This window comes from Bufo gargarizans, chromosome 2 (assembly GCF_014858855.1).
Source record: "Bufo gargarizans isolate SCDJY-AF-19 chromosome 2, ASM1485885v1, whole genome shotgun sequence".
Classification (NCBI taxonomy): domain Eukaryota; kingdom Metazoa; phylum Chordata; class Amphibia; order Anura; family Bufonidae; genus Bufo; species Bufo gargarizans.
In genome coordinates, this window is record NC_058081.1 from 2,601,744 (window position 1) to 2,673,832 (window position 72,089).

General features: G+C 47.9%; 1 protein-coding gene across 1 annotated transcript; it reads left to right on the forward strand.

Annotated features, from left to right (window-relative positions):
- The first annotated feature begins 38,627 nt into the window (after window positions 1-38,627).
- On the forward strand, window positions 38,628-49,650 carry LOC122929178 (alpha-2,8-sialyltransferase 8F-like). Its single transcript, XM_044282686.1, has 6 exons — window positions 38,628-38,645; window positions 42,492-42,592; window positions 43,901-44,042; window positions 45,214-45,326; window positions 46,163-46,249; window positions 49,176-49,650. Exons 1-6 carry the CDS (start codon window positions 38,628-38,630, stop codon window positions 49,648-49,650), a joined length of 936 nt encoding a protein of 311 aa, XP_044138621.1.
- The last annotated feature ends 22,439 nt before the right edge of the window (window positions 49,651-72,089 follow it).

Here is a 72,089-nt window from a genome sequence, read left to right on the forward strand (position 1 = left end):
GAAGACATTGTAGAGTACCGAATGAGAGTGCACATCTTCGGAAACAGTCCTTCCCCTGCAGTCGCTATCTACGGTCTGAGACATTCAGCCCAAGAGGGTGAAGCAAAGTATGGGTCAGATGTCAGATCCTTTGTGGAAAAAGATTTCTATGTGGACGACTGATTCAAATCCACACCCACAAACGAGACCGCAATTAATCTCTTGAAAAGGGCCCAATAAATGCTCGCTCTATCTAATTTGAGGTTGCACAAAATCTCCTCCAACAGCCATGAGTTAATGGAGGCCTTCTCACCCCAAGATCATTCAAGTGATCTAAAGGATTTGGATCTTAGTACCGACTCCCTTCCCATGGAACGGAGCCTCGATTTGCCCTGGGATATAAAGGCAGACACATTCACCTTCCAAATCAGCAAGGAGGAAAAGCCCTTCACACATAGAGGTGTTCTGTCCACCATAAGCTGCTTATATGATCCTCTGGTATTCGTAGCTCCTGTTACTATTCAAGGCAAAATGATGTTAAGAGACTTCACCACAGAGACGTCTGATTGGCATGATCCACTTCCTGCAGAGAAAATGGACCTGTATACAGGTTGGAAGAAGTCTCTCGAAGCTTTCACCAGCCTTCATGTGGCACGACCAGCTTAGCGGACGCAGTATAGAGGCAATCACAAAGTCTTTAACTTAAATAGTTCAGTGTTTGTTCACACAAAATGCACAAAACAAAATAACAGTTCACAGTTAGGGATGAGCGAACTCGAACTGTATAGTTCGGGTTCGTACCGAATTTTGGGGTGTCCGTGACACGGACCCGAACCCGGACATTTTCGTAAAAGTCCGGGTTCGGGTTCGGTGTTCGTCGTTTTCTTGGCACTTTTGTGACGCTTTCTTGGCGCTTTTTGAAAGGCTGCAAAGCAGCCAATCAACAAGCGTCATACTACTTGCCCCAAGAGGCCGTCACAGCCATGCCTACTATTGGCATGGCTGTGATTGGCCAGAGCACCATGTGACCCAGCCTCTATTTAAGCTGGAGTCACATAGCGCCGCCCGTCACTCTGCTCTGATCAGTGTAGGGAGAGGTTGCGGCTGCGACAGTAGGGCAAGATTAGGCAGATTAACTCCTCCAAAGGACTTGATTATTGATCGATCTGCAGCTGTGGATCATTGAGCTGCTGATACTCAATTGCTCACTGTTTTTAGGCTGCCCAGACCGTTTGTCAGTCACTTTTTTCTGGGGTGATCGGCGGCCACTTTGTGTCTTGTGGTGCGCCAGCACAAGCTGCGACCAAGTGCATTTAACCCTCAATGGTGTGGTTGTTTTTTGGCTAAAGCCTACATCAGGGTGAAGCTGTCACACCAAGCGCATTTAACCAGCAATAGTCTGTTTATTTTTTGGCCATATACTACATCAGGGGCAAGCTGCGCCCGTCACCAAGTGCATTTAACCCTCAGTAGTGTGGTTGGTCAAGCTGTCACACCAAGTGCATTTAACCAGCAATAGTCTGTTCATTTTTTGGCCATATCCCAGTCTAATTCTGTCAGTAAATCCATACCGGTCACCCAGCGCCTAAATACTAGGCCTCAAATTTATATCCCGCTAAATCTGTCGTTACCGCTGTCCTGTTGTGGCTGGGCAAGTTATTTAGTGTTCGTCAAAGCACATTTTTTGTTCTGGGTTGAAATACAATTCACAATTTCGCAATTTCATAATTTGGTGGTTTCTGCTATATCAGAGCTATTTGAAATCTATCCCTAAAAGGGTATATAATATTCAAGGTGCACATAGGGTCATTCAGAATAACTTCACACACACCCGCTACTGTGCATTTCCAAGTCTAATTCTGTCAGTAAATCTATACCGGTCACCCAGCGCCTAAATACTAGGCCTCAAATTTATATTCAGCTGAATTTGAATACAATACATTGGGCCAAATAATATTTTTGTTGTTGTGGTGAACGATAACAATGAGGAAAACATCTAGTTAGGGACGCGGACGTAGACATGGTCGTGGTGGTGTTAGTGGACCCTCTGGTGCTGGGAGAGGACGTGGCCGTTCTGCCACATCCACACGTCCTAGTGTACCAACTACCTCAGGTCCCAGTAGCCGCCAGTATTTACAGCGATATATGGTGGGGCCCAATGCCGTTCTAAGGATGGTAAGGCCTGAGCAGGTACAGGCATTAGTCAATTGGGTGGCCGACAGTGGATCCAGCACGTTCACATTATCTCCCACCCAGTCTTCTGCAGAAAGCGCACACATGGCGCCTGAAAACCAACCCCATCAGTCTGTCACATCACCCCCATGCATACCAGGGAAACTGTCTCAGCCTCAAGTTATGCAGCAGTCTCTTATGCTGTTTGAAGACTCCGCTGGCAGGGTTTCCCAAGGGCATCCACCTAGCCCTTCCCCAGCGGTGAAAGACATAGAATGCACTGACGCACAACCACTTATGTTTCCTGATGATGAGGACATGGGAATACCACCTCAGCATGTCTCTGATGATGACGAAACACAGGTGCCAACTGCTGCGTCTTTCTGCAGTGTGCAGACTGAACAGGAGGTCAGGGATCAAGACTGGGTGGAAGACGATGCAGGGGACGATGAGGTCCTAGACCCCACATGGAATGAAGGTCGTGCCACTGACTTTCACAGTTCGGAGGAAGAGGCAGTGGTGAGACCGAGCCAACAGCGTAGCAAAAGAGGGAGCAGTGGGCAAAAGCAGAACACCCGCCGCCAAGAGACTCCGCCTGCTACTGACCGCCGCCATCTGGGACCGAGCACCCCAAAGGCAGCTTCAAGGAGTTCCCTGGCATGGCACTTCTTCAAACAATGTGCTGACGACAAGACCCAAGTGGTTTGCACGCTGTGCCATCAGAGCCTGAAGCGAGACATTAACGTTCTGAACCTTAGCACAACCTGCATGACCAGGCACCTGCATGCAAAGCATGAACTGCAGTGGAGTAAACACCTTAAAACCAAGGAAGTCACTCAGGCTCCCCCTGCTACCTCTTCTGCTGCTGCCGCCTCGGCCTCTTCTGCTGCTGCCGCCTCGGCCTCTTCTGCTGCTGCCGCCTCGGCCTCTTCCTCCGCCTCTGGAGGAACGTTGGCACCTGCCGCCCAGCAAACAGGGGATGTACCACCAACACCACCACCACCTCCATCACCAAGCATCTCAACCATGTCACATGGCAGCGTTCAGCTCTCCATCTCACAAACATTTGAGAGAAAGCGTAAATTCCCACCTAGCCACCCTCGATCCCTGGCCCTGAATGCCAGCATTTCTAAACTACTGGCCTATGAAATGCTGTCATTTAGGCTGGTGGACACAGACAGCTTCAAAGCTCATGTCGCTTGCTGTCCCACAGTATGTTGTTCCCAGCCGGCACTACTTCTCCAAGAGAGCCGTGCCTTCCCTGCACAACCAAGTATCCGATAAAATCAAGTGTGCACTGCGCAACGCCATCTGTGGCAAGGTCCACCTAACCACAGATACGTGGACCAGTAAGCACGGCCAGGGACGCTATATCTCCCTAACTGCACACTGGGTAAATGTAGTGCCAGCTGGGCCCCAGGCGGAGAGCTGTTTGGAGCACGTCCTTCCGCTGCCAAGGATCACAGGGCAACATTCTTTGCCTCCTGTTGCTACCTCCGCCTACTCGACTTCCTCCTCCTCTTCTTCCACCTGCTCATCTAGTCAGCCACACACCTTCACCACCAACTTCAGCACAGCCCGGGGTAAACGTCAGCAGGCCATTCTGAAACTCATATGTTTGGTGGTCAGGCCCCACACCGCACAGGAGTTGTGGTGGGGTATAGAACAACAGACCGACGAGTGGTTGCTGCCGGTGAGCCTCAAGCCCGGCCTGGTGGTGTGTGATAATGGGCGAAATCTCGTTGCAGCTCTGGGACTAGCCAGTTTGACGCACATCCCTTGCTTGGCGCATGTGCTGAATTTGGTGGTGCAGAAGTTCATTCACAACTACCCGACATGTCATAGCTGCTGCATAAAGTGCGGGCCGTCTGTTCGCGCTTTCGGCGTTCACATCCTGCTGCTGCTCGCCTGTCTGCGCTACAGCGTAACTTCGGCCTTCCCGCTCACCGCCTCATATGCGACGTGCCCACCAGGTGGAACTCCACCTTGCACATGCTGGACAGACTGTGCGAGCAGCAGCAGGCCATAGTGGAGTTTCAGCTGCAGCACGCACGGATCAGTCGCACTACAGAACAGCACCACTTCGCCACCAATGACTGGGCCTCCATGCGAGACCTGTGTGCCCTATTGCGCTGTTTCGAGTACTCCACCAACATGGCCAGTGGCGATGACACCGTTATCAGCGTTACAATACCACTTCTATGTCTCCTTGAGAAAACACTTAGGGCGATGATGGAAGAGGAGGTGGCCCAGGAGGAGGAGGAGGAGGAGGAGGAAGAGGGGTCATTTTTAGCACTTTCAGGCCAGTCTCTTCGAAGTGACTCAGAGGGAGGTTTTTGGCAACAGCAGAGGCCAGGTACAAATGTGGCCAGCCAGGGCCCACTACTGGAGGACGAGGAGGACGAGGATGAGGAGGAGGTGGAGGAGGATGAGGATGAAGCATGGTCACAGCGGGGTGGCACCCAACGCAGCTCGGGTCCATCACTGGTGCGTGGCTGGGGGGAAAGGCAGGACGATGACGATACGCCTCCCACAGAGGACAGCTTGTCCTTACCCCTGGGCAGCCTGGCACACATGAGCGACTACATGCTGCAGTGCCTGCGCAACGACAGCAGAGTTGCCCACATTTTAACGTGTGCGGACTACTGGGTTGCCACCCTGCTGGATCCACGCTACAAAGACAATGTGCCCACCTTACTTCCTGCACTGGAGCGTGATAGGAAGATGCGCGAGTACAAGCGCACGTTGGTAGACGCGCTACTGAGAGAATTCCCAAATGTCACAGGGGAACAAGTGGAAGCCCAAGGCCAAGGCAGAGGAGGAGCAAGAGCTCGCCAAGGCAGCTGTGTCACGGCCAGCTCCTCTGAGGGCAGGGTTAGCATGGCAGAGATGTGGAAAAGTTTTGTCAACACGCCACAGCTAACTGCACCACCACCTGATACGCAACGTGTTAGCAGGAGGCAACATTTCACTAACATGGTGGAACAGTACGTGTGCACACCCCTCCACGTACTGACTGATGGTTCGGCCCCATTCAACTTCTGGGTCTCTAAATTGTCAACGTGGCCAGAGCTAGCCTTTTATGCCTTGGAGGTGCTGGCCTGCCCGGCGGCCAGCGTTTTGTCTGAACGTGTATTCAGCACGGCAGGGGGTGTCATTACAGACAAACGCAGCCGCCTGTCTACAGCCAATGTGGACAAGCTGACGTTCATAAAAATGAACCAGGCATGGATCCCACAGGACCTGTCCGTCCCTTGTCCAGATTAGACATTAACTACCTCCCCTTAACCATATATTATTGTACTCCAGGGCACTTCCTCATTTAATCCTATTTTTATTTTCATTTTACCATTATATTGCGAGGCTACCCAAATTTGAATGAACCTCTCCTCTGTCTGGGTGCCGGGGCCTAAATATATGCCAATGGACTGTTCCAATGTTGGGTGACGTGAAGCCTGATTCTCTGCTGACATGAAGCCAGATCCTCTGTTACGGGACCTCTCTCCTCTGCCTGGGTGCTGGGCCTAAATATCTGACAATGGACTGTTGCATTGGTGGCTGACGTGAAGCCTGATTCTCTGCTATGATATGAAGACTGATTCTCTGCTGACATGAAGCCAGATTGTCTGTTACGGGAACTCTCTCCTCTGCCTGGGTGCTGGGCCTAAATTTATGACAATGGACTGTTGCAGTGGTGGCTGACGTGAAGCCTGATTCTCTGCTATGACATGCAGACTGATTCTCTGCTGACATGAAGCCAGATTCTCTGTTACGGGACCTCTCTCCTCTGCCTGGGTGCTGGGCCTAAATTTATGAAAATGGACTCTTACAGTGGTGGTTGACGTGAAGCCTGATTCTCTGCTATGATATGAAGACTGATTCTTTGCTGACATGAAGCCAGATTGTCTGTTACGGGACCTCTCTCCTCTGCCTGGGTGCTGGGCCTAAATTTATGACAATGGACTGTTGCAGTGGTGGCTGACGTGAAGCCTGATTCTCTGCTATGACATGAAGACTGATTCTCTGCTGACATGAAGCCAGATTGTCTGTTACGGGACCTCTCTCCTCTGCCTGGGTGCTGGGCCTAAATTTATGAAAATGGACTCTTACAGTGGTGGGTGACGTGAAGCCTGATTCTCTGCTATGATATGAAGACTGATTCTCTGCTGACATGAAGCCAGATTGTCTGTTACGGGACCTCTCTCCTCTGCCTGGGTGCTGGGCCTAAATATCTGACAATGGACTGTTGCATTGGTGGCTGACGTGAAGCTTGATTCTCTGCTATGACATGCAGACTGATTCTCTGCTGACATGAAGCCAGATTGTCTGTTACGGGACCTCTCTCCTCTGCCTGGGTGCTGGGCCTAAATTTATCAAAATGGACTCTTACAGTGGTGGGTGACGTGAAGCCTGATTCTCTGCTATGATATGAAGACTGATTCTCTGCTGACATGAAGCCAGATTGTCTGTTACGGGACCTCTCTCCTCTGCCTGGGTGCTGGGCCTAAATTTATGAAAATGGACTCTTACAGTGGTGGGTGAAGTGAAGCCTGATTCTCTGCTATGACATGCAGACTGATTCTCTGCTGACATGAAGACAGATTCTCTGTTACGGGGCCTCTCTCCTCTGCCTGGCTGCCGGGGCCTAAATATCTGAGAATGGACTGTTCCAGTGGTGGGTGACGTGAAGCCAGATTCTCTGCTATGGGACCTCTCTCCAATTGATTTTGGTTAATTTTTATTTATTTAATTTTTATTTTAATTCATTTCCCTATCCACATTTGTTTGCAGGGGATTTACCTACATGTTGCTGCCTTTTGCAGCCCTCTAGCCCTTTCCTGGGCTGTTTTACAGCCTTTTTAGTACCGAAAAGTTTGGGTCCCCATTGACTTCAATGGGGTTCGGGTTCGGGACGAAGTTCGGATCGGGTCCGGATCCCGAACCCGAACATTTCCGGGAAGTTCGGCCGAACTTCTCGAACCCGAATATCCAGGTGTTTGCTCAACTCTATTCACAGTATTGGTGTATGTTCACACCATGGAAAGTCCACAGATCACAAACGTTCACCTGGTTAGCAGTTTTTCATCAGCCATCCACTGCAGGGTTTAGACGGACTGTTTTCCAGCAATGCGGCTCTCAGTCCTTTAGCACGGCACACCTCATACAGATCCCAAAACCACAGCGTCTCCACAGCTTCACTGTGAAGTGGAGGATAATCCACACAGCTGAGACTGCTGGCTGGGTTTTTATATCCCAAACCAAAACCCGGCCTGGAACATGGGGAGCAGCCACCAACCCTGCACTTTGGCTGCTCTCAGTAAGAGCCGACCCGGATCGGCTCTACAGCTATACTAAATAACAAATCGTGTCAGTCAGCACTAACTGCCGCTGACACTTAAAATTACCGGCTCTTACCTCACCGAGGCCAGGAATCTCGGTGACACATACCTGCCATCAACAACGGACCCTTGTGCCTTCCTACACTACTGAAGTCAAGATGCAAAGACTATACATCTTCTGCGATGCTTCAGTCAAAGCAATTGCTGCTGTAGCATACATAAAGACCATTGACGTCAAAGAACAATGCTATATAGGATTTGTCATGAGCCGGACCAAATTGGCGCCACTCCACGAACACACGATTCCCAGATTGGAGCTCTGCGCTGCTGTGCTTGCTGTGGAGTTGGCTAAACTTATAACTTTAGGAATGAACCTGGGAATCGAGGAAGTTGAGTTTTACATGGACAGCAAGGTAGTCCTAGGATATATTTGCAACAAAATCAGACGCTTTTATGTCTAGGACATTACATGGTTTACGGGTCCTGCATTCCTGTACTGTTAGACGTCTTGCAGTATCTGATCCGACACATTTGAATTGGTAGACCCAGATGACGATGAAGAATAGTATCTCTTCTACGTACAGTGACTTCGGACCACCAACTCAAATCTCATCGTTTTGACAGGTTTTACACCTGGATGTCACTCGTTTGTGCTATAGCCTGTCTAGTTCACATAGCTCAGTCTTACAAATCAACATTACCTGTGAGCCAGAAGCCCTGCAAAGGTTGGCATCACTGCAAACACACCTTTATAGCTGCTAATTTATAAAAGGCCATAAACATAATAATTCGCACTATACAATATGAATGTTATGCTAAGGAAATAGACTACCTAAGAAAAGGTCAAACAGTCTCCAAAGATAGCGCTTTGACGAAACTTGATCCCATCATTGACCAAAATGGGTTGATAAGAATAGAAGGCCATCTCCGAGAAGCTAAAGTGGAATTCATAGAGAAACATCTTGTAATAATTCCCGCACATCATCACGTCACAACCCTGCTCATGCCATATCACCACGTTCAAGTGAAACACCAGGGCCGATTGTTTACCGAAGGGAATCTACGAGCTGCCGGACTATGGATAGTTGGAGCAAAGAGGTGTGCGAGCAAGCTTATCTTAAACTGCGTTACCTGTCGCAAACTTCTTGGCATGTTCCAGAACACAAAGATGGCCAGTCTCCCAACTGAGTGACCCAGTATAGATCCTCCTTTCACCAACGTTGAGCTGGATGTATTTGGTTTTTGGTCAGTGGCTACACTGCACACTAGAGGTATTCACGCCAGTGCAAAGCACTGGGCACTCATGTTTGCTTGTTTTTCCAGCAGAGCTGTCCATATAAAAGTAATCAAATCCATGGACACTTCAAGCTTCATAAAGGCACTTTGACGGTTTATTGCTATTAGAGGGCACGTGAAGCATAATCGTTCGGACAGAGGCACGAATTTTGTTGGAGCAGTAAAAGAACTGCACATTGTGTGAATGTGTAAAAAGACAGAGAGGGGGCACAGAGGACTTTATTACTATAGAGGGGGCACAGAGGACTTTATTACTATAGAGGGGGCACAGAGAACTTTATTACCATGGAGGGGGCACAGAGAACTTTATTACTATAGAGGGGGCACAAAGAATTGTATTACCATGGAGGGGGCACAGAGGACTTTATTACTATGAAGGGGCACAGAGAACTTTATTACCATGGAGGGGGCACAGAGGACTTTATTACTATAGAGGGGGCACAGAGGACTTTATTACTATGAAGGGGCACAGAGAACTTTATTACCATGGAGGGGGCACAGAGGACTTTATTACTATAGAGGGGGCACAAAGAATTGTATTACCATGGAGGGGGCACAGAGGACTTTATTACCATGGAGGGGGCACAGAGGACTTTATTACCATGGAGGAGGCACAGAGGACTTTATTACCATGGAGAAGGCACAGAGGTCTTTATTACCATGGAGGGGACACAGAGGACTTTATTACCATGGAGGGGGCACAGCGGACTTTATTACTATGGAAAGGGCACAGAGGACTTTATTACCAGGGAGGGGGCACAGAGGTCTTTATTACTATATAGGGGGCACAGAGGGCTTTATTACTATGGAGGGGCCATAGAGGATTTTATTACTATGGAGGGGGCACAGAGGACTTTGTTACTATGGATGGGGCATAGAGGACTTTATTACTATGGAGGGAGCACAGAGGACTTTAATACTATAGAGGGGGCACTAAGGACTTTATTACTATGGAGGGGGCACAGAGGGCTTTATTACTATGGAGGGGGCACAGAGGACTTTATTACCATGGAGGGGGCACAGAGGACTTTATTACTATAGAGGGGGCACAAAGGGCTTTATTATCATAGAGGGGGCACAGAGGACTTTATTATCATAGAGGGGGCACAGAGGACTTTATTACTATGGAGGGGGCACAGAGGACTTTATTAATATAGCGGGGGCACAGAGGACTTTATTACCATGGAGGGGGCACAGAGGACTTTATTACTATAGAGGGGGCACAGAGGACTTTATTACTATGGAGGGGGCACAAAGGACTTTATTACTATGGAGGGGCACAGAGGGCTTTATTATCATAGAGGGGGCACAGAGGACTTTATTATCATAGAGGGGGCACAGAGGACTTTATTACTATGGAGGGGGCACAGAGGACTTTATTACTATAGAGGGGGCACAGAGGACTTTATTACTATGGAGGGGGCATAGAGGACTTTATTACTATAGAGGGGGCACAGAGGACTTTTGTCACAACCAGACATCTGAGAAGCTCTGACAGACGTCCTTCAGAACCTCCTGCTTGAGGTTCCTTTTGTTTTGCTTTCGTTTTCCCATCTCGTTAGCCTCTCTCAGCTGTCAAATAGTTGCACTGATTGCATCCCTTTAAATCCCTTCCCATACTGCATCACTTTGCGGTTTATACAACTTCCTGGAGTGTGTGCATGCTGGATGCTACTACTGAGTCTTCTACAGATAAGTTTGTTCTTTCATTTGTGTTTTCCTGTTTGCTGGATCCTAGGTGACCCTGACTCCCTCCATATTAAGTGTAGGGAGCCGGTGGTCGTGTCCCCTCACTATTATAGGGTGTTCAGGTGTCATACAGTCGAGGAACGAGGATATGCAATCATCTACCATAGAGATTTTTGCATAGGCTGAGCAGTAAGGGAGAGAGCCAGGTCTGTTACAGGGCTTACCCTCTGGTTCCTTAGTTTTGGATCCAGTCAGTCGGATCTTCATTTTGTGTCTTCTAGTTTTCTGTACACCTTCCGTGACAACTTTATTACTATAGAGGGGGCACAGAGGACTTTATTACTATAGAGGGGGCACAGAGGACTTTATTACTATAGAGGGGGCACAGAGGACTTTATTACTATAGAGGGGGCACAGAGGAATTTATTACTATAGAGGGGGCACAGAGGACTTTATTATCATAGAGGGGGCACAGAGGACTTTATTATCATAGAGGGGGCACAGAGGACTTTATTATTATGGAGGGGGCACAGAGGACTTTATTACCATAGAGGGGGCACAGAGGACTTTATTACTATAGAGGGGGCACAGAGGAATTTATTACTATAGAGGGGGCACAGAGGACTTTATTATCATAGAGGGGGCACAGAGGACTTTATTATCATAGAGGGGGCACAGAGGACTTTATTACCATGGAGGGGGCACAGAGGTCTTTATTAGTATGAAGGGGGCACAGATGATTTTATTACTATGGAGGGGGCACAGAGGACTTTATTCGCATAGAGGGGGCACAGAGGACTTTATTACTATAGAGGGGGCACAGAGGACTTTATTACCATGGAGGGGGCACAGAGGTCTTTATTAGTATGAAGGGGGCACAGATGATTTTATTACTATGGAGGGGGCACAGAGGACTTTATTGCTATGGAGGGGGCACAGAGGACTTTATTACTATGGAGGGGGCACAGAGGACTTTATTCGCATAGAGGGGGCACAGAGGACTTTATTACTATAGAGGGGGCACAGAGGACTTTATTACCATGGAGGGGGCACAGAGGTCTTTATTAGTATGAAGGGGGCACAGATGATTTTATTACTATGGAGGGGGCACAGAGGACTTTATTGCTATGGAGGGGGCACAGAGGACTTTATTACTATGGAGAGGACGCAGAGGACTTTATTACTATGTAGGGGGCACAGAGGGCATTACTAGCACTGTGGTCATTACTAGCACAGTGGGCATTACTACTATTAAGGGGACACAATGGGCATTATTACTGTAAAGAAGAGAAAATAGAGGGCATTACAACTGTGATAAGGGCACAGAGAGGGCATAACTACTGTGAGGGGGTGCAATTTTTTTTAAGTATTGGGGGAGGTGCCAGAGAAAGGACCCGCCCCGGGTGCCAAACACCTTTGGCACGCCACTGCTCACACAATCAAATCTCACTAAAGGTTCTCTCAGAAACAATCCCTGAAAGTTATGAAACCTCCTGTGGAATGGTAAGTGGGTCTTCTCTGCATTGTCATTCTGGCGGCAGTAACAAGAACCAGCCCTATGAAGGTCGCCAAGTTCTACCTCCTGTTCTGGACAAAAGCCACCACCATATAATAATACGCCAGCGAATGCTGATGAGAATAAAAACTCTGGATCTGGAAAGAGGCCATTAAACTATTTGGTCTGTGAAAAAAATAAGTCCATTAGAGTATGTCAAAATTTGACTGTGGGCTCTTCCAGTAGTGATGTGGCCCCTGTACTGGTGTGGCCCTAGTCTAGAGTACTCCAGTACAGGGAGTTCCACAAGTCCTTTCAACCACATCTCATTTACTTTTCTCCACTGACATTTGAATGGAAGGTTTTTTCCTCAGAATTGTCCTGTAGATCTCGCAGAACCTGGAAGCTGCCTGACGATGAAGAGGAGGAGGAAGAAGCCTATAAAGGTGCAGCAAGGAGAGTGTCCGGTGTCAGTCAGGCGAGACCATGAGGCGACGCTGGTGTCTATCTGTCTTCATGCTCATAGGGCTAGTCGTACTGTGCATCAACCTGTACAACAGAACGGAGGTCCGAGAAAGGTAATGTCCGACATGGTCCTAGCATGGTCACATATAGAATTGTCTCTCTCTCTCTCTTTTTCCTAATGATAGGTGACAGTCGTTATTTCTCTTCTCAGGAATGACAGGAATCACGTTCAGGTACAATTTTTGTCACCGGCTAAATGTGCTGCCATCAGAGGAATCATCCTAAATAAGACGCTGAGGAGGTAAGTGTGAACATACAGCGTAACCTCCTGAGAGAGGAAGGATCTCTGCTTGCTTTTCTTGTGGCAGCCTTTGACCACTGATATAAGTCCCTGTAAGGGTCCATTCACACGTCCGTTTTTTCTTTCCTGATCTGTTCCGTTTTTTGCGGAACAGATCAGGACCAGATCTGGACCCATTCATTTTCAATGGGTCCTGGAAAAAATCGGACAGCACAATGTGTGCTGTCCGTTTCCGTTGTTCCGTTCCGCATGTCCGTTTAAATATAAAACATGTCCTATTCTTTTCCGCAAAATTCGGATCCTGGTACAATACAAAGTCAATGGATCCGCAAAAAACGGAAGACATTCGGATGTCATTCCGTATGTCATCCGTTTTATGCGGAATCCGTTCCTGGAAACACATAACAAATGTTTATTTTTTTTATTTTTTATTTATTTTTCAATTTTTTTTCTTTATCATTTCATTGATTATTGAAATTTATACATGTTTCAGTTTTTTGCGGATCCGCAAAAAACGGATGACATACGGAAACATTTTCAGGAACAGCGGATCCGCAAAAAACGGACCAAAAATCGGGATATAGGAAAATACTGACGTGTGAATGTAGCCTTAGGCCTCTTTCACACTACAGTATGTTGCATTCAGTGTTTTGCGTTCCGTTTTTCACGGATCCGTTGTTCCGTTTTTTGTTTCCGTTGTGGTTCCGTTTCCGTTCCGTTGTTCCGTTCCGTTTTTCCGTATGGCAAATACAGTATACAGTAATTTCATATAAAAAATTGGGCTGGGCATAACATTTTCAATTGATGGTTCCGCAAAAAACGGAACGGATACGGAAGACATACGGATGCATTTCCGTATGTGTTCCGTTTTTTTTTGCGGCCCCATTGACTTGAATGGAGCCACGGACTGTGATTCTCGGCCAAATATAGGACATGTTCTATCTTTTCAACGGAACGGAAAAACGGAAATACGGAAACGGAATGCATACGGAACACATTCCGTTTTTTTGCGGAACCATTGAAATGAATGGTTCCGTATACGGACCGTATACGGAACGCAAAAAACGGACCGTATACGGAACGCAAAAAACTGTAGTGTGAAAGAGGCCTAAATGTGCTCTCCCAGCTTTCCCCGCACCCTGAATGGTTTATTAATCTCCATTGATACACATAGATCTATCCCCGTTACTACATCCAACTGTTCTTCCTGTGTGTCAGTCTTTACTGTATTTTGGGCATTTTGCTCCTCGATCAGGCAGATCAGGATGAAGAGAGCTGAGCAATCTGCCCTGATTTTTGACCCCCCCACCCGTGGTTAGATGTCATATACTTTGTATGTAGCATAGGATGGTCAGTGCTGGTTCAGGAGTAACTACAGATGTTACTTTTCACCTCTTTACTGTTTTTGGGCTATTACTTGTATTGTCACTACTATGACAAGCACTTTGCGTATTATGGCACCAGCCTGACAGAGGTATCACCGCTGTCCTCTATTGAGCTGCAGCAGAAACCTGATGTCCTTGACAACTTATTTACAAAGCAGCACTGAGTCTGACAACTGTCAACTGTCAACTGCACTGTTGTCAAGGACAAGATGTCAAGGACAAGGCTTCAGACAATGTTGGATCATGTAACATAGTAACATAGTAACATAGTACATAAGGCCGAAAAAAGCCCTCTGTCCATCCAGTTCGGCCTGTCATCCTGCAGGTTGATCCAGAGGAAGGCAAAAAACCCTGTGAGGTAGAAGCCAATTTTCCTCACTTTAGGGGAATAAAAAATTCCTTCCCGACTCCAATCAGGCATCAGAATAACTCCCTGGATCCCGACCCCTCTCTAGAAGCTATAGCCTGTAATGTACCACTGTGTAGGTGTAGAGGTCCATGTGACTGGAGAAAGGTTGAGTTTTCCATCTTGTGAGACCTAGGAAACCAGTCGTCTGTTCTTCCTTTCCAGCAAATCTGATCCTTAGCTCCAGACGGTCATAGGAAATGAATAGAGTGTCATCTAGGACATTTCTGGAGCTGAGGACCAGAGGTGTTCTCGCTGGGACCAGAACAAGAAGCAAGTGTGAAGACTGAGCCTGGATTTTCAATCACTGTAACAGAGTAATAGAGTTATAATGTATCAGGAGGACGTGTAATAGTGGAGTTATAATTAGAGATGAGTGGAATTCAATCCATATTTCCGGAAAAATTTGATTCGCACGGAATCAAATTTTTTCCTAAAATGGCTGCTGCACGTGTAAGGACATGGAGCAAGGAACTCTGGGAAGGGGGGATCACCCATAATTCCATGCATGCAGCCAATCAGCAGCCAGCCAGCCCTGTGATGTCACAGCCCTATGAATAGCCTCAGCCATCTTGCATTCAGCCATTTTCCAGTGTCCTTAGTGCAGGGAGAGACGTCGGCAGGCGCTAGGGACAGTACTAGGAAAGACTTCATTGTGCTGAATAAACGATTTACAAGTTCAGGGAAAAGATAGGGAGGAATTATTCCACAGTATTAACCCCTTAAGGACCGAGGACGTACCGGTACGCCCTATTTCCCGAGTCCTTAAGGACCGAGGACGTACCGGTACGTCCTGACTTAAAATCTGAATTCCGGCGCCGCGGGGGTTAATCGAAACGGGATTTCGGCTGAAATCATTCAGCCGGCATCCCGTAACAACGCAGGGGGGGGGTCATTGGACCCCCCCGTATCGGCGATCGCAGAAAACCGCAGGTCAATTCAGACCTGCGGTTTTCTGCGTTTCCGGTCCATTCGGGTGTCCTGTGACCCGATGAACCAGAAAAAGACTGCGATCGGTGGCGTAATTTTACACCACCAATCGCAGTCCGAGGATTTGCAGAGGCGGAGCTGGCCCTGGTGCTGAACGCCGCTGTCCAGGGTGCTGATTGGTGCAGGGGAGAGAGGCGCGAGATTCAAACTTCCTGCGCTCCTCTCTCCCCTCCTCTTCCTGTCCAGCACCCTGACCGTGCAGCATCGTCCAGCACCAGCTCCTGTGTCCCCCTAAATCGGCATCCATCACCCTCCTGCACCCATCGCCACCCAGGTAGGTTAGGGTCAGTGAGGGAGAGGCACCTTTAGGCAGGGATAGAAGGGAAAAGTTAGAAAAAAAAAAAAAAAAAAAAGCACATTTATTCCAAACTTTTTTTTTTCAACTTTCAGACCCCAGACCCCCCCTGCCACTTGCCCCCCCCCCGCATCCCCCCCACCACCAGCCCCCCCACCACCACCAGCCCCCCCCCCTACCCACCAACCCCCTCCCCCCACCACCAGACCCTTCCCCCACCACCATTTTTTTTTTTTTTTTCCGCGTGCGCCGACTGGCCGGCACTTCTTAGCGTCCTTCCACTGTTAGCGCATCGCCCGCCCCACCACCCCACCGACCGCTGATCAGCGTTGAACCGCTGATCAGCAAGTTTGAACTTTTTTTTTTTTTTTTTTCCTAATACTTGCACATTTTTTTTGCCTGGACTTTTTAGTACGTGAACACCCGTGCCCCCACACACACGCACATAGAATAAAGGTTTACACGCACGCACATACACACGCACACACACACACCCATGGCCCGCCGGGTGTTCTCGGCCGAGGAGGCATATGCCCAGATTGCCTCCGACTCTGAGAGCCCCAGTGAGGATGAGGATGACCCCACGTTCCTTTTGTCATCCGCATCCTCCTCATCATCATCGGATGACGATGATCCACCAAGGCGGCGGAGACGCCGCCAGGCGGAGCCAGGGGCCACACATGCTAGGGATCCTGTGGCTCACCCTAGTACGAGCCGCCCTGGGGTTCGTACTGGTTTCCCGGCCCACCAAATAAGTTCACCGGAGCCCCCTGCCGATGAACTTAGCTGGTGTCCCCCAGTGGACTTTGAGCCTGAGATTCCGGATTTCGCTGGCAATCCTGGAATCCAGATTCCCACAGTGGGGTTTACTGAAATAGACTTTTTTAGTTTTTTTTTCAGTAACCCACTGGTGAATTTGATGGTGGAGCAGACGAATCTGTACGCCCAACAGTTCGTCGCTCAAAACCCAGGCTCAGTTTTGGCTAGACCCGGTGGCTGGACGCCGGTCAGTGCAGCCGAGATGAGGACATTTTGGGGCCTCGTGCTGCATATGGGTCTAGTCCAAAAACCCAGTGTCAGGCAATACTGGAGTGGGGACGTCCTGTACCAGACCCCACTGTACAGTATGGTCATGACACGTCACCGGTTTGAGGCCATCCGGAAATGTCTGCATTATTCCGATAATGCAGCATGTCCACCCCGAGGTGATCCTGCCTATGACCGGCTGTACAAGATACGGCCGGTCATCGATCACTTTGGGGCCACATTTCAGCAGGCCTACGTACCTGGAAGGGAGGTCGCGGTTGATGAGTCTCTCGTTGCGTTCAAGGGGAGACTCAGTTTCCGCCAATACATTCCCACAAAGCGGGCGAGGTATGGCGTGAAGCTATACAAAATTTGTGAGAGTACCTCAGGGTACACTTACAAATTTCGTGTGTACGAGGGGCGAGATTCCCGGATTCAACCACCAGAATGTCCCCCCACTCTGGGTGTTACCGGGAAACTCGTGTGGGACCTTATGTACCCACTGCTGGATAAGGGTTACCACTTGTACGTGGACAACTTTTATACCAGCATTCCCTTGTTCAGGTCCCTTGCCGCCAGATCCACGTTCGCTTGTGGGACCGTGCGGAAAAATCAGCGCGGCCTCCCTGCCCTACCCCCTCCAGGTACCTATCCCCAGGGGTGAGACCCGTGCACTTACCAGTGGAAACCTGTTGCTGGTCAGGTATAAGGACAAGAGGGATGTCCTTATGCTGTCCACAATCCACGGTAACAGCACCACCCCAGTCCCTGTGCGAGGTACCGCGGCAACGGTCCTCAAGCCCGATTGTATCGTCGACTACAATCGGTATATGGGAGGAGTTGATCTCTCTGATCAAGTCCTCACGCCATATAACGCCATGCGCAAAACCCGGGCATGGTACAAAAAAGTTGCGGTCTACATGGTGCAGGTTGCCATGTACAACTCTTTTGTACTATCCCGAAGCGCTGGCAGCACAGGGACATTCCTCCAATTCTATGAGGCAGTCCTCAAAGACCTGATCTTTTCAGGACCGGGAAAGAGCAGGCCGGAGTACCTCGGGAACTGGAGGCTCCCGGATCGTCCCTGGCCAACACTTTCCAGGTGTGGTCCCCCATACTGGAAAGAAGGGACGAACCCAAAAAAAGTGCAGAGTGTGTCACAAGAGGGGGATACGGAAGGACACCACAACTCAATGTGACACGTGCCCCGATCATCCGGGCCTCTGCATTATCGATTGCTTCAGGGAGTATCACACTTCCATGGAGTACTAAATTTTTATAATCCCCAACAGTCCCCTAGAGAACATAAAACACTATGGCTCTCAGACTTTGGAGACACGAAAACAATTTTTCTTTCCCCAAAAATATTAGTTTTAGTGCAGGCATCCTCAAACTGCGGCCCTCCAGATGTTGTAAAACTATAACTCCCAGCATGCCCAGACAACCTACAGCCATCATCAGGGCATGGTGGGAATTGTAGTTTTACAACATCTGGAGGGCCAGCAGTTTTAGGATGCCTGCTTAGTGTCTCCAAAGTCTGAGAGCCATACATATTGGGCATCGTCGCGTGCGTAAAAGTCGTCGCTATAAAAATAACTTTTTACCAAACGCCTCGGATGAACGGTGTTAAAAATATAAAATAAAAACGGTGCCAAAACACCTATTTTTGGGCAAAATTTTAATTTAAATCCATTTTGCCGGTAATAAAGCAAGGGTTAACAGCCAAACAAAACTAAACATTTATTGCCCCAATTCTGTAGTTTGCAGAAACACCCCATATGTGGTCGTAAATGGCTATATAGCCGCACGGCAGGGCATAGAACGAAGGGAACTCCATACGGTTTCTGGAAGGCAGATTTTGATGGACAGTTTTTTTTTTTTACACCATGTCCCATTAGAAGCCCCCCCTGATGTAGCCTAGACTAGAAACTCCAAAAAAGTGACCCCATCTAAGAAACTACACCCCTCAAGGTATTCAAAAATTACTTTACAAACTATGTTAACCCTTTAGGTGTTCCACAAAACTAAATAGCGAATGTAGAAACAATTTTAGAATTAAATTTTTTTGTTACATTGCCTCAAAAAAGAGTAATATAGAGCAACCAAAAATCTAATTTACCCCAAAAATTGTCCCAAAACAACAACCACCTTAGCCCGTAGTTTCCTAGATGGGGTCACTTTTATGGAGTTTCTACTCTAGGGGTGCATCAGGGGGCTTGAAAGGGTACATGGTGTAAATAAACCAGTCCAGCAAAATCTGCCTTCCAAAAACCATATGGTGTTCCCCTTCTTCTATGTCCTGCCGTTTAGCCAAACAGTAGTTTACAACCACATTTGGGGTGTTTTTGCAAACTACAGAATCAGGGCAACCCATTTTGAGTTTTGTTTGGCAGTTAACCCTTGTTTTACTCCTGGAAAAAACTGATTATATTGGAAAATTTTCAAAAAAATAGAAATTTCTAAATTGTTTCTCCATCTGCCATTAACTCTTGTGGAACAGCTAAAGGGTTAACAAAGTTTGTAAACCCAGTTTTGAATACCTTGAGGGGTGTACTTTCTTAGATGGAGTCACTTTTTTGAAATTTCTATTCTAGGGGTGCAACAGGGGGCTTCAAATGGGACATGGTATAAACAAAACCAGTCCTGCAAAATCTGCCTTCCAAAACTCATATGGTGTTCCCCTCCTTCTATGTGCTACCGTTCGGCCAAACAGTAGTTTACGACCACATATGGGGTGTTTTTGCAAACTACAGAATCAGGGCAACCCATTTTGAGTGTTGTTTGGCAGTTAACCCTTGTTTTACTCCTGGAAAAAATTGATTATATTGGAAAATTTTCCAAAAAATTTAAATTTCTAAATTGTTTCTCCATCTGCCATTAACTCTTGTGGAACACCTAAAGGGTTAACAAAGTTTGTAAACCCAGTTTTGAATACCTTGAGGGGTGTACTTTCTTAGATGGAGTCACTTTTTTGAAATTTCTATTCTAGGGGTGCAACAGGGGGCTTCAAATGGGACATGGTATAAACAAAACCAGTCCTGCAAAATCTGCCTTCCAAAACCCATATGGTGTTCCCCTCCTTCTATGTGCTACCGTTCGGCCAAACAGTAGTTTACGACCACATATGGGGTGTTTTTGCAAACTACAGAATCAGGGCAACCCATTTTGAGTGTTGTTTGGCAGTTAACCCTTGTTTTACTCCTGGAAAAAATTGATTATATTGGAAAATTTTCCAAAAAATAGAAATTTCAAAATTGTTTCTCCATCTGCCATTAACTCTTGTGGAACACCTAAAGGGTTAACAAAGTTTGTAAACCCAGTTTTGAATACCTTGAGGGGTGTACTTTCTTAGATGGAGTCACTTTTTTGAAATTTCTATTCTAGGGGTGCAACAGGGGGCTTCAAATGGGACATGGTATAAACAAAACCAGTCCTGCAAAATCTGCCTTCCAAAACCCATATGGTGTTCCCCTCCTTCTATGTGCTACCGTTCGGCCAAACAGTAGTTTACGACCACATATGGGGTGTTTCTGCAAACTACAGAATCAGGGCAACCCATTTTGAGTGTTGTTTGGCAGTTAACCCTTGTTTTACTCCTGGAAAAAATTGATTATATTGGAAAATTTTCCAAAAAATAGAAATTTCAAAATTGTTTCTCCATCTGCCATCAACTCTTGTGGAAGACCTAAAGGGTTAATAAAGTTTGAAAAAACAGTTTTGAATACCTTGAGGGGTGTAGTTTCTAGAATGGGGTCATTTTTGGGAGGTTTCTATTATCTAAGCCTCACAATATGACTGCAAACCTGAACTGGTCCATAAAAAGTGGGATTTTGAAGATTTCTCAAAAATTTCAAAATTTGCTTCTAAACTTCTAAGCCTTGTAACATCCCCAAAAAATAAAATATCATTCCCAAAATGCTACAAACATGAAGTAGACATATGGGGAATGTAAAGTCATCACAATTTTTGGGGGTATTACTATGTATTACAGAAGTAGAGAAACTGAAACTTTGAAATTTGCAAATTTTTCAAAATTTTTGGTAAAAAATGTATTTTTTTATGCAAAAAAATTAACTTTTTTGACCCAATTTTAGCAGTGTCATGAAGTACAATATGTGACAAAAAAACAATCTCAGAACGGCCTGGGTAAGTCGAAGCGTTTTAAAGTTATGAGCACTTAAAGTGACACTGGTCAGGTTTGCAAAAAATGGCCTGGTCCTGAAGGTGAAAATGAGCCTGGTCCTTAAGGGGTTAAAGCAGAACAGGGTTTAGTATTAGGGTTGAGCGGACCTTTTGATGTTCTTAGGGTTGGCCTGCGGGTCAAAATTTGGGTTTGGGGCCCGAACTTGATCCAAACTTGAACCCGAACCCATTGAAGTCAATGGGGACGTGAACTTTGAGGCACTAAAATGGCTGTAAAATAGTCGTAGTAAGGGCTAGATGGCTGCAAAAGGAAGCAAAATGTGGGTAAGAGCAGGACTGTTGCCCTGCAAACAAATGTGAATAGAGAAATGACTTAAAATAACTTCGAATAGAAAAAAATAATCTTGAACTAGGAGGCGAAGGTCATAGTGGAGTAGCAGGTAGAGGAGGTGGTGGACGTGGTGAAGTAGGTGGAAGCGGTGGAGGAGGAAGAGGAGGGGGTAGCCAACACTGCTTTTGTTGTTTTCTTCTTATTATTTTTCCTTTTATTATTTCCTTTTATTTATTATTTTATTTTTATTTTTTATAAATTTGGAAAGACCCCAAAACATTGGGAAATAGAAAAGAGAATGCAGAGAGAAAGTGTTCTGCAGTATAACAATGGCTGGTTAAGGCCGCTATACATGTCTACTCAGCACAAGGGACGGACAAGTCCTGAGGGATCCATGTCTGGTTCATTAGAAGATAACGTGAGGCAGCTCTCACCTGCAGTAGTAAAATCACCAGAGGTGCACGGATGCCGCTCCTGGGTGCGGTATATACAGTAAGAAAAAGAAGAAAATCCAGCTCTCTCCGGTGAAAAAATGAAAGACTTTAATCCAGCAGGTTTAAAATCCATACAGGTGTACAAATAGCAGTCAACGCGTTTCAGACCTCAGAGAAATATGGGTCCTTCCTCATGACAAACGTGTTTATGAAATGGGAGCTCCCTCTTAAAGGGGTTGTCCAGGTTCAGAGCTGAACCTGGACATCCCTCCATTTTCACCCCGGCAGCCCCCCTGACATGAGCATCGGAGCAGTTCATGCTCCGATGCTCTCCTTTGCCCTGCGCTAAATCGCGCAGGGCAAAGGCATTTTTCTGAGTTCCGGTGACGTACCGGGGCTCTCTATGGGGCTGACAGGAACCCCGGTGACGTCACCGGCACTGATGGGCGGGATTTGGCTCTGCCCTAGCCAGTAAAACGGCTAGGGCAGAGCTAAAGCCCGCCCCTCAGAGCCGGTGACGTCACCGAACACACTGCTGGGCGGAAGTTACCGCCCGGCAGTGTGTTATTGTAAACACAAGAGCCTGTGCCCTGCGCGATCTAGCGCAGGGCACGGGAGCGCATCGGAGCATGAGATGCTCCGATGCCAGGCTCAGGAGGGCTGCCGGGGTGAAAATAAGGGTATGTCCGGGTTCAGCTCTGAACCCGGACAACCCCTTTAAGTAGCACATACTAACCCCAGGCTGATAGGTATCACCTGGGAGGTGGAGACCCAAGGGGGCCTTCCCATGCACATGACACAGAAGAAAACCCTTTTTAATCAAGGGCAAACACCAGCAAAAAGGAAAAAAAAAAAAAGGAAAAGAAGGAAAAGAACCTTACATACAGGTAAATTAAATCACGATGGCTACTTTCACACTTGCGTTCGGAGCGGATCCGTCTGGTATCTGCACAGACGGATCCGCACCTATAATTCAAACGCTTAGATCCGTTCAGAACGGGTCCGCCCGCATCACCATGAACAAAAATAAAAAAATATGTTTTCTCTTTTTTCTCCCTTCTCCCCGGCAACGCAAACGGATCCGTCCCGACCCCACACCGAAAGTCAATGGGGGACGGATCCGTCCGAAAACCAAGCCATATAGTATCAAATTCAAACGGATCCGTCCCCACCGACCTCCACTGCAAGTCCGGACGGATCCGCCTGCCTCCGCACAGCCAGGCGGACACCCGAACGCTGCAAGCAGCGGAGCGGAGGACAGACGGAGCCATAACGATGCACCCCGAGCGGATCCGCATCCACTCAGAATGCATCAGGGCTGGACGGATCCGTTCGGGGCCGCTTGCGAGAGCCTTTAAACGGAACTCACAAGCGGAGCCCCGAACGCCAGTGTGAAAGCAGCCTAAAACAGTGATCATATATAAAAATACAAATACAAAGAGAGCAAAAATACTAATGGCAAAGAATGTGTGTAAGAAAAAAGACGGCACGATCCCACATTAGTACTGTAAAATGAGATCATGGCGTCCATTCAACCCACAGGGCTGGCGAGATTCTAACTGGAAGATCCAGAAGGCCTCCCTGTTAAGGAGTTTCCTCCTGTGATCTCCCCCCCTAGGCGGCAAAAAAACTCTTTCTATGCCCTTAACCTGTAGGTGGGATACATCACCAGCATGTACCACTGCAAAATGCAGGCTGACCGCAGAGACATTTCGGTCCTTATAATGAGGCGCTGCTTGCAGCGTTCGGGTGTCCGCCTGGCTGTGCGGAGGCAAACGGATCCGTCCGGACTTGCAGTGGAGGTCGGTGGGGACGGATCCGTTTGAATTTGATACTATATGGCTCGGTTTTCGGACGGATCCGTCCCCCATTGACTTTCGGTGTGGGATCGGGACGGATCCGTTTGCGTTGCCGGGGAGAAGGGAGAAAAAAGAGAAATTATTTTTTTTTGTTTTTTTTTTTTGTTCATGGTGATGCGGGCGGATCCGTTCTGAACGGATCTAAGCATTTGAATTATAGGTGCGGGTCCGTCTGTGCAGATACCAGACGGATCCGCTCCGAACGCAAGTGTGAAAGTAGCCATCGTGATTTAATTTACCTGTATGTAAGGTTCTTTTCCTTCTTTTCCTTTTTTTTTTTTTTTTTTTCCTTTTTGCTGGTGTTTGCCCTTGATTAAAAAGGGTTTTCTTCTGTGTCATGTGCATGGGAAGGCCCCCTTGGGTCTCCACCTCCCAGGTGATACCTATCAGCCTGGGGTTAGTATGTGCTACTTAAGAGGGAGCTCCCATTTCATAAACACGTTTGTCATGAGGAAGGACCCATATTTCTCTGAGGTCTGAAACGCGTTGACTGCTATTTGTACACCTGTATGGATTTTAAACCTGCTGGATTAAAGTCTTTCATTTTTTCACCGGAGAGAGCTGGATTTTCTTCTTTTTCTTGCTTCATTTTAATGAACGTGAGCTTGTCCACATTGGCTGTAGACAGGCGGCTGCGCTTGTCTGTAATGACGCCCCCTGCCGTGCTGAATACACGTTCAGAGAGTACACTGGCTGCAGGGCAGGCCAGCACCTCCAAGGCGTAAAGGGCAAGCTCATGCCATGTGCCCAATTTGGAGACCCAGAAGTTGAATGGGGCAGACTCATTAGTCAGTACGTTTGTAATGCCCCAGAGGTGCATTACCACTTCTGCACCCCGCCACTATCTCCTATGGTTAACCTAGTGTCATCCTATGTATTAATTTCCAGGTCCTGTACAATGTGCATTCATAATCTTGTTATGTAACTGTTCACGTGTATTATGCCTGGTTCACCAGCAGGTGGCGGCAAACACGGCAGAGCTATCTCACAGAGAATGGAGCTTTTCTTTCCATTGTAACCACCACCTCTGTGGTGTGCTGCCCGTGTCCCGCTTGCTGCAGGGAGAGAGGAGTTTTAGTTTTAGAGTGAGTTCAGTTTACCCCCTGCTAGGGGAAGATAGAATTTTACCCCCTTCCAAGACGTGCCTTTCCCAGGCCAGCTAGAGCACCTTCAGCTCTGCTGGATGTGGAGTGCACAGTTGGAAGCCTCTGAAGCCAGGATAAAGTTTTCCCTGAACAAAGTTAAAGACAGACCAGACTACAAAGTTAAGTACAGCATGAGGAAGGAGCTATTGTCACGGCTGAGGATGGGGAAAACCCTCAGCTGTGCAATGCCAGGTGATGTTGGGCTGATCGGCCAGGAGAACAGGATAGGGAGCAGGTCACCTCCTCAAAGCATCCCTAACCTGACCCTAACTCCTACCTGCATGGGCCGACCTTAAAGGTAGGAGGACCCATGCGCAGGAACCTCGGAGCCCTGTCTTACCCTCCGCAGATCCCTGAGCTAGGAGCTGGGTAGGACGACCTACTCCTCCTAGGCACAGAGGAGCAGGAGTCTCAATGGCCAAGCTGCTGGGACAAGGGGAACACAAACAGCTTTACGGGAATGGCAGGCGAACGAGAAGTTCCACCAACCTGCCACAGCCTTGCTGACTGGATCCCTGAGCAAACAGGAATCCAGAACCGTGAGCTGCACCAAAACACATAGGAAGGTCCCAACAGAACATAACATAGACATCACATACAACATAAAGACATCAACATAAGAACAATATCTTTCTATATCTTTATGACCACAGGGGTGGCTCTCACTGGCAGGTAATATGCACAGGAGGCTGCTCCAGCCAAGCATGACTGAAGCAACCTCCTGAGCCATGCCAAACACCCAGGCTATATAGGCCAAGAAGCCACACCCCACAGTCGGACACACCCAGTGACATCACACACACACTGGGAAGGGAGTTAACCCTTCCAGCACCACAGAAGGTAAACATCACCTTAAAGGGAAAGTGTCCAAACTAATCACACTGTGGCTGTTACCGCAGGCCTCAAGCTGCGGTTGAAACAACTACCCAAACCGCGGGCAACTGTATGCGGCTCCCAAGGAATCACGACTAGGGATGAGCGAACCCGGACTGTATAGTTCGGGTTCGTACCGAATTATGGGGTATCCGTGACACGGACCCGAACCCGGACATTTTCGTAAAAGTCCGGGTTCGGGTTCGGTGTTCGTCGCTTTCTTGGCGCTTTTGTGACGCTTTCTTGTCGCTTTTTGAAAGGCTGCAAAGCAGCCAATCAACAAGCGTCATACTACTTGCCCCAAGAGGCCATCACAGCCATGCCTACTATTGGCATGGCTGTGATTGGCCAGAGCACCATGTGACAGAGCCTCTATTTAAGCTGGAGTCACATAGCGCCGCCCGTCACTCTGCTCTGATTAGCGTAGGGAGAGGTTGCGGCTGCGACAGTAGGGCGAGATTAGGCAGATTAACTCCTCCAAAAGACTTGATTATTGATCGATCTGCAGCTGTGGATCATTGAGCTGCTGATACTCAATTGCTCACTGTTTTTAGGCTGCCCAGACTGTTTGTCAGTCACTTTTTTCTGGGGTGATCGGCGGCCATTTTGTGTCTTGTGGTGCGCCAGCACAAGCTGCGACCAAGTGCATTTAACCCTCAATGGTGTGGTTGTTTTTTGGCTAAAGCCTACATCAGGGTGAAGCTGTCACACCAAGTGCATTTAACCAGCAATAGTCTGTTTATTTTTTGGCCATATACTACATCAGGGGCAAGCTGCGCCCGTCACAAAGTGCATTTAACCCTCAGTAGTGTGGTTGGTCAAGCTGTCACACCAAGTGCATTTAACCAGCAATAGTGTGGTTATTTTTTGGCCATATCCCAGTCTAATTCTGTCAGTAAATCTATACCTGTCACCCAGCGCCTAAATACTAGGCCTCAAATTTATATCCCGCTAAATCTGTCGTTAGTGCTGTAGCTGGGCGAGTTATTTAGTGTCCGTTCAAGCACATTTCTTGTTCTGGGTTGAAATACAATTCCCAATTTAGCAATTTAAAAATTTAGTGGTTTCTGCTGTATCAGAGCTATTTGAAATCTATCCCTAAAAGGGTATATAATATTCAAGGTGCACATAGGGTCATTCAGAATAACTTCACACACACGCTACTGTGTATTTCCAAGTCTAATTCTGTCAGTAAACCTATACCTGTCACCCAGCGCCTAAATACTAGGCCTCAAATTTATATCCCGCTAAATCTGTCGTTACCGCTGTACTGTTGTGGCTGGGCAAGTTATTTAGTGTCCGTCAAAGCACAGTTTTTGTTCTGGGTTGAAATACAATTCCCAATTTAGCAATTTCCTAATTTAGTGGTTTCTGCTGTATCAGGCCTACTTTAAATACATCCCTAAAAGGGTATATCAGATTCAAGGTGCACATAGGGTCATTCTGAATAACTTCACACACACACTACTGTGCATTTCCAAGTCTAATTCTGTCAGTAAACCTATACCTGTCACCCAGCGCCTAAATACTAGGCCTCAAATTCATAGTCAGCTAAATCTGTGGTTACTGCTGTGCCTGTATTAGTGTAATACGGTACCTAAATAGATAGCCAGATAGTGTTAGGTGTATGTAAAAAAAGGCCTGAATTTGAATTCAATACATTGGGCCAAATAATATTTTTGTTATTGTGGTGAACGATAACAATGAGGAAAACATCTAGTAAGGGACGCGGACGTGGACATGGTCGTGGTGGTGTTAGTGGACCCTCTGGTGCTGGGAGAGGACGTGGCCGTTCTGCCACATCCACACGTCCTAGTGTACCAACTACCTCAGGTCCCAGTAGCCGCCAGAATTTACAGCGATATATGGTGGGGCCCAATGCCGTTCTAAGGATGGTAAGGCCTGAGCAGGTACAGGCATTAGTCAATTGGGTGGCCGACAGTGGATCCAGCACGTTCACATTATCTCCCACCCAGTCTTCTGCAGAAAGCGCACAGATGGCGCCTGAAAACAAAGCCCATCAGTCTGTCACATCACCCCCATGCATACCAGGGAAACTGTCTGAGCCTCAAGTTATGCAGCAGTCTCTTATGCTGTTTGAAGACTCTGCTGGCAGGGTTTCCCAAGGGCATCCACCTAGCCCTTCCCCAGCGGTGGACGACATAGAATGCACTGACGCACAACCACTTATGTTTCCTGATGATGAGGACATGGGAATACCACCTCAGCACGTCTCTGATGATGACGAAACACAGGTGCCAACTGCTGCGTCTTTCTGCAGTGTGCAGACTGAACAGGAGGTCAGGGAGGAAGACTGGGTGGAAGACGATGCAGGGGACGATGAGGTCCTAGACCCCACATGGAATGGAGGTCGTGCCACTGACTTTCACAGTTCGGAGGAAGAGGCAGTGGTGAGACCGAGCCAACAGCGTAGCAAAAGAGGGAGCAGTGGGCAAAAGCAGAACACCCGCCGCCAAGAGACTCCGCCTGCTACTGACCGCCGCCATCTGGGACCGAGCACCCCAAAGGCAGCTTCAAGGAGTTCCCTGGCATGGCACTTCTTCAAACAATGTGCTGACGACAAGACCCGAGTGGTTTGCACGCTGTGCCATCAGAGCCTGAAGCGAGGCATTAACGGTCTGTACCTTAGCACAACCTGCATGACCAGGCACCTGCATGCAAAGCATGAACTGCAGTGGAGTAAACACCTTAAAAACAAGGAACTCACTCAGGCTCCCCCTGCTACCTTTTTCTGCTGCTGCTGCCTCGGCCTCTTCTGCTGCTGCCGCCTCGGCCTCTTCTGCTGCTGCCGCCTCGGCCTCTTCCTCCGCCTCTGGAGGAACGTTGGCACCTGCCGCCCAGCAAACAGGGGATGTACCACCAACACCACCACCAACTCCATCTCAACCATGTCACACGGCAGCGTTCAGCTCTCCATCTCACAAACATTTGAGAGAAAGCGTAAATTCCCACCTAGCCACCCTCGATCCCTGGCCCTGAATGCCAGCATTTCTAAACTACTGGCCTATGAAATGCTGTCATTTAGGCTGGTGGACACAGACAGCTTCAAACAACTCATGTCGCTTGCTGTCCCACAGTATGTTGTTCCTAGCCGGCACTACTTCTCCAAGAGAGCCGTGCCTTCCCTGCACAACCAAGTATCCGATAAAATCAAGTGTGCACTGCGCAACGCCATCTGTGGCAAGGTCCACCTAACCACAGATACGTGGACCAGTAAGCACGGCCAGGGACGCTATATCTCCCTAACTGCACACTGGGTAAATGTAGTGGCAGCTGGGCCCCAGGCGGAGAGCTGTTTGGCGCACGTCCTTCCGCCGCCAAGGATCGCAGGGCAACATTCTTTGCCTCCTGTTGCCACCTCCTCCTTCTCGGCTTCCTCCTCCTCTTCTTCCACCTGCTCATCCAGTCAGCCACACACCTTCACCACCAACTTCAGCACAGCCCGGGGTAAACGTCAGCAGGCCATTCTGAAACTCATATGTTTGGGGGACAGGCCCCACACTGCACAGGAGTTGTGGCGGGGTATAGAACAACAGACCGACGAGTGGTTGCTGCCGGTGAGCCTCAAGCCCGGCCTGGTGGTGTGTGATAATGGGCGAAATCTCGTTGCAGCTCTGGGACTAGCCGGTTTGACGCACATCCCTTGCTTGGCGCATGTGCTGAATTTGGTGGTGCAGAAGTTCATTCACAACTACCCGGACATGTCAGAGCTGCTGCATAAAGTGCGGGCCGTCTGTTCGCGCTTCCGGCGTTCACATCCTGCCGCTGATCGCCTGTCTGCGCTACAGCGTAACTTCGGCCTTCCCGCTCACCGCCTCATATGCGACGTGCCCACCAGGTGGAACGCCACCTTGCACATGCTGGACAGACTGTGCGAGCAGCAGCAGGCCATAGTGGAGTTTCAGCTGCAGCACGCACGGGTCAGTCGCACTACGGAACAGCACCACTTCACCACCAATGACTGGGCCTCCATGCGAGACCTGTGTGCCCTGTTGCGCTGTTTCGAGTACTCCACCAACATGGCCAGTGGCGATGACGCCGTTATCAGCGTTACAATACCACTTCTATGTCTCCTTGAGAAAACACTTAGGGCGATGATGGAAGAGGAGGTGGCCCAGGAGGAGGAGGAGGAGGAGGATTATGGGTCATTTTTAGCACTTTCAGGCCAGTCTCTTCGAAGTGACTCAGAGGGAGTTTTTTTGCAACAGCAGAGGCCAGGTACAAATGTGGCCAGCCAGGGCCCACTACTGGAGGACGAGGAGGACGAGGATGAGGAGGAGGTGGAGGAGGATGAGGATGAAGCATGGTCACAGCGGGGTGGCACCCAACGCAGCTCGGGTCCATCACTGGTGCGTGGCTGGGGGGAAAGGCAGGACGATGACTATACGCCTCCCACAGAGGACAGCTTGTCCTTACCCCTGGGCAGCCTGGCACACATGAGCAACTACATGCTGCAGTGCCTGCGCAACAACAGCAGAGTTGCCCACATTTTAACGTGTGCGGACTACTGGGTTGCCACCGTGCTGGATCCACGGTACAAAGACAATGTGCCCACCTTACTTCCTGCACTGGAGCGTGATAGGAAGATGCGCGAGTACAAGCGCACGATGGTAGACGCGCTACTGAGAGAATTCCCAAATGTCACAGGGGAACAAGTGGAAGCCCAAGGCCAAGGCAGAGGAGGAGCAAGAGGTCGCCAAGGCAGCTGTGTCACGGCCAGCTCCTCTGAGGGCAGGGTTAGCATGGCAGAGATGTGGAAAAGTTTTGTCAACACGCCACAGCTAACTGCACCACCACCTGATACGCAACGTGTTAGCAGGAGGCAACATTTCACTAACATGGTGGAACAGTACGTGTGCACACCCCTCCACGTACTGACTGATGGTTCGGCCCCATTCAACTTCTGGGTCTCTAAATTGTCCACGTGGCCAGAGCTAGCCTTTTATGCCTTGGAGGTGCTGGCCTGTCCGGCGGCCAGCGTTTTGTCTGAACGTGTATTCAGCATGGCAGGAGGCGTCATTACAGACAAACGCAGCCGCCTGTCTACAGCCAATGTGGACAAGCTGACGTTCATAAAAATGAACCAGGCATGGATCCCACAGGACCTGTCCATCCCTTGTGCAGATTAGACATTAACTACCTCCCCTTAACCATATATTATTGGACTCCAGGGCACTTCCTCATGCAATCCTATTTTTATTTTCATTTTACCATTATATTGCGAGGCTACCCAAAGTTGAATGAACCTCTCCTCTGTCTGGGTGCCGGGGCCTAAATATATGCCAATGGACTGTTGCAGTGGTGGGTGACGTGAAGCCTGATTCTCTGCTATGACATGCAGACTAATTCTCTGCTGACATGAAGCCAGATTCTCTGTTACGGGACCTCTCTCCTTTGCCTGGGTGCTGGGCCTAAATATCTGACAATGGACTGTTGCAGTGGTGGCTGACGTAAAGCCTCATTCTCTGCTATGACATGCAGACTGATTCTCTGCTGACATGAAGCCAGATTCTCTGTTACAGGACCTCTCTCCTCTGCCTGGGTGCCGGGGCCTGAATATCTGACAATGGACTGTTCCTGTGGTGGGTGACGTGAAGCCAGATTCTCTGCTATGGGACCTCTCTCCAATTGATATTGGTTAATTTTTATTTATTTTATTTTTATTTTTATTCATTTCCCTATCCACATTTGTTTGCAGGGGATTCACCTACATGTTGCTGCCTTTTGCAGCCCTCTAGCCCTTTCCTGGGCTGTTTTACAGCCTTTTTAGTGCCGAAAAGTTTGGGTCTCCTTTGACTTCAATGGGGTTCGGGTTCGGGACGAAGTTCGGATCGGGTTCGGATCCCGAACTCGAACATTTCCGGGAAGTTCGGCCGAACTTCTCGAACCCGAACATCCAGGTGTTCGCTCAACTCTATTAGTTAGCTCATATATATAATACGGATAGTTAGTGGGAGATAGTCAGTGTAGGTTATATCCTGATATAGTGTAGCTGATAGCTTCCAGTGCAAGGTGTTAGGTAGTGTGACAGGAATTACTTTTTCTCTGCTGTCCATACATACAGCTACAGACATAGTGCTGTGATGTCCCAACAATACTTACACCAATCAGTAATATCTACTTAGACCTGATAAAATTGTGCAAAAAATATGCGCATCATTAGTGCCGATTTGCACAATTGGGAAAAATGACTGAAGATCACGAGTTTTAGAATTTACAAACTTTTTGCAAATATTATGAGAAAAAATAAGGAAATATCGCGAAAACGAATATTGCCTATGCCGCTAATAGTAATGCTGAGGACTGCATCATCGGCACTGGCCATGTTAGTGGAGTACTCGAAACGGCACAATCCGGCACACACGTCCCGCATGGAGGCCCACTCGTTGGTGGTGAAGTGGTGCTGTTCTGCAGAGAGATTCAACCGTGCGTGCTGCAGCTGAAACTCCACTATCGCCTGCTGCTGCTCGCACAGTCTGGCCAGCATGTGCAAGGTGGAGTTCCACCATGTGGGCACGTCGCATATGAGGCGGTGAGCGGGAAGGCCGCAGCAGCAGGGTGAGAACGCCGAAAGCGCACAGACGGCCCGCACTTTATGCAGCAGCTCTGATATATCGGGGTAATTTTTAAGGAATCTCTGCTCCACCAAATTCAGCAAATGCGCCAGGCAAGGGATGTGCATCAAATCGGCTAGTCCTAGAGCTGCTACAAGGATGTTGCCCGTTGTCGCACACCACCAGGCCGGGCTTGAAGCTCAGCGGCACCATCAGTCTGTTCTTCCATGCCCGTCCACAGCTCCTGCGCGGTGTGGGGTTTGTCCACCAAACAGATGAGTTTCAAAACTGCCTGCTGTCAATTCCCCCTGGCTGTGCTGAAGTTGGTGGTGAAGGTGTTACGCTGACCGGATGAGGAGGCGGTAGAGGTGAAAGCGGAGGAGGAGGCAACGAGAAACATCCTGCAATCCTCAGTGGTGGTAGGACATGCGCTAAACTGCAATCTGCCTCAGGCCCAGCCGCCACTGCATATAGCCAGTGTGCAGTTAGGGAGATATAGCGTCCCTGGCCGTGCTTACTGGTCCACGTATCGGTGGTTATGTGGACCTTGCCACAGATGGTGTTGCACAGTGCACACCTGATTTTGTCCGCCACTTGGTTGTGCAGGGAAGGGATGGTTCTCCTGGAAAAGTAGTTGTGCAACGAGATGGGCTGAAAGGGAAAACACATGAGGCTCACGATAGGCTGATGGGGGTAGTAGTTGTTTGTTACCACTGGGTCGGCAGTGCAGTGGATGGGAAGACAGCACTAAATCCTCCGGGGCACTCTCTATTGCAGGGAACACCAGCCAGGTGAGGTGTCATTGATGGTATAGGTGTTTAAGGTGCCATGGTGGCTGGGCCCTTGTGTTCGTAATGCCAGCACCGTAAAGTGTAAATGTTGAGTGTAGTAGTAGAAATGATGAGGAGTCGGTTGGAATTAAACAGTTGAAGATTTACTAAATCAATTGTCCTCAGGTAGTCAGTACAGATACAGTTCATTTGTATGGTATGAGTGATGACTCAGAAATAGGTTCAGTAGTAATCCTTTTTATCAGGTTTAGGCAATTGTCAGTTGAGGAGTTCTCTTTAAGGCTGACACTTTACGGGCAAGACTTCTGTAATTATTCTAATTCCAAACTACAGCACTCTGGTACTGAATATGCTGTTCTCCACTTTCTTGAGCTATCCAATAAGGGCGTTCTCCTTCTTGGCAGGATAACTCTCTGCGACATTATTTGCAGGATGCTCTCCTGAAGGATTCAGGTTTTTAGGATTCCACTATATCCCGGAAGACTCCTAGTGAATAAGGACAATTCTGCGCATCAATTATCCATTCGTGTCCTGGCACTCCTAAAGTTGCTCTCAGGCACTTGTGCTTGTGAAGTCCATAGGCTGGGTTCAGCTCTAACCCTCACTAGGCTTGCTTCATATTTAGACATAGACTTACTGTCTTGTGTTTTGCTGCTGTAGATAAATGTTCGCTGTACTCCCTTAGCCTGGCCAGAACCAAGGGGTAGAAATAGCAGACTACATGGTGGACGATGACTATTTCTCTCCTCCATACACTTGCTTTCCTCCTCTCACTAACTACTTCACTTCAACTAACTTTATTAACACACCCCACACTATATATATTATGTAGCGCCAGCACCACCTAGGGGCGATTGAGTGTAATGACATTGCCAGCCTGATAAATAGGAAATACCATACATTGCAAATACATTAGATAAATAGGCAGATGTTTAAAGTGTCCCTTTTACACACATATGTGGGATGCTGCAGTGGCGGCTTGGAACCACGTACTGTGGGACAGCCACCGCTATAAGTTTTTTTTTTAAGTCTCTGTCTCCACCAGACGGAATGACAGCATTTCAAAGGCCAGTAATTTTGAATTGCTGGCATTCAGGGCCAGGAATCGCGGGTGGGTAGGGGGGTACTTCCTCTTCCTCTCCAGTGTTTGGGAGATGGAGAGCTGAACGCTTCCATGGGACAGTGTGGACATGCTGGGTGACGGTGGTGGTGTTGCTGGCAGATCCTCTGTTTGCGGGGTGGTAGGTGGCACTGTCACTCCAGAAGAGGGGGAAGAGGCCGAGATCGCAGCAGAAGAGGGACCCGGAGGAGCCTGAGATCTTTTGTGATTTTTCAGGGTTAGTCTACTCCACTGCAGCTCGTGCTATGCACTTATATGCCTGGTCATGCAGTTTGTGCTCAAGTTGAGAACATTTATGCCTCGTTTCAGGCTCTGCTTGCACAGCGTGCAAACCACTCGTGTCTTGTCGTCAGCACATTGTCTGAAGAACTGCCATGCCAGGGAACTCCTTGGAGCTGGCTTTGGTGTGCTCAGTCCCTGGGTGCAGTGGGCAGTAGCAGGCGTACTGTCTAGAGGACGGCCGGTCTGCTTTTGCACCCTGCTCCCTCTTCTGCTGTGCTGGTGCCTCTGTGTGACCACCGCGTCTTCCTCCGAACTACACAGGTCACTCGCATGACCTTCATTCCATGTAGGCTCTAGTACCTCATCATCATCCACATCATCTTCCACCCACTCTTCACCCCTGCCCTCCTTGCTGGTCTGCACATGGCAGAAAGCCGCAGCAGTTGGCACCTGTGTTTCGTCATCATCATAGACGTGCTGCGGAGGTCCTCCCATGTCCACATCCTGAAAACATAAGTGGTTGGCCAGCAAAGTCATCAAAAAGCACAAGAGACTGCTGCATGACTTGGGGCTCAGACTGCTTGACTGATTTGCAAGGGGGTGAGGTGAAAGACAGGTGTCCATGGGCTGCAGGTGCCAACTCTGCGGTTTCAGTAGGAAAATGTGAAGGAACTGGAGGCGCTGTCAGCCACCCAATCTACTACCACCACTACTTGTTCTGGCCTCACCATTCGTACACTTGTATTCGTGCCTACAAAATGACGCTGAAGGTCCTGTCGCCTACGTGCACCTGAGGAAGGTGTTTCACTTGTGCGTGTAGCTGGCACAAATCGACCACGTTCTCTCCCTGCAACAGGAGCTCCACCAACCCCAGCAGCAACATGACCAGGGCCACGTTCCTTATTTGATGCTCTCCTCATTCTTTCAGGTCACCCACCAAACTAACAGACAGATTAACTGTATTAATGTCACTGTTACGTATTCAATGCAGGTCTACCTCACACCAAAAATGGGAATATTTCACCACTGAACTAACAGACAAATTAACTATTGTATCTTTGAGTAATGGGTACAAAGCTGGTGTATAGCACCCACAAAACAATCATTATAGATCAGCAACAGAACAAATTTCCAGTGTAAGATCCTCACCTGCTTTGCACTCCAGGGGAACCAAGAGGGGTCCTCGTGGAGTTGCGGGACAGGTTATGCGTGTCTCTGTTGCACCAGCGCTGACCCCTTTGCGAGCCAGTGCGGAGATGCGTTCGCGTGGACATCGGAGGGGAGGACCGTCGGAGTCCCGGGGACAGAGTGGCCAGGCGAGTGACAAGACGCCGCGGCCAGGGTTGTCTCCGGTGTCTCCTGCGACTTCTGTTTCCGCATCTGGGTCCACGCGCTCGCATACTCGCGCTGAGTCAATCATGCGTCCGTGCGTACGCACGAGGGCAGGTTCGCAAAGGGATACACGGTCGCGAGTACGCGCTTCTTATGCACTTCGTCGACCAGTGGCGCATATTATACTGACTCACAAGAGCAAAGTGGATTAGGGAGCCAGCCATGGGTTAATCAACTTGTGATTGCCTTAGGCCTTGTACTCAGGTGCAGGGCAATTTGTTCACCTATGGTAGTGGACACTTGGCACCCTGGGATTGGTCAGCAGGCATTTAAAAGGAGGTCTCTCAGGGTGATCAGTGCCCACTGTTATTTTCCCTCAACCAGGTATAGGTCACAACTCCTAGTGACTGAAGACTGCCAGGAACTTTGTCCTTACAGCGGACCCAAGATCTGGAGTGACTCGACTGCCAAGTGCACAGCATCATTCAGCACTAGTTGGGACTATTCCTGGAATCTCCTTGCCTGGTTTTTTGTTACTATTCCTTGTTACCAGCAAGTGTCCTGGACGTTTATGTTTCTGGTGAATAAACACCTTTTTGCTTTCATCACTGGTCTGTTTGTTGGCGCCTTGCATTACATCCAGATTCCTAACACCAGGGCTTTTTTTCTCAGAGAAAAGGTGGTGGAACTCACCCCCCTCCCCTGGCCTTGCCACGCCCCTACCCACCCCTAGGACCGCCCCCTAAAACCGCCCCTTTAGAGAACAGGGATGCAAGTAAAATTTGGGGATGCTATAAAAGTCCAGCCCAGCAAAGAAACCCCCCAGATGGGGGTGGCACTGTTAATGGGGGATCTGGGGATGGCACTATTAATGGGGGATCTGGGGATGGTACTGTTAATGGGGGATCTGGGGATGGCAGTGTTATGGGGTGGAGGATCTGTGGATGGCACTGTTATGGGGATCTGTGGATGGCATCCTATAACAGTGCCATTCACAGACCCCCCATCCTATAACAGTGCCATCCACAGACCCACCCACCCCATAACAGTGCCATCCACAGACCCCCCCACCCCATAACAGTGCCATCCACAGACCCCCCCACCCCATAACAGTGCCATCCACAGACCCCCCACCCCATAACAGTGCCATCCACAGACCCCCCCCACCCCATAACAGTGCCATCCACAGACCCCCCCATAACAGTGCCATCCACAGACCCCCCCCACCCCATAACAGTGTCATCCACAGACCCCCCCACCCCATAACAGTGCCATCCACAGACTCCCCACCACCCCATAACAGTGCCATCCACAGACCCCCCCACCTCATAACAGTGCCATCCACAGACCCCCCCACCCCATAACAGTGCCATCCACAGACCCCCCCCACCCCATAACAGTGCCATCCACAGACCCCCCCCACCCCATAACAGTGTCATCCACAGACCCCCCCATTGCCGCTCCAGTACAGTTATAAAATGTGTAATTCAATTAATAATGATTCATTCTGCCCCCTCTGTAGTATAACATTCAATATATCCTATTAACAGGGCTACTGTTATATCGTAATGCAGGCCGGCCGGGCAGACGAGCGGCAGCGTGACTGACTGACGTCACGTGCCTGCCCGGCCTACTTTATGAATGAAGCAGGCGGCGCAGGCACGTGACGTCAGTTAGTCAAGCTGCCGCTCGTCTGCCCGGCCGGCCTGCATTACTAGGGAGAGCCGAGCATAGGAAGGGACAGAGAGTGTAGGGAGTGTATTTGAATATTTTTTTTTTTACAAAAACATTTCAGAGACCCAAAATTCCTTGTAAGGACTATTGTGTGTGACAGCAGCAATATATGTTTGTAGCGCAACCTGCGCAAAATACCGTGTGATAGGCGGCTGCGGACAGTTAAATTATTTGCGCCACATCTCCTGTGTAAAGTGTGCGCATTCCTAAAATATCAGTGACATCCAGTACACTTTTTCCGTAGACGGTGTCCGCTGCGGACAGTTAGATTATCCGCGCCACATCTACTGTTTAAAGTGTGCGCATCCCTAAAATATCAGTGACATCCAGTGTACCTTTTTCCGTAGACACTGCGAACTGTGACATTACCTGTGGTACCTGTCGTGTATAACGTTTCCTAATCACAAATACCTTTTTTTTTTTTTAATTGAGCATACACTTCCAAATCCTACGCTACTGTACGTGTGTCCCAGTTTGCAGGGCGGCGCAGGACACCACTCTTGAAGTCGGACCAGTGCGACCAGGTGGTCGGTTGGATTGCAGCAGATAATGCTATTCCTGTAGGGCACAATAGGGATACCGCCCGTCCCTAGGGCTAGGTATCCGGACAGTTTCGCCCCTATCGGGGCGAGTGCTCTGTATAGAAAGGCAGGGTCAGACTAGCTACCTCCTCAAAACATCTAGGGTTATTTAGGGATAGCCTTCCCCGTCTCATCTATGCACGAAGTTACTAAACCACACCATCGTGTTATCTGTCAGGCCACTCCGAACTTAGAATTTAGCCTGGTTTGTCGTGCTTGGGGTACGTCTGAACTGGTAAGGACTTTCCGTTTTATTTTGAGCAAATTCCATTCACTGGGGAGTTTGTGTTTGTGAGTACTATCTGTATGTCTCGATGCTCCTATCATATTTTATCAATCAGAATTAAAAGTTACGTATTAGCTCCCTTTTGGGATCTCACATTTACATCCCATGCCTAGCCCACGTGTTCAACCTTGTGGTTCAGAGTTTTCTCAAAACCTACCCCAATTTGCCTAAGCTACTGGTGAAGATGCGCCGCGATGTGTGCACATTTCCACAAGTCATAAGCTTCAGTCGGTCTGTCAACGCTGCAGCAGCGCTTTAACTTGCCAGCTCACCGGCTGTTGTGCGACGTGAGCATGCGCTGTAACTCCACGTTGGCCAGGCTTTATGAGCAGTAAAGGGCATTAGTGGAATACCAGCTGCAACATGGCTGTCGCCTTTCCGGTCAGCTTCCGCTAATCAGAAGCGAGGAGTGGGCATGGATGTCTGACCTCTGTGAGGTTTTAAAAAACTTTGATGAATCCACACATTATCAACGTAACCATCCCACTTCTGTGTCTACTCAAACGCTCGCTGCTCACAATTAGAAACGACGCTCTGAATGTGGCAGACGAGGAAATGGGGAAGAAGACATTACACAGGGTGATAGCCAGACCACCCTCAGTTTGTCTTCTCAGCGCAAATTGGATGATGAAGAGGAGGAGCAGGAGACGGTTGCCTCCGCTACAGAGGGTAGTACCCATGGAAGTTTATTTCCATCTGTTCAGCGTGGATGGGCAGAAGAGGAGGAAGAGAATGAGGAGATTGAGAGTCATCCTCCCGATGACGACAGCGAAGTCTTGTCTGTTGATACTCTGGCACATATGGCTGACTTCATGTTAGGCTGCCTTTCCCACGACCCGCGTGTTATACGCATTTTAGACAACACGGATTACTGGGTGTTCACTCTTCTCGACCCCCGCTACAAAGAGAACTTCTCATCTCTCATTCCTCTGGTGGAGAAGACAAGCAAAATGGTGCAGTACCAGAAGATCCTTGTTAAAAAAATGCTCCAAAAATTTCCATCTAACAACGCTGGCGGCAGAGTACCTAGTTCCTTGGGCAACCGAAGACAAGGGGAACACATAGCAGTTGCAACAGAGGCAGGGCAACATCTCCAAAGCCCGGGACAGTTTCATAACACCCCGCCAGCACACTCACCCTGATGCACGGCCTAGTGTCACAAGGAGGGAAAAGTTTTGGAAGATGGTAATGGAGTACATAGCAGACCGTGTCAGCGTCCTCAGTGATCCCTCAGTGCCTTACAACTACTGGGTGACCAAGCTGGACACGTGGCACAAACTGGCGCTCTACGCCTTGGAGGTGCTGGCCTGCCCTGCCGCCCTTTTTTTTTTTCTGAGCGGGTATTTAGTGCTGCTGGGGCATTATAACAGATAAGCGCATCCACCTGTCAACTGAAAATGCTGACAGGTTGACTCTTATAAAAATAAACAAGGCCTGAATTGACCATGACTTCTTGACTCCACCAGAGGAAAGTGGCTGAACATAAAGGCACTTTACATGTGTTGTTTATAATGTACTGAATACACTGTATTCCCAGGCATCCCTTCCACCACAAAAAATGGGTATATGGTTCAATCTTCATTTTCTCCTCCTCCTCTTTAATCAAATTAACACATGCTTATTTGTCGCATATAATGTTTTACAGGGTCAACTCACCGGCAGGCCCTTACATATAATGTTTTACAGGGTCAGCTCACGAGCAGGTCCTCGCATATAATTTTTTAGAGGATCAACTCACCGGCAGGCCCTTGCATATAAGTTTTTAGAGGGTGGGCTCGCCAGCAGGCCCTCACATATAATGTTATACAGGGTAAGCTCACCAGCAGGTCCTTGCATATAAGTTTTTAGAGGGTCAGGTCACCAGCAGGCCCTCGCATATAATGTTTTACAGGGTAAGCTCACCAGCAGGCCTTGACCTACAATCTTTTACAGGGTCAGCTTACCTGAAGGCCCTCGCATATAATGTTTTAGAGGGTCAGCTCACCTTCAGGCCCTCACCTACAACCTTTTAGAGAGTCAGATCACCAGCAGGCCCGCACCTAAAATCTTTTACAGGGTCAGCTCACCGGCAGGCCCGCACCTAAAATCTTTTACAGGGTCAGTACACCTGCAGGCCCTCACCTAAATATACCTAATAGGTAATTTTTGCGCATGCTGCCTTGCTTGGATGTAGTAGCCGTAGCTGTTTCTCAGGCTCCCTCTCCGGAATCGAACCATGATTCCCCGTTACCCGTAGTCACCATGGTTTGCGCTGACAATAACATCGAAAGTTAATAGGGCAGACATCCGAATGGATCGTCACTGTCACAGCCCCAGGTTATCTATAGTGACCAAAGTGGCAGCAGGCTCTCGCCCATAAGGTTTTAGATAGTCAGATCAGCAGCCGGCCCTTGTTCCAAATGTTTTTGAGGGTCACCAGCAGGCTATCAATCATAATTTTTCAAGGGTTTGTATGATGCCCTCCTTTATGTGTAATTAAGGTTGTATTGGAGTGCCGGTTCCTTGTTATTATTGGCAGCCCTTTCACTTAGTGCATAGGCTTTATGAGTGTAGGAGTCCTACTACCTGAACAATTGTACCACAATGTGAATGATGACCCTCCTTTAAGTGATATACAGGTTGTATCGGAGTGCCTCTTCCTTGTAATTTTTGGCAGCACTTGCACTTTATATACAAGTAAATATACAGAAAGGAATGTTTCCTAACAATATTTAATCTGAAATCGATTTTATCTTCGGTTTTGTGTGTATTATTGTCAGTCTGTAAAAGTAGAGTACTACTCGGACAACATCGTTCCCAGCAGCGACATGGGAGTCCAAGATGCATCCAGACATCCTCCCCATGCTGTTCCCGAACCATTTCGGTGGTGTTTCCATCAATTTCTGAACTTTTCATATGAACCAGGCACCCTCACCTCTTCAGAGCAGGGGGTGTCTGGTTTAATGCTTGGGTTCTCCCATTGACTTCCATTATACTCGGTAGAGCACCCGAGCATCCCGATGTGTTCGGCCAGAGCACCCGAGCACTACGGCGCTAGATCAACACTAATCAGGAGATGGAATAGTGGAGTTATAATGTATCAAGAGGTGTAATATTGGAGTTATAATGTATCATTAGGTGTAATAGTGGAGTTACAATGTATCAGGAGATATAATAATGTAGTTATAATGATTTAGGAGATATAATAGTGTAAATATAATGTATCAGTAAGTGTAATAGTGGAGTTATAATGTATTAGGAATATTTGAGGAGTTACAATTTGTTCAGACTATCTTTTTAGTTTTTTGTTAGTCCAATTTTATAGGAATGATATTAACTAGTGATGAGTCTGGACGGAGAAGAATATAGAGGTTTTATATGTATAACTGCCTTTCTTTATATATATGTTTGCTTATATTCCCATGTATTACGGTCCAAAATATACAGTGGCTTTTGATCCCGCCCCTGCATGATACCCCATGCCGACTCCTGGCCTTCGATGGTCTTGATAATATGCAAGTGGTACTTAACACTTTTGAATGTTTTTGGCAGCACTTGCACTTTATATACAAGTAAATATACAGGAAAGAATGTTTGAACATTATATCCTATGCCCCCTATACCCTACAGGTTATGTCATTTATAGCGACCCTTGGAATCTTCGCTGACCTGTACTACTCTGCATCTTATGCTATCTCCATACCACAGGACTGCGCCAAGTTCTACTGATGTCCTCACTGCTGCCTTTTGGCTAATTTGCTGATTTACATCTGTGCACTCTCACTTCGTGACTCTGCTACAGATGGTGCTGTGTAATATGGGTACTACTCTGCTGTATACTCTCTCTACATCCTCTGTTTTTACATGTTAGATATTAACTCTTAGACATTTTGTCATGCGAATACTACAAACTATCTCTAGGATTATTGAATTGACCATGTACCAAAAATCTTGATGTATTATATTTACTTTACCCCAGGCCGTGAACAAGGTCCCGTGTTAGGACCGAAACGTTGGCCAGTTTGCATTCATTACCCCTGGATGTTGAAAAGAATGTATTGAAAAATGAAATGAAAATATAATATTCAAAATCACAAATACGAGTGTCGTGGTCTACTTCCATTATATTACTTTCACTACCATTGAGCACCGTAGCGAATAACAAAGAGGAGTGCCATCCAACTCAAGTGTTACCTGGATTTGTGACTGCATAGAAATTACCTTTTTATCTTTTTCTTTTTTCTGTAGCATAAAACCAAATACTTTCAGGAAATACATGAACGACCTCCAGAGATGTCCCTGGAAATATGGAAAATCAGAGCACGACCTACTAAAGTAAGCATTGAAAAGTACCAAAAAGTTTTATGAAAAAAACTATGATATAAAATAGACTGTGATTCAGGGCACACACGATTATCTAAAAATGTATTCCTGCCCGTTCCCAAGTACATCTAAATACTCTACTGGTTACCGTTACCTGGGGCACAAGCTCCGTGCACCCCCCTCTGCTAAGCTGATTGCACTGGGCCGGACTCAGTACTGTAATGGGGGGCTATGCTGATGTTAAGTATGAGGCTACCTGACTGCTATGTAGGACACTTCTAAACAGTTATATCCCATCATGCCCCTTCTGAACTATAAGAACAAGGTAAAGCCACTTAATGACTACTTTTCCAGCTGAAAAACATTGACAAGTGATGTGCCACCAGGGGTCGGCATGGAGACATGGGGTCCTTGATCCCGAGATTTGTGAGTCTCTAGATGTAACAGGGTATGACAATAAGAGAAGTGACAGAAAGTTTTACAGAATATCTCTTAGCATATCTTTGTTGGCAAACCAATTCCCCATTCTGTGTCACCACCAGACATCTGAGAAGCTCTGACAGATGCCTTTCAGAACCTCCTCCTTGAGCTTCCTTTCTTTTGCTTTCAGTTCCTCATCTCGTTAGCCTCTCTCAGCTGTCATGTAGTTGGACTGATTGCATCCCTTTAAATTCCTCCCCATAGTGCATTAGTGTGCGGTTTATACAACTTCCTGGAGTGTGTGTGCATGCTGATCCTATTTCCCAGTCTTCTACAAGTTAAGTGTTGTGCATTCATTTGTGATTTTCTGTTTGCTGGATCCCAGGTGACCCTGACTCCCTCCGTGTCTAGTGTAGGGAGCCGGTGGTCGTGTCCCCTCACTATTATAGGGTGTTCAGGTGTTATACAGTACGAGGATATGCAATCATCTACCATTGGGATTTTCGCATAGGCTGAGCAGTCAGGGAGAGTGCCAGGTCTGATGCAGGGGTCTCCCTTTTTGTTCCTTAGTTTTGGATCCAGTGAGTCATATATTCATTTTGTGTTGTCTTGTTTCCTGTACACCTTCCGTGACATTCTGTTGTTATTGAAGGCTGATGGTTTCCTGTGATCAGAACAGCCCAGATTTTCCATCTATTATGCCCAAAATTTCCCGGTGATCAATATATGCAGAAAATGGGATACTGAAAGCCATAAGTGGGTGATTAGATCACCCCATCACTAGATACCCCATCATTGCATAGGACACATTCCTCAACCTGGACCTCCAGCCCCGTTTTATATTCTAGATCTTTCCATCCAGAATGATTTTTTTTTTCTTTTTTAATTCTTGTCCTATTCTGATTCATTTACAGGTTAAAGTTCAGAAGCTGTTGTAATGCATCTCACATGTTAATAGTCAGCCAGCAGAACACTCCTCTTGACCAAAATCTGCAATATGAGACAAGCTCTAAGAATGTAAAGATCAATGAAAACATTTTCCAAATGCTCCCACCGGTAAGTTTCACAGATCAGATGTGTCTCCTGGTCAAGACTCAGCCTTGTTGTGATTCTTATCTGAGAGAAGAGTAGTTGCAGAGTCTAAAGAATGTCCCTGTTATTTACTCTAACTCCCCACCACCAACTGAGGTGTGGACTTTTCCGGTTAGATTACTAGGTCTCGGACCAATGAGTAGTCTCCAACTGGGGGCAGGTGCTCTGATAAGAATAAGATGAAGATTTACCCAGAAGTAAAGTGTAGTGTAAAGTTTGGACTAGATGACTAATACCAGATTACAAATTTGGAGGAGAAAAAGTAGGGCAGAATTAAATGACATGGTTAACGTCAGAGCCAGAGTCAGGGTCAAACACAAGTAACCAAAATAAGAGGAGATGAAGAGAAGATCGAGTTAGTCACATACCTAGGTGAGCCTTGATTAGTATTTTTTATTTTATTTTTTTACCAGCCGACCGAGGTTCACTTATGAACACAATGGAGGAGGGAGTGTCACCCATTGAGGCATGAACATGTTCTCAGTAGGAATTCTCACTTCATTCAAGGTTAAGTCACATAAATTGCTGGTCACTAAATACCAGTGTTGAGCGAACCATCCATTCTAAAGAAATCCAAATTTCCTCAAATGGCGGCTGCAGATGTTAGAAAGTGAAAGTAAGTGTAGACGAGAGAAACCCAGGAACATGAGATCGTCCATAATGTCGTGCAGCCAGCCAATCCTCAGGTAGCCATCCCCCTGTGATGTCACAGCTAGGGAGAGCCCTGTAAAACCCTGATCCCACATGGTTGCCGCCATTCTTCTGTGAGCTGAGCATAGGGAGAGACCACCTGTATGAGCTGAGGAAGGTGGTCAACGATTTCTTAATGCTGCAGACGGACAAATCTACTCCGCGGCGTAACTTCCATCTTAGGCATTTTTCATACTTGCTTTGTGACTTTCTGGTTTTGCGATCCGTTTATGCAGTTAAAAAGTCCAGGGGAAGAAAAGAGAAGGTCAGGGCCATGGTCCATTATAAGTCAGAGAGGAGTGAAAGCTCCAGTGCATCACCATTTAGAGTCTGTATACTCTGTACATAGGTAGAGGTGGACCCCCTGGAATGTCCTTATAATGATGGTTGTATTACATGTTCTATGCTACAACAACACCCCTTATTGTTAACCCTTCTATTACAGACATCTCCATTCACCTCTAAACCCTTCAACACTTGCGCTGTGGTTGGGAATGGAGGAATTTTACAAAACAGTTCTTGTGGGAGAGAAATTGACAAAATGGATTTCGTGTTTAGGTGAGGAACTGGCGCTAGTACAAACTGTATTCTGCTCAGTAGACTGAAGTGTAGTGGCTGCTCCTCTGTCCTACCACAGGGTCTCCAGGGTCTGGATCTGTGAACCTTATGAAGACACCTGGCCAGTATGCAAACTATCCATTCTATCATCTATTCTGAGACTTTTGAAATGAACACCCCCTCTAACAGGTGGTCTGTTAAAACCCTGAGGCCATGGGAACAGGTTGCACCATCCTCAAGAGCAGAGTTTACTCATTGTAGTAGCTCATTGCTTTGCCTATAAAGGGGTGGCCTTAAACAAGGTTACTATTTAGTCATGTCCACATGTCCTACAGAAGGTGACCATGCACAGTATATATTTATATCTCTAATGTTCCCCATTCACATGTCCCTTTGGTTCCCAGCTGCACCATATACATCTGGCAATGGTTTATCTCCCCAAGAGCAAAAGGATTGGGTATTGTAAATCCAACTTCCCCATCCTGATGTCCCTTGGCATCTGTCATTTCTGAAGATCCATATACACATTAAATGGTCACCTGGTCCTACCAAAATTAGTGGGTTTTGGTGACAGTTATCTCATGTGTATTGGAAGCTTAGGACATTTAGAGAGGCTGTCCAGTTAGTACAACTCTTTCAAGACTTAGCTAGTAGTTATTTGTGTTCGGGTCTTCTCAATGTCATGTGAATGACTTTTGTCAAGCGCCTGTCTTCTTTTTCTTTTCATCTCTTCTTCCATTGCTCTCTAAACCTATCTACTTGGTCCTCTCACAAAAGTTTAATTCTCCTTTGAGATCATCTCCTCCTCTTGTTTAAAGTTGTGCCTTCTGTTACAGGTTTAATTTACCACCTATGACCATAGTAGATGATATTGGAACCAAGTCCGATTTTGTGAGTGCAAACCCAAGTATTCTGAATGACAGGTGAGATGGACACTTTTCTGTATATGAAATGAGAAAACAATGGTGTTGGATCATGTGGAGGAGAATGAATGGTTCATATTAATTGGCATGAACACTGACTAAGCAATCTATCATGCCTCTATCATGCCTCTGTGAAAATATTGCACATTGGCAGGGTTAGATCCAGATTCACAAGATGCGCAAATGCTTTAGGCAGGTGTACACAAATGCTGTAAAGTAAGAACGCTTTCATAAATAGAACTGTTAATAGTTTATTTTTATTAATTAACAAAATGCAAAGTAAATGAACAAAAGAAAAATATAAATCCAATCAATATTTGGGGTGACCACCCTTTACCTTTAGCATTGGTTCTTTTAGGTACATTTGCACACAGTTTTTGAAGGAACTCAGCAGGGAGGTTGTTCCAAACATCTTGAAGAAACAACCACCTATCTTCTGTAGATATAGGCTTCCTCCAATCTTTCTTTCTCCTCATGTAATCCCAGGCAGACTAGGTGATGCTCAGATCTGGGCTCTGTGGGGGCCATATCATCACTTTCAGGGCTCCTTGTTCTTCTTCACACTGAAGATTGTTCTTAATGTTACTGGGCTATGCTTGGGGTTGTTGTCGTGCTACAAAATAAATTTGGAGCCGATCAGATGCCTGACTAAAGATATTGCATGATGAAGAAGTATCTGCCTGGATTTCTGAGCATCAAGACAAAATCCTCTACCCCAAACTTACAAGGAATCTCCACCATCTTCACTGTTGCCTACAGACTCTCATTATTGTACTGGCAAACAAACTACTTTGTGTTTATTTACAACCAGATATTTCATATTTTGACTCATCAGTACAGCACCTGCACTCCAATTTCTATGTTTCCATGCATAGTTGAGTAGCTTGGCCTTGTTTCCAGATCTAAGGTACGGCTTTTTGGCTGGAATTCTTCCAAAAACACCACTTTTGATCAGACTTTTACAAACTGTAGATGGATATCACCTAGGTCCAACTGGATTCTGCCTGTTCTGAGCTGATGCCACTGCTGGACCTCTTTCAATGTTAAAGTGAAATGTGTTTCATCTACTGCACTAAGTTTCCTTAGCATCTACGGTCTTCAGTGTTGCCAGTTTCTTTGTGCTTCTTCAAAAGAGCTTGAACAGCAAATCCAGAAACCCCAGTCTGCATTGAAAACGTTGCCGGGTAGAAATTATTATGCAACAGGACAATGAAACCAAACATCCAGCCAATGTCATTAAGAACTATCTTCAGCGGTAAGAAGAACAAATAGTCCTGGATATGATGATACATGTCCCACAGCATCCTGATCTTGACATCATCCAGTCTAGGATTACATGATGATTTGAGCAATCCTACATCCACAGAAGTTTTGTTCTTAGTTCTCCAAGATGTTTGGAACAACCTCCCTGCCGTGTTCATTGAAAAACTGAGCAAGTGTACCTATAAGGATTGATGCTGAAGGCAAAGGGTGGTCACACCAAATATTGATTTGTGTTAGATGTCTCTTATTCATTCATTTTGCATTTGTTCATTGATAAAAAATAAACTATAAACACTATTTTTTAAATCATTCCTAATTTTGAAATTGTAACTTTAGAGCCTGTTTTCCACACCTGCCTAACTGTCTGCACAGTATTATACAGTGCTGCCCATAATTATTCATACCCCTGGCAAATTTTGACTTAAAGTTACTTTTATTCAACCAGCAAGTAATTTTTTGATGGGAAATGACATACTGTAGGTGTCTCCCAAAACATAATAAGACAATGTCCATAAGGCATTATTATGGGGGGAAAAAAAATTCTCAGCTTTTATGTACATTTGAGCAAAAAGTGTCCAGTTGGCGTAAAAAAGGAGAAGCCGTCAACCCAAAGAACACCATCCCCACTGTCAAACATGGTGGTGGGAGCCTAATGCTTTGGGGGTGTTTTTCAGCCAATGGACCAGGGAACCTAATCACAGTAAACGGCACCATAAAAAAAGAGCAATACATGAGGATTCTCAACGACAACATCAGGCAGTCTGCGGAGAAACTTGGCCTTGGGCACCAGTGGACATTTCAGCATGACAATGACCCAAAACACACAGCAAAAGTGGTGAAGAAATGGTTAGCAGACAACAACATTAACGTTTTGGAGTGGCCCAGCCAGAGTCCAGACTTGAATCCAATTGAGAATCTGTGGAGTTAGCTAAAGATCAGGGTGGTGGCAAGAAGACCCTCTAACCTGAAAGATTTGGAGCTCATTGCTAAAGATGAATGGGCAAAAATACCTGTGGAGAAATGCAAAAAGCTGGTCTGCAATTATAGGAAGCGTCTGATCGCTGTAATAGCCAATAAAGGCTTTTCTATTGATTATTGAGAAGGGTATGAATAATTTTGGACTGGACACTTTTTTCTCAAATGTAAATAAAAGCTGAGAAATGTTCTTTTTCCACAATAATGCCTCTTGTACATCGTCTTATTATCTTTTGTGAGACACGTATGTCATTTCCCATCAAAAAAAAAACTTGCTGGTTGAATAAAAGTAACTTTAAGTCAAAATTTGCCAGGGGTAGGAATAATTATGGGCAGCACTGTACATGGGTTCCTGGGTAGCAGAAAGGCTCCTGGCAACCTCATTATAGGCTTGTCAAGTCTAGAGTTACAGTAGCTTGCTCAGAATACCATGGGGCCTCAAGTCTGAGGCACTTTAGCCACAGTTTCCTGGTGCAATTATTGACCAGGTCCATTAGTGGTTTTCTCCAGTTCATTTGTCTTTATTAACCAGTACACTTTTTTTTGCTTAATCCACCAAGAAACATCATAAATGTTAGAATTATATTCTCTATTTGTCGTCAACTTAGTCTATGTATCTATTTTATAGATGGTATTTATTTTTGCCACAGGTCTTGTCTTACAGTATTTCATATGGCTTCACTTATAGGTTTGAAAAGCTCCTTGAGAGAAGAAAACCATTCATTGAGCTCGTGAAGAGCTATGGCTCTGCAATGATCATCTTACCCGCGTTTTCATACATAAGCAACATGCATGTTTCTTTCCGAGCATTACATTCGGTACAAGACTTTAATTTGCCAAACAAAATCCTCTTTTTCCATCCTGAATATCTAAAGAATCTCTCAATCTACTGGAAAGAGGAGGGGCTGAAGGTCAAACGTTTGTCTTCTGGGCTCATGCTGGTCAGTGCTGCTATTGAGCTCTGCGAGAAGGTGACTCTTTATGGATTTTGGCCATTTCCTGAAGATCCAGAAGGACACACGATTTCTCACCACTATTATGATAACAAAATGCCCAAACCCGGTGTCCATTCAATGCCTGAAGAATTTTATTTCTATACACAGATGCATTTGAAGGGAGTGCTACATCTCAAAGTTGGACAGTGTTCTTTGGGTGGGTCATAACTGGAAACTCTTCTAAGCTGAAGATCCAAAAACTTGAATTTGACCTACAGAGGGAGAGTTGATAATTTAGTGTCATCACCATCCACAGTCTACCTCATGTTGTTCATCTCAGCTTTGGTGATAAAGAAGGACGTTGAATAATATAAGAGTATTTTTTATCATTTAAAAACTGATTCTGAAGATTATTACACCAAAGACCTTTATACAGATCTGCAGAACATTGTTTTGAACCCTCAACCTCCTGACAGATACATAGTCAGGGGGGACCCGAACTTTTCGGCACTGAAAAGGCTGTAAAACCGCCCAGGAAAGAGCTAGAGGGCTGCAAAAGGCAGCAACATGTAGGTAAATGCCCTGCAAACAAATGTGGATAGGGAAATGAATAAAAATAAAAATAAAATAAATAAAAATTAACCAATATCAATTGGAGAGAGGTCCCGTAACAGAGAATCTGGCTTTATGTCAGCAGAGAATCAGTCTTCATGTCATAGCAGAGAATCAGGCTTCACATCACCCACCACTGTAACAGTCCATTGTTAGATATTTAGGCCCCGGCACCCAGGCAGAGGAGAGAGGTCCTGTAACAGACAATCTGGCTTCATGTCAGCAGAGAATCAGTCTGCATGTCATAGCAGAGAATCAGGCTTCACGTCACCCACCACTGGAACAGTCCATTGTCAGATATTTAGGCCCAGGCACCCATGCAGAGGAGAGAGGTCCCGTAAAAGAGAATCTGGCTTCATGTCAGCAGAGAATCAGTCTGCATGTCATAGCAGAGAATCAGGCTTCACGTCACCCACCACTGTAACAGTCCATTGTCATATATTTAGGCCCAGGCCACCCAGGCAGAGGAGATGAAGGTACAGTACAGAGGAATTGGCTTCATTGTCAGCAGAGAATCAGTCTGCATGTCATAGCAGAGACATCAGGTTCACGTCACCCCCCACTGTAACAGTCCATTGTCATATATTTAGGCCCAGGCACCCAGGCAGAGGAGAGAGGTCCCATAACAGAGAACTCAGGCTTCATGTCAGCAGAGAATCAGTCTGCATGTCATAGCAGAGAATCAGGTCTTCACGTCAGCCACCACTGGAATCAGTCCATTCGTCAGCTATTTAGGGCCCAGGCACCCAGCCAGAGGAGAGAGGTCCCGTAACAGAGAATCTGGCTTCATGTCAGCAGAGAATCAGTCTGCATGTCATAGCAGAGTATCAGGCTTCACGTCACCCAACATTGGAACAGTCCATTGTCATATATTTATGCCCCGGCACCCAGACAGAGGAGAGGTTCATTCAACTTTGGGTTGCCCCAATGGTAAAATGAAAATAAAAATAGGATTGAATAAGGAAGTGCCCTGGAGTACAATAATATATGGTTAAGGGGAGGTAGTTAATGTCTAATCTGCACAAGGGATGGACAGGTCCTGTGGGGTCCATGCCTGGTTCATTTTTATGAACGTCAGCTTGTCCACATTGGCTGTAGACAGGCGGCTGCATTTGTCTGTAATGACGCCACCTGCCGTGCCGAATACACGTTCAGACAAAACGCTGGCCGTCGGCAGGCCAGCACCTCCAAAGCATAAAAGGCTAGCTCTGGCCACGTGGACAATTTAGAGACCCAGAAGTTGAATGGGGCCGAACCATCAATCAGTACGTGGAGGGGTGTGCACACGTACTTTTCCACCATGTTAGTGAAATGTTGCCTCCTGCTAACACGTTGCGTATCAGGTGGTGGTGCAGTTAGCTGTAGGGTGTTGACAAAACTTTTCCACATCTCTGCCATGCTAACCCTGCCCTCAGAGAAGCTGGCCGTGACACAGCTGCGTTGGCGACCTCTTGCTCCTCCTCTAGCTTGGCCTTGGGCTTCCACTTGTTCCCCTGTGACATTTGGGAATGCTCTCAGTAGCGCGTCTTCCAACGTGCGCTTGTACTCGTGCATCTTCCTATCATGCTCCAGTGCAGGAAGTAAGGTGGGCACATTGTCTTTGTACTGTGGATCCAGCAGGGTGGCAACCCAGTAGTCCGCACAGGTTAAAATGTGGGCAACTCTGCTGTCGTTGCGCAGGCACTGCAGCATGTAGTCGCTCATGTGTGCCAGGCTGCCCAGGGGTAAGGACAAGCTGTCCTCTGTGGGAGGTGTATCGTCATCGTCCTGCGTTTCCCCCCAGCCACGCACCAGTGATGGGCCCGAGCTGCGTTGGGTGCCACCCCGCTGTGACCATGCTTCATCCTCATCCTCCTCCACCTCCTCCTCATCCTCGTCCTCCTCGTCCTCCAGTAGTGGGCCCTGGCTGGCCACATTTGTACCTGGCCTCTGCTGTTGCAAAAAACCTCCCTCTGAGTCACTTCGAAGAGACTGGCCTAAAAGTGCTAAAAATGACCCCTCTTCCTCCTCCTCCTGGGCCACCTCCTCTTCCATCATCGCCCTAAGTGTTTTCTCAAGGAGACATAGAAGTGGTATTGTAATGCTGATAACGGCGTCATCGCCACTGGCCATGTTGGTGGAGTACTCGAAACAGCGCAACAGGGCACACAGGTCTCGCATGGAGGCCCAGTCATTGGTGGTGAAGTGGTGCTGTTCCGCAGTGCGACTGACCCGTGCGTGCTGCAGCTGAAACTCCACTATGCCCTCCTGCTGCTCGCACAGCCTGTCCAGCATGTGCAAGGTGGAGTTCCACCTGGTGGGCACGTCGCATATGAGGCGGTGAGCGGGAAGGCCGAAGTTACGCTGTAGCGCAGACAGGCGAGCAGCGGCAGGATGTGAACGCCGGAAGCGCGAACAGACGGCCCGCTCTTTATGCAGCAGCTCTGACATGTCGGGGTAGTTGTGAATGAACTTCTGCACCATCAAATTCAGCACATGCGCCAGGCAAGGCATGTGCATCAAACCGGCTAGTCCCAGAGCTGCAACGAGATTTCGCCCATTATCACACACCACCAGGCCGGGCTTGAGCCTCACCGGCAGCAACCACTCGTCGGTCTGTTGTTCTATACCCCGCCACAACTCCTGTGCGGTGTGGGGCCTGTCCCCCAAACATATGAGTGTCAGAATGGCCTGCTGACTAGGGATGAGCGAACTCGAACTGTATAGTTCGGGTTCGTACCGAATTTTGGGGTGTCCGTGACACGGACCCGAACCCGGACATTTTCGTAAAAGTCCGGGTTCGGGTTCGGTGTTCGTCGCTTTCTTCGCGCTTTTGTGACGCTTTCTTGGCGCTTTTTGAAAGGCTGCAAAGCAGCCAATCAACAAGCGTCATACTACTTGCCCCAAGAGGCCATCACAGCCATGCCTACTATTGGCATGGCTGTGATTGGCCAGAGCACCATGTGACCCAGCCTCTATTTAAGCTGGAGTCACATAGCGCCGCCCGTCACTCTGCTCTGATTAGCGTAGGGAGAGGTTGCGGCTGCGACAGTAGGGCGAGATTAGGCAGATTAACTCCTCCAAAGGACTTGATTAACTGATCGATCTGCAGCTGTGGATCATTGAGCTGCTGATCCTCAATTGCTCACTGTTTTTAGGCTGCACAGACCGTTTGTCAGTCTCATTTTTCTGGGGTGATCGGCGGCCATTTTGTGTCTTGTGGTGCGCCAGCACAAGCTGCGACCAAGTGCATTTAACCCTCAATGGTGTGGTTGTTTTTTGGCTAAAGCCTACATCAGGGTGAAGCTGTGACACCAAGTGCATTTAACCAGCAATAGTCTGTTCATTTTTTGGCCATATACAAAATCAGGGGCAAGCTGCGCCTGTCACCAAGTGCATTTAACCCTCAATGGTGTGGTTGTTTTTTGGCTAAAGCCTACATCAGGGTGAAGCTGTCACACCAAGTGCATTTAACCAGCAATAGTCTGTTCATTTTTTGGCCATATACAAAATCAGGGGCAAGCTGCGCCTGTCACCAAGTGCATTTAACCCTCAATGGTGTGGTTGTTTTTTGGCTAAAGCCTACATCAGGGTGAAGCTGTCACACCAAGTGCATTTAACCAGCAATAGTCTGTTCATTTTTTGGCCATATACAAAATCAGGGGCAAGCTGCGCCTGTCACCAAGTGCATTTAACCCTCAATGGTGTGGTTGTTTTTTGGCTAAAGCCTACATCAGGGTGAAGCTGTCACACCAAGTGCATTTAACCAGCAATAGTCTGTTCATTTTTTGGCCATATCCCAGTCTAATTCTGTCACTAAATCCATACCGGTCACCCAGCGCCTAAATACTAGGCCTCAAATTTATATCCAGCTAAATCTGTCCCTAGTGCTGTAGCTGGGCGAGTTATTTAGTGTCCGTTCAAGCACATTTCTTGTTCTGGGTTGAAATACAATTCCCAATTTAGCAATTTCATAATTTAGTGGTTCCTGCTATATCAGAGCTCTTTGAAATCTATCCCAAAAAGGGTATATAATATTGAAGGTGCACATAGGGTCATTCAGAGTAACTTCACACACACCCGCTACTGTGTATTTCCAAGTCTAATTCTGTCACTAAATCCATACCGGTGACCCAGCGCCTAAATACTAGGCCTCAAATTTAATTCCCTCTAAATCTCTCGTTACCCACCGCTGTACTGTTGTTGCTGGGCAAGATATTTAGTGTCCGTCAAAGCACATTTTTTGTTCTGGGTTGAAGTACAATTCCCAATTTAGCAATTTCATAATTTAGTGGTTTCTGCTATATCAGAGCTATTTGAAATCTATCCCAAAAAGGGTATATAATATTGAAGGTGCACATAGGGTCATTCAGAATAACTTCACACACACCCGCTACTGTGTATTTCCAAGTCTAATTCTGTCACTAAACCCATACCTGTCACCCAGCGCCTAAATACTAGGCCTCAAATTTAAATCCCTCTAAATCTCTCGTTACCGTTGTCCTGTTGTAGCTGGGAAAGTTATTTAGTGCCCGTCAAAGCACATTTTTTGTTCTGGGTTGAAGTACAATTCCCAATTTAGCAATTTCATAATTTAGTGGTTCCTGCTATATCAGAGCTATTTGAAATCTATCCCAAAAAGGGTATATAATATTGAAGGTGCACATAGGGTCATTCAGAATAACTTCACACACACCCGCTACTGTGTATTTCCAAGTCTAATTCTGTCACTAAATCCATACCGGTGACCCAGCGCCTAAATACTAGGCCTCAAATTTAATTCCCTCTAAATCTCTCGTTACCCACCGCTGTACTGTTGTTGCTGGGCAAGATATTTAGTGTCCGTCAAAGCACATTTTTTGTTCTGGGTTGAAGTACAATTCCCAATTTAGCAATTTCATAATTTAGTGGTTTCTGCTATATCAGAGCTATTTGAAATCTATCCCTAAAAGGGTATATAATATTGAAGGTGCACATAGGGTCATTCAGAATAACTTCACACACACCCGCTACTGTGTATTTCCAAGTCTAATTCTGTCACTAAATCCATACCGGTGACCCAGCGCCTAAATACTAGGCCTCAAATTTAATTCCCTCTAAATCTCTCGTTACCCACCGTTGTACTGTTGTTGCTGGGCAAGATATTTAGTGTCCGTCAAAGCACATTTTTTGTTCTGGGTTGAAGTACAATTCCCAATTTAGCAATTTCATAATTTAGTGGTTTCTGCTATATCAGAGCTATTTGAAATCTATCCCTAAAAGGGTATATAATATTCAAGGTGCACATTGGGTCATTCAGAATAACTTCACACACACACGCTTCTGTGCATTTCCAAGTCTAATTCTGTCACTAAATCCATACCGGTCACCCAGCGCCTAAATACTAGGCCTCAAATTTATATCCCGCTGAATTTGAATACAATACATTGGGCCAAATAATATATTTGTTGTTGTGGTGAACCATAACAATGAGAAAAACATCTAGTAAGGGACGCGGACGTGGACATGGTCGTGGTGGTGTTAGTGGACCCTCTGGTGCTGGGAGAGGACGTGGCCGTTCTGCCACATCCACACGTCCTAGTGTACCAACTACTTCAGGTCCCAGTAGCCGCCAGAATTTACAGCGATATATGGTGGGGCCCAATGCCGTTCTAAGGATGGTAAGGCCTGAGCAGGTACAGGCATTAGTCAATTGGGTGGCCGACAGTGGATCCAGCACGTTCACATTATCTCCCACCCAGTCTTCTGCAGAAAGCGCACAGATGGCGCCTGAAAACCAACCCCATCAGTCTGTCACATCACCCCCATGCATACCAGGGAAACTGTCTCAGCCTCAAGTTATGCAGCAGTCTCTTATGCTGTTTGAAGACTCCGCTGGCAGGGTTTCCCAAGGGCATCCACCTAGCCCTTCCCCAGCGGTGAAAGACATAGAATGCACTGACGCACAACCACTTATGTTTCCTGATGATGAGGACATGGGAATACCACCTCAGCATGTCTCTGATGATGACGAAACACAGGTGCCAACTGCTGCGTCTTTCTGCAGTGTGCAGACTGAACAGGAGGTCAGGGATCAAGACTGGGTGGAAGACGATGCAGGGGACGATGAGGTCCTAGACCCCACATGGAATGAAGGTCGTGCCACTGACTTTCACAGTTCGGAGGAAGAGGCAGTGGTGAGACCGAGCCAACAGCGTAGCAAAAGAGGGAGCAGTGGGCAAAAGCAGAACACCCGCCGCCAAGAGACTCCGCCTGCTACTGACCGCCGCCATCTGGGACCGAGCACCCCAAAGGCAGCTTCAAGGAGTTCCCTGGCATGGCACTTCTTCAAACAATGTGCTGACGACAAGACCCGAGTGGTTTGCACGCTGTGCCATCAGAGCCTGAAGCGAGGCATTAACGTTCTGAACCTGAGCACAACCTGCATGACCAGGCACCTGCATGCAAAGCATGAACTGCAGTGGAGTAAACACCTTAAAACCAAGGAAGTCACTCAGGCTCCCCCTGCTACCTCTTCTGCTGCTGCCGCCTCGGCCTATTCTGCTGCTGCCGCCTCGGCCTCTTCCTCCGCCTCTGGAGGAACGTTGGCACCTGCCGCCCAGCAAACAGGGGATGTACCACCAACACCACCACCACCACCTCCGTCACCAAGCGTCTCAACCATGTCACACGCCAGCGTTCAGCTCTCCATCTCACAAACATTTGATAGAAAGCGTAAATTCCCACCTAGCCACCCTCGATCCCTGGCCCTGAATGCCAGCATTTCTAAACTACTGGCCTATGAAATGCTGTCATTTAGGCTGGTGGACACAGACAGCTTCAAACAGCTCATGTCGCTTGCTGTCCCACAGTATGTTGTTCCCAGCCGGCACTACTTCTCCAAGAGAGCCGTGCCTTCCCTGCACAACCAAGTATCCGATAAAATCAAGTGTGCACTGCGCAACGCCATCTGTAGCAAGGTCCACCTAACCACAGATACGTGGACCAGTAAGCACGGCCAGGGACGCTATATCTCCCTAACTGCACACTGGGTAAATGTAGTGGCAGCTGGGCCCCAGGCGGAGAGCTGTTTGGCGCACGTCCTTCCGCCGCCAAGGATCGCAGGGCAACATTCTTTGCCGCCTGTTGCCACCTCCTCCTTCTCGGCTTCCTCCTCCTCTTCTTCCACCTGCTCATCCAGTCAGCCACACACCTTCACCACCAACTTCAGCACAGCCCGGGGTAAACGTCAGCAGGCCATTCTGAAACTCATATGTTTGGGGGACAGGCCCCACACCGCACAGGAGTTGTGGCGGGGTATAGAACAACAGACCGACGAGTGGTTGCTGCCGGTGAGCCTCAAGCCCGGCCTGGTGGTGTGTGATAATGGGCGAAATCTCGTTGCAGCTCTGGGACTAGCCAATTTGACGCACATCCCTTGCTTGGCGCATGTGCTGAATTTGGTGGTGCAGAAGTTCATTCACAACTACCCCGACATGTCAGAGCTGCTGCATAAAGTGCGGGCCGTCTGTTCGCGCTTCCGGCGTTCACATCCTGCTGCTGCTCGCCTGTCTGCGCTACAGCGTAACTTCGGCCTTCCCGCTCACCGCCTCATATGCGACGTGCCCACCAGGTGGAACTCCACCTTGCACATGCTGGACAGACTGTGCGAGCAGCAGCAGGCCATAGTGGAGTTTCAGCTGCAGCACGCACGGGTCAGTCGCACTACAGAACAGCACCACTTCACCACCAATGACTGGGCCTCCATGCGAGACCTGTGTGCCCTGTTGCGCTGTTTCGAGTACTCCACCAACATGGCCAGTGGCGATGACACCGTTATCAGCGTTACAATACCACTTCTATGTCTCCTTGAGAAAACACTTAGGGCGATGATGGAACAGGAGGTGGCCCAGGAGGAGGAGGAGGAGGATGAGGAAGAGGGGTCATTTTTAGCACTTTCAGGCCAGTCTCTTCGAAGTGACTCAGAGGGAGGTTTTTTGCAACAGCAGAGGCCAGGTACAAATGTGGCCAGCCAGGGCCCACTACTGGAGGACGAGGAGGACGAGGATGAGGAGGAGGTGGAGGAGGATGAGGATGAAGCATGGTCACAGCGGGGTGGCACCCAACGCAGCTCGGGTCCATCACTGGTGCGTGGCTGGGGGGAAAGGCAGGACGATGACGATACGCCTCCCACAGAGGACAGCTTGTCCTTACCCCTGGGCAGCCTGGCACACATGAGCGACTACATGCTGCAGTGCCTGCGCAACGACAGCAGAGTTGCCCACATTTTAACCTGTGCGGACTACTGGGTTGCCACCCTGCTGGATCCACGCTACAAAGACAATGTGCCCACCTTACTTCCTGCACTGGAGCGTGATAGGAAGATGCGCGAGTACAAGCGCACGTTGGTAGACGCGCTACTGAGAGCATTCCCAAATGTCACAGGGGAACAAGTGGAAGCCCAAGGCCAAGGCAGAGGAGGAGCAAGAGGTCGCCAAGGCAGCTGTGTCACGGCCAGCTCCTCTGAGGGCAGGGTTAGCATGGCAGAGATGTGGAAAACTTTTGTCAACACGCCACAGCTAACTGCACCACCACCTGATACGCAACGTGTTAGCAGGAGGCAACATTTTACTAACATGGTGGAACAGTACGTGTGCACACCCCTCCACGTACTGACTGATGGTTCGGCCCCATTCAACTTCTGGGTCTCTAAATTGTCCACGTGGCCAGAGCTAGCCTTTTATGCCTTGGAGGTGCTGGCCTGCCCGGCAGCCAGCGTTTTGTCTGAACGTGTATTCAGCACGGCAGGGGGCGTCATTACAGACAAACGCAGCCGCCTGTCTACAGCCAATGTGGACAAGCTGACGTTCATAAAAATGAACCAGGCATGGATCCCACAGGACCTGTCCGTCCCTTGTCCAGATTAGACATTAACTACCTCCCCATAACCATATATTATTGGACTCCAGGGCACTTCCTCATTCAATCCTATTTTTATTTTCATTTTACCATTATATTGCGATGCTACCCAAAGTTGAATGAACCTCTCCTCTGCCTGTGTGCTAGGCCTAAATATATGCCAATGGACTGTTGCAGTGGTGGCTGACATGAAGCCTGATTCTCTGCTATGACATGCAGACTAATTCTCTGCTGACATGAAGCCAGATTGTCTGTTACGGGACCTCTCTCCTCTGCCTGGGTGCTGGGCCTAAATTTATGACAATGGACTGTTGCAGTGGTGGCTGACGTGAAGCCTGATTCTCTGCTATGACATGCAGACTGATTCTCTGCTGTCATGAAGCCAGATTGTCTGTTACGGGACCTTTCTCCTCTACCTGGGTTCTGGGCCTAAATTTATGAAAATTGACTCTTACAGTGGTGGGTGACGTGAAGCCTGATTCTCTGCTATGATATGAAGACTGATTCTCTGCTGACATGAAGCCAGATTGTCTGTTACGGGACCTTTCTCCTCTGCCTGGGTTCTGGGCCTAAATTTATGAAAATTGACTCTTACAGTGGTGGGTGACGTGAAGCCTGATTCTCTGCTATGATATGAAGACTGATTCTCTGCTGACATGAAGCCAGATTGTCTGTTACGGGACCTTTCTCCTCTGCCTGGGTTCTGGGCCTAAATTTATGAAAATTGACTCTTACAGTGGTGGGTGACGTGAAGCCTGATTCTCTGCTATGATATGAAGACTGATTCTCTGCTGACATGAAGCCAGATTGTCTGTTACGGGACCTTTCTCCTCTGCCTGGGTTCTGGGCCTAAATTTATGAAAATTGACTCTTACAGTGGTGGGTGACGTGAAGCCTGATTCTCTGCTATGATATGAAGACTGATTCTCTGCTGACATGAAGCCAGATTGTCTGTTACGGGACCTTTCTCCTCTGCCTGGGTTCTGGGCCTAAATTTATGAAAATTGACTCTTACAGTGGTGGGTGACGTGAAGCCTGATTCTCTGCTATGATATGAAGACTGATTCTCTGCTGACATGAAGCCAGATTGTCTGTTACGGGACCTTTCTCCTCTGCCTGGGTTCTGGGCCTAAATTTATGAAAATTGACTCTTACAGTGGTGGGTGACGTGAAGCCTGATTCTCTGCTATGATATGAAGACTGATTCTCTGCTGACATGAAGCCAGATTGTCTGTTACGGGACCTCTCTCCTCTGCCTGGGTGCTGGGCCTAAATATATGCCAATGGACTGTTGCAGTGGTGGCTGACGTGAAGCCTCATTCTCTGCTATGACATGCAGACTAATTCTCTGCTGACATGAAGACAGATTCTCTGTTACGGGACCTCCCTCCTCTGCCTGGGTGCTGGGCCTAAATATATGCCAATGGACTGTTGCAGTGGTGGCTGACGTGAAGCCTCATTCTCTGCTATGACATGCAGACTAATTCTCTGCTGACATGAAGACAGATTCTCTGTTACGGGACCTCTCTCCTCTGCCTGGGTGCCGGGGCCTAAATATCTGAGAATGGACTGTTCCAGTGGTGGGTGACGGGAAGCCAGATTCTCTGCTATGGAACCTCTCTCCAATTGATTTTGGTTAATTTTTATTTATTTAATTTTTATTTTAATTCATTTCCCTATCCACATTTGTTTGCAGGGGATTTACCTACATGTTGCTGCCTTTTGCAGCCCTCTAGCTCTTTCCTGGGCTGTTTTACAGCCTTTTTAGTGCCGAAAAGTTCGGGTCCCCATTGACTTCAATGGGGTTCGGGTTCGGGACGAAGTTCGGATCGGGTTCGGATCCCGAACCCGAACATTTCCGGGATGTTCGGCCGAACTTCTCGAACCCGAACATCCAGGTGTTCGCTCAACTCTACTGCTGACGTTTACCCCGGGCTGTGCTGAAGCAGGTGGAAGAAGAGGAGGAGGAAGCCGAGTAGGAGGAGGAGGCAACAGGAGGCAAAGAATGTTGCCCTGCGATCCTTGGCGGCGGAAGGACGTGCGCCAAACAGCTCTCCGCCTGGGGCTCAGCCGCCACTACATTTACCCAGTGTGCAGTTAGGGAGATATAGTGTCCCTGGCCGTGCTTACTGGTCCACGTATCTGTGGTTAGGTGGACCTTGCCACAGATGGCGTTGCGCAGTGCACACTTGATTTTATCGGATACTTGGTTGTGCAGGGAAGGCACGGCTCTCTTGGAGAAGTAGTGCCGGCTGGTAACAACATACTGTGGGACAGCAAGCGACATGAGCTGTTTGAAGCTGTCTGTGTCCACCAGCCTAAATGACAGCATTTCATAGGCCAGTAGTTTAGAAATGCTGGCATTCAGGGCCAGGGATCGAGGGTGGCCAGGTGGGAATTTACGCTTTCTCTCAAATGTTTGTGAGATGGAGAGCTGAACGCTGGCGTGTGACATGGTTGAGATGCTTGGTGACGGAGGTGGTGGTGTTGGTGGTACATCCTCTGTTTGCTGGGCGGCAGGTGCCAACGTTCCTCCAGAGGCGGAGGAAGAGGCCGAGGCGCAGCAGAAGAGGCCGAGGCAGCAGCAGAAGAGGCCGAGGCGGCAGCAGCAGAAGAGGTAGCAGGGGGAGCCTGAGTGACTTCCTTGTTTTTAAGGTGTTTACTCCACTGCAGTTCATGCTTTGCATGCAGGTGCCTGGTCATGCAGGTTGTGCTAAGGTTCAGAACGTTAATGCCTCGCTTCAGGCTCTGATGGCACAGCGTGCAAACCACTCGGGTCTTGTCGTCAGCACATTGTTTGAAGAAGTGCCATGCCAGGGAACTCCTTGAAGCTGCCTTTGGGGTGCTCGGTCCCAGATGGCGGCGGTCAGTAGCAGGCGGAGTCTCTTGGCGGCGGGTGTTCTGCTTTTGCCCACTGCTCCCTCTTTTGCTACGCTGTTGGCTCGGTCTCATCACTGCCTCTTCCTCGGAACTGTGAAAGTCAGTGACACGACCTTCATTCTATGTGGGGTCTAGGACCTCATCGTCCTCTGCATCGTCTTCCACCCAGTCTTGATCCCTGACCTCCTGTTCAGTCTGCACACTGCAGAAAGACGCAGCAGTTGGCACCTGTGTTTCGTCATCATCAGAGACGTGCTGAGGTGGTATTCCCATGTCCTCATCATCAGGAAACATAAGTGGTTGTGCGTCAGTGCATTCTATGTCTTCCACCGCTGGGGAAGGGCTAGGTGGATGCCCTTGGGAAACCCTGCCAGCGGAGTCTTCAAACAGCATAAGAGACTGCTGCATAACTTGAGGCTCAGACAGTTTTCCTGGTATGCATGGGGGTGATGTGACAGACTGATGGGTTTGGTTTTCAGGCGCCATCTGTGCGCTTTCTGCAGAGGACTGGGTGGGAGATAATGTGAACGTGCTGGATCCACTGTCGGCCACCCAATTGACTAATGCCTGTACCTGCTCAGGCCTTACCATCCTTAGAACGGCATTGGGCCCCACCAAATATCGCTGTAAATTATGGCGGCTACTGGGACCTGAGGTAGTTGGTACACTAGGACGTGTGGCTGTGGCAGAACGGCCACGTCCTCTCCCAGCACCAGAGGGTCCACTAACACCACCACGACCATGTCCACGCCCGCGTCCCTTACTAGATGTTTTCCTCATTGTTACCGTTCACCACAATAAGAAAAATATTATTTGGCCCAATGTATTGTATTCAAATTCAGGCCTTTTTTTACAGACACCTAACACTATCTGGCTATCTATTTAGGTACCGTATTACACTAATACAGGCACAGCAGTAACGACAGATTTAGCTGAATATAAATTTGAGGCCTAGTATTTAGGCGCTGGATGACAGGTATACGTTTACAGACAGAATTAGACTTGGAATTGCACAGTAGCGTGTGTGTGAAGTTATTGAGAATGACCCTATCTGCACCTTGAATCTAATATACCCTTTTAGGGATAGATTTAAAGTAGGCCTGATACAGCAGAAACCACTAATTTAGAGAATTGCTAAATTGGGAATTGTATTTCAACCCTGGACAAAAATATATCCTTTGCCAGACAGCAGCCAGTATTACAATTGGCTGGTCACAGCTGAAACACCAGATTTAGGGTACTGCTATTTTGGCAATTGTATTTCACCCCTCAATAAAATAGCAAGCACAGCCAAGCCCCTGATGTAGGATATAGCCAAAAAATAACCACACTATTGATGGTTAAATGCACTTGGTGACAGCTTGACCCTGATGTAGGATATAGCCAAAAAATAACCACACTATTGATGGTTAAATGCACTTGGTGACAGCTTGCCCCATATGTAGGATATAGCCAAAAAATAACCACACTATTGATGGTTAAATGCACTTGGAGACAGCTTGCCCCATATGTAGGATATAGCCAAAAAATAACCACACTATTGATGGTTAAATGCACTTGGTAACAGCTTGCCCCATATGTTGGGTATAGCCAAAAAATAACCACACTATTGATGGTTAAATGCACTTGGTGACAGCTTGACCCTTATGTAGGATATAGCCAAAAAATAACCACACTATTGATGGTTAAATGCACTTGGTGACAGCTTGCCCCATATGTAGGATATAGCCAAAAAATAACCACACTATTGATGGTTAAATGCACTTGGTGACAGCTTGCCCCTGAATGTTGGATATAGCCAAAAAATAACCACACTATTGATGGTTAAATGTACTTGGTGGCAGCTTGTGCTGGCGCACCACAAGACACAAAATGGCCGCCGATCACCCCAGAAAAAAGTAAATGAAAAACGCTCTGGGCAGCCTAAAAACAGTGAGCAATTGAATAGCAGCAGTTCAATCATCCACAGCTGCAGATCGATCTCTGAATGAAGTCTTTTGGAGGAGTTAATCACTGCCTAATCTCGCCCTAACGTCGCAGCTGCAACCTCTCCCTACACTGATCAGAGCAGAGTGACGTGCGACGCTATGTGACTCCAGCTTAAATAGAGGCTGGGTCACATGCTGCACTGGCCAATCACAGCCATGCCAATAGTAGGCATGGCTGTGACGGCCTCTTGGGGCAAGTAGTATGACGCTTGTTGATTGGCTGCTTTGCAGCCTTTCAAAAAGCATCAAGAAAGCGACGAACACCGAACCCGAACCCGGACTTTCACTAAAATTCGGTACGAACCCGAACTATACAGTTCGGGTTCGCTCATCCCTAATAGGGAGGAATCATTCCACAGCATTTACGTAGAACATGTTCTAAAGCCTTTTGTGGCTTGTATTAGTGGCCAAAGAAAAATGTATTTGCCGTTAAGCGGTGTAGTTATATGTTCTAAAGCCTTTTGAGGCGTGTATTAGTGGCAAAAGTAAAATATATTTGCCTTTCAGCAGTGCAGTTATATGTTCAAAAGCATTTTGTGGCTTGTGTTAGTGGCCAAAGAAAAATGTATTTGCCGTTAAGCGGTGTAGTTATATGTTCTAAAACCTTTCATGGCGTATATTAGTGGCACAAGAAAAATATATTTGCCATTCAGCGGTGCAGTTATATTTTTTAATGCCTTTTGTGGTGTGTATTAGTGGCAAAAGAAAAATATATTTGCCGTTCAGCGGTGCAGTTATCTGTTCTAAAGCCTTTTATGGCATGTATTAGTGGCAAAAGTAAAATATTTTTGCCATTCAGCAGTGCAGTTATATGTTCTAAAGCCTTTTGCGGCTTGTATTAGTGGCCAAAGAAAAATATATTTGCCGTTAAGCGGTGTAGTTATATGTTCTAAAGCCTTTTGAGGCGTGTATTAGTGGCACAGGAAAAATATATTTGCCATTCAGCGGTGCAGTTATATGTTATAAAGCACTTTTTTTGTGTAATAGTGGCAAAATAAATAAATATTTGTCGTTCAGCAGTGCAGTTCTATGTTCTAAAGTGAGAAAATTATTGACTTTTTTGGGGTGTTTTAATTTCCTTTTTTTTAAATGTATTTGATCTAACAGTATGTCAGACAGAGAAGTGCCAGGGCCTGCACAGGGGAGTGGCAGAGGCCTAAATGTTTCTGGCGCAGGCAGAGGTCGCAGTAGAGTAAGGGAACGTGGCAGCAGCAGTCACTTCGAGAGGCCTAAGCTCCCAGTGTCAGCTAGCGGTCCTATCTTGACCAGCAACCCAGCGTTTTTTGAATGGTTGACTCGATCTTCGACTTCGTCGCACGTGACATCAGACACTCCGAGCCAAGATTCAGTGGGTTCGTCAGACACAACCCTTAGCTGGCATGGCCCGGTAGCAGGCCCTGTGCCCTCACCTGTCCTCAACCTGCCTCTGTCCTTTTCTGTTCCCTCAGCCAAAGAAAAATTGTATGCTGTGGGCTCAGCCCCACTATACAGTGAGGACGAGCTATTAGAAGACAGTCAGCAGCTACTGGCAAGCCAAGATGTGGAGGAGACATCCACTGCTTCCTCCACTAGGCGGGCAAGTAGTGATGAGGATAGTGGCATGGGAGCTGGTGTTGTGAGCGGATAGGCTCCTGACCCAGAGACGGTTGAGGTGAACATAAGTGACGTGCAGACAGTACTCGATGATGATGATGATGATGTAGCTGATCGCACTTGGGAGCCGGGTGACGAAGGGGCTTCATCATCATCAGGAAATTAGGGTGATAGCTTGCCTGTCAGGCAGCAGTGGAGCAAGCAAGTCGGTAGCGTGGCCGGGAGTCTGCAGGGTTGCAGCAGTGATAGGTCCGGAGCTAAACATGCCCGGGGTAGACCACCCACTTCGCAGAAGCCTTCCTGACCGGGAAGTAGTGGTGCACAGGTTCACAGAGGCAGCGCCGGGAGCAGTCAGTCAGTGCTTTGTGTTGGGGGTAAAATTACCTACTCGGCAATGTGGCAGTTTTTATTAAGCCACCAGAAGAGGTGAACATGGCCATAGGTAGAATCTGTGAGCAGAAGGCGAAGCGTGGCCAGGGTGCCAATGTTGGCACCACGGCCCTGCGTCAACATATGCAGCGTAACCATTAAGTGGCCTGGGAGAACCGTGGCTCCGATGTGGTGGTCCAGCCTGCCGCAGCAACCACTGCATCACCCAGTGGCACACAACCGATTTCAGGCAGTCGAGGTTCCACCACCTCAGCTGAAGGGAGCTGTCTATCCTCGCCCTCCTATTCCTCATCAGTCATTCTGTCAGCAATCGATCACCGAAGCGATTGCCAAGAGACATCAGTATGCGTGCACTCATCCAACGGTGCAGAAGCTGAACGTGTTCCTGTCCAAGTTACTGGTGCTGCAGTCCCTCCCTTTCCAAGTGGTGGACTCTGCACCTTTCAGAAAACTGATGGCTTGTGCCGAGTAGATGTGGAGAGTCCCAAGCCGTCATTTCTTTGCCAAAAAGGCAGTACCAGCCCTACACACACATGTAGAACAGAAGGTGGGCCAGTCCTTGAGCCTGTCGGTGACTGCCAAAGTGCACGGCAGCGCCAAAATGTGGAGCTGTAACTACGGTCAGGGACTAATCTATTCCTTTATGGCCCACTGGGTGAATGAGGTTCCTGCACAGCCACACCAGCAACTTGGCCAGGTTATGCCACTTCCACATCCACTCTCACGCCGTTGGTCCTGCAACAATGTCCGCCTCTGCCTACTCATCCTCCACCTTGTCCTCAGCCTCCACTGCATAGACAATACACAGTCCCCCTCCAGCATACCACATGTGCAGGACACGGCGGTGTAACGCTGTTCTGCACCTTGCCTTGGCGAATGGAGTCACACAGTGGAGGAATTGCTCTATGTCATTCATCAAGGAATCAAATACTGGCTTTCTCTGTGACAACTGAAAATCTGAACCATGGTGACCGACAATGGGAAGAACATGGTGTCGGTGCTGCGTCAAGGAGGGCTGATCGATGAGCCCTGTATGGCTCACATGTTCAATCTGGTTATCAAGCGGTTCCTGAAGTCTTCCACCCATCTGCAAAACATCCTGAAAATGGCTAGGAGACTTTACCTGCACTTAAGCCACTTGTACACAGCAAAGTACACCCTCCTTGAGCTGCAGCGGCAGAACGGCATCCCCCAACATAGGCTGATATGCAATGTTTCCACCTGTTGGAATTCCACCCTCCATATGTTGTACCGATTATTAGGGTTGAGCGAACCCGAACTGTAAAGTTCGGGTTCGTACCGAACTTTAGGATTTTTGGACTCCGGACCCGAACACGAACATTTCATTAAAAGTTCGGGTTCGGGTTCGGTGTTTGGCAAGTTAATGGCGCTTTTTGTAAGGCTGCTGAGCAGCCAATTAACAAGCGTTTAACTCTGTGCCCTTAAAAGCCATCACAGCCATGTCTACTAATGGCATAGCTGTGATTGGCCAGTGCAACATGTGACCCAGGCTCTATATAAGCTGGAGTCACATAGCGCTGCACGTCACTCTGCTGTTACTAGTGTAGGGAGAGGATGCTGCTGCTGCTGCTGTGAGGGAGAGAATAGGAGAGAAACTTTAATCAGAACTGCAATTGAACTCAGTGATCTACATAGATTTAGTTGTGTGGGTGCAGTGCACAATCTTTTTACCCTGCCCTGAGCCCAGTGACAGAGAAAAATAACTTTTATCCGTCTGTTAGTTAGGTGGGCGGCGGTGGCCATTTTATGCAAGCATCTGTGCTTTCAAATCCAAGCTTGATATAATGCAATAATAATCAGGGTTTAAAAAAAAACACACCCTTTTTTGGAAATATCCTACATATGGTGCTTTGCAGCATTAGTCAGTGTGCAATTTAAGCTAGAAATACAGCTATAATTTTAAGGGTTTTAAAAAACACCCTTTTTGGGCAAAATATACAATTTTACAGCCCTTGCTGCATCTGCAAGTGTAAAATTTAAGCGTTATATACTGCTGTCATATTCTGTTATTAAAAAAATACCCATTTTGCGCAAAGTACTTAATATTGCAGCATTTGCTGCATCTGTGATTGTTAAAAACAAGCTTGAAATACTTCAATAATTTTCTGGCTTTGAAAAAACACCCATTTTGGGCAATACCCTCCATCTGGGGCCTCTGCCGCATTAGTCAGTGTGCAATTTAAGCTAGAAATACAGCTATAATTTTTTGGGTTTTAAAAAACACCCTGTACGTGTGAAATTCAAGCGTTATATACTGCTGTCATATTCTGTTATGAAAAAAACACCCATTTTGGGCAAAAATCTTAATTTTGCAGTCTTTGCTGCATCTGTCAGTGTGAGATACACCCTTTATATACTGCTGTGCTATTCTGGTAATAAATAAACACGCATTTTGGGCAAAAATCTTAATTTGCGGCCTTTGCTGCATCTGTCATTGTGAGATACACCCTTTACATACTGGTGTTCTATTCTGCTATTAGAAAAACACCCATTTAGGGCAAAAATCTTAATTTTGCAGCATTTGCTGCATCTTTCAGTGTGAAATACACGTGTTAGATACTGCTGTTATATTCTGTTATAAAAAAAAAAAACACCTATTTTGGGCAAGATCCTAAATTTGAGAAATATGAGGAGAGCACCAAATAAGGGACGTGGCCCCGGTCGTGGTGCTGCTAGTGGAGCTCCTGTTGCAGGGAGACGATGTGGTCGATCTGTGCCAGCTACACGCACAAGTGAAACACCTTCCTCAGGTGCGAGTAGGCGACAGAACCTTCAACGGTATTTGGTCGGGCCTAATGCGGCTCTACGAATGGTGAGGCCAGAACAAGTACAGGCGATAGTAGATTGGGTTGCTGACAGTGCCTCCAGTTCCTTCACATTGTCTCCCACCCAGTCTCCTGCTGAAAGATCAGAGTTTGCACCTGCAGCCGATGTCCATCAGTCTTTCACCTCACCCCCTTGCAAATCAGCCAAGCAGTCTGAGCCCCAAGTCATGCAGCAGTCTCTTCTGCTTTTTGATGACTCTTCTAGCAGGGTTTCCCAGGGCATCCACCTAGCCCTCCCCCAAATGTGGAAGAGATTGAGTGCACCGATGCCCAACCACTTATGTTTCAAGAGGACCATCGCAGCACGTCTCGGATGATGACGAAACACAACTTCTGTGGCTTTCTGCAGTGTGCAAACCAACAAGGAGGGCAGGGGTGAAGACTGGGTGGAAGATGATGTGGAGGACGATGAGGTCCTCGACCCCACATGGAATCAAGGTCATGCGAATGACCTGTGTAGTTCGGAGGAAGAGGCGGTGGTCGCACAGAACCACCAGCACAGCAGAAGAGGTAGCAGGGTGCAAAAGCGGAGCGGCCGTCCCCTAGACAGTACGCCTGCTACTGCCCACCACAGCAAGGGACCGAGCACACCAAAGCCAGCTCCAAGGAGTCCCCTGGCGTGGCAGTTCTTCAGACAATGTGCTGACGACAAGACACGAGTGGTTTGCACGCTGTGCAATCAGAGCCTGAAGAGAGGCATAAACATTCTAAACCTGAGCACAACCTGCATGACCAGGTGCAAAACATGTGCAAAACACGAGCTGCAGTGGAGTAGACACCTCAAAAACCACAAAAGGTTTCTGGCTCCTCCTGCTTCCTCTTCTTGTCACGGACGGTGTACAGGAAACAAGACAAAGCAACATGCATATATGACTCACTGGATCCAAAGCTAAGGAACCAAAAGGGAGACCCCTGCACAAGACCTGAGACTTTCCCTGGCTGCTCAGCCTATGCAAAGATCCCAGAGGTGGATGGTTGCATATCCACATACCTCGACTACATAACCCCTGAACACCCTACAATAGTGAGGGGACACGACCACCGGCTCCCTACATCAGACACGGAGGGAGTCAGGGTCACCTGGGATCGAGCAAACAGAAAATAACAGATAAAAGTTCAGCACTTAACTTAGTAGCAGACAGGAAAACAGGATAAGCATGCACACACACTCCAGGAAGTAATATAAGCCGCCCAGTAATGCATTATGGGGAGGAATTTAAAGGGAAGCAATCAGTCCAACTACATGACAGCTGAGAGAGGCTAACGAGATGAGGAACTGAACAGCACAACAAAGAAAACTCAAGGAGGAGGTTCTGAAAGGCTTCTGTCAGAGCTTCTCAGCTGTCTGGTTGTGACACTTCTGCTGCAATCTCGGCGTCTTCATCCACCTCTGGAGTGACAGTGCCACCTGCCACCCCGCAAACAGAGGATCTGCCAGCAACACCACCATCTGTGTCACCAAGCATCTCCACAATGTCCCACGGAAGCGTTCAGCTCTTCATCTCCCAAACACTGGAGCGGAAGAGGAAGTACCCCCATACCCACCCGCGAACCCTCGCCCTGAATGCCAGCATATCAAAATTACTGGCCTTTGAAATACTGTCATTCCGTCTGGTGGAGACGGATAGTTTTAAAGGCCTTATGGCGGTGGCTGTCCCACAGCATGTCGTGCCCAGCCGCCACTACTTTTCCAGGCGAGCCATGCCTTCCCTGCAGAACCAAGTGGGGGACAAAATCAGGTGTGCACTGCGCAACGCCATCTGTGGCAAGGTGCACCTCACTACAGATACGTGGACCAGTAAGCACGGTCAGGGACGTTATATCTCCATAACAGCATACTGGGTAAATGCAGTGGCGGCTGGGCCTGACGCGGATAGCAGTTTGGCGCATGTCCTTAAACCACCGAGGATTGCAGGGTGCTTCAGATTGCCTCCTGTTGCTTCCTCCTCCTACTCCGCTTTCTCATCCTCTACCGGCTCCTCATCTGGTCAGCGTAACACCTTCACCAGCAACTTCAGCACAGCCAGGGGTAAACGACAGCAGGCAGTTTTAAAACGTATCTGTTTGGGGGACAAACCCCACACCGCGCAGGAGCTGTGGACGGGCTTTGAACAACAGACCGATGAGTGGTTGGTGCCAGTGAGCCTCAAGCCTGGCCTGGTGGTGTGCGATAATGGGTGAAATCTCGTAGCAGCTCTGGGACTAGCTGGTTTGACGCATATCCCTTGCCTGGCGCATTTGCTGAATTTGGTGGTGGAGAGATTCCTTAAAAACTACCCCGATATGTCAGAGCTGCTGCATAAAGTGTGGGCCGTCTGTGCGCACTTTTGGTGTTCTCACCCTGCTGCTGCTCGCCTTTCAACGCTGCAGCGTAACTTCAGCCTTCCCGCTCACCGCCTCATATGCGACGTGCCCACAAGGTGGATTTCCACTTTGCACATGCTGGCCAGATGTGTGAGCAGCAGCAGGCCATAGTGGAGTTTCAGCTGCAGCACGCACGGGTGAGTCGTTCTGCGGAACAGCACCACTTCACCACCAATGACTGGGCCTCCATGTGAGACCTGTGTTCCTTGTTGCGATGTTTCAAGTACTCCACCAACATGGCCAGTGCCGATAACGCCGTTCTCAGCGTTACTATCCCAATTCTATGCCTCCTTGAAAAAACGCTGCTGGTGATGATGGAAGAGGATGTGGCACAGGAGGAGGAGGAGGAAGAGGGGTCATTTTGTAGGGTTTCCGGCCAGTCATTCACAAGTGGCTCTAAGGGTGGGTTCCTGCACCCACAAACGCCAGGTACACAATTGTCCAGCCAGGGCACAGTTCTGGAGGATGAGGAGGTGGAGGATGAGGAGGAGGAGATGGAGAAGGAGGAACCATGTTCACAGCAGGGTGGCACCCAGACCAGCTCATGGCCATCACTGGTGCATGGCTGGGGGGATACAGAGGACACAGACGATACACCTCCCACAGAGGACAGCTTTTCGTTGCCTCTGGGCAGCCTGGCACACATGAGTGATTACATGCTGCAGTGTCGCCGCAACGACCGCCGAGTTGCCCACATTCTAACTTGTGCTGATTACTGGGTGGCCACGCTGCTGGATCCCCACTACAAGGACAACGTACCATCCTTAATTCCCTCACTGGAGCGTGATCATAAGATGCGCGAGTACAAGCGTACGCTGGTAGACGCGCTGCTGGTGGCATTCCCACCTGACAGTGGGGGCACAGTGAAAAAGAACAAGGCAAAGGTAGAGGAGGAGGAAGAGGTCGCCAACGCAGCTGGGGCACCGCCAGCACCTCAGAAGGCAGGGTTAGCATTGCCAAAATGTGGAAAAGCTTTGTTAGCACACCACAACAACCAACACCACCAGCTGATATGGAACGTCTTAGCAGGAGGCAGCATTTCACCAACATGGTGGAGCAGTATGAATGACGGGTTTGCCCCCTTCAACTTCTGGGTCTCCAAATTGGGCACATGGCC

Bases quoted from the DNA above. Each gene is read 5' to 3' on its own strand.
- LOC122929178 (XM_044282686.1), top strand. The intron at 42,593-43,900 runs GTACCAAAAAGT...ATTCATTTACAG, and splicing joins ACTAAAGTAAGCATTGAAAA to GTTAAAGTTCAGAAGCTGTT. The intron at 46,250-49,175 runs GTGAGATGGACA...CTTCACTTATAG, and splicing joins CCAAGTATTCTGAATGACAG to GTTTGAAAAGCTCCTTGAGA.